Source organism: Carcharodon carcharias, chromosome 1 (genome assembly GCF_017639515.1).
Source record: "Carcharodon carcharias isolate sCarCar2 chromosome 1, sCarCar2.pri, whole genome shotgun sequence".
Classification (NCBI taxonomy): domain Eukaryota; kingdom Metazoa; phylum Chordata; class Chondrichthyes; order Lamniformes; family Lamnidae; genus Carcharodon; species Carcharodon carcharias.
In genome coordinates this window covers 95,436,542-95,508,630 of record NC_054467.1, presented here as the reverse complement: position 1 = coordinate 95,508,630, position 72,089 = coordinate 95,436,542, and the positions used below count along the sequence as shown (strand labels likewise).

At 42.9% G+C, this 72,089-nt stretch overlaps 1 protein-coding gene across 5 annotated transcripts; it reads left to right on the top strand.

Moving 5' to 3' along the window:
- Positions 1-19,453: 19,453 nt before the first annotated feature.
- LOC121284139 (TNFAIP3-interacting protein 3-like) lies at positions 19,454-56,404 on the top strand. 5 transcript variants are annotated; one of them, XM_041199319.1, is made up of 13 exons: positions 19,466-19,797; positions 21,987-22,113; positions 24,781-24,882; positions 27,557-27,622; positions 28,241-28,363; positions 28,590-28,718; positions 30,735-30,860; positions 32,042-32,167; positions 32,319-32,393; positions 45,501-45,638; positions 50,272-50,436; positions 55,811-55,889; positions 56,165-56,404. In XM_041199319.1, the coding sequence occupies exons 2-13, from the start codon at positions 22,063-22,065 to the stop codon at positions 56,194-56,196; spliced, it is 1,212 nt and encodes a 403-aa protein (XP_041055253.1). In that variant the 5' UTR covers positions 19,466-19,797; positions 21,987-22,062; the 3' UTR covers positions 56,197-56,404. The 5 variants fall into 5 exon arrangements, with proteins under 5 accessions (XP_041055280.1, XP_041055253.1, XP_041055291.1 ...); XM_041199327.1 differs by lacking the exon at positions 19,466-19,797 and adding an exon at positions 19,824-19,868; XM_041199346.1 differs by lacking the exon at positions 21,987-22,113 and having other exon boundaries at positions 19,454-19,797.
- Positions 56,405-72,089: the final 15,685 nt, after the last annotated feature.

Here is a 72,089-nt window from a genome sequence, read left to right as displayed (position 1 = left end):
TTTATGCAAGATAAGGTTGCGCACAATCGCCGCCCCCAGACCAGGGGTGGTGTGCTAGACATCAAAGTCCTCACTCTGTTCGAGAGTCAAGCATTGGAGCTGGCTGGAGAGGACGTTGGCTGTTCCCGCGGCGGTGGTGAGGTCGGCGGCGAACACCCACGTGAGGATCCTGCACCACATGATCCATCTCTCAACGCCACTCTGAGTCCACTGTTCTGTGATAGCACAGCTGCTAAGCACTAATAATCTCCACTTTCTGTCCGAGGCACATCTGACATGTCATCCTCAAGCAACCATGACTCCGACCCCGACTCCATCATCGAGAGCACCTCAAATGTGGACCCTGAGGGCAACACTATTAAAGACCCATTATGGCGCTCATCCACACCCTCCATCAGTGCAGCAACACACACTTTGGTGGGACCTAGATGTAGAGCAGCCTCAGGATCACAATATAGTGAGCACACAACACAATCTGTTTCACAACAGGTGGAGACAGGGACATTCTTGGTCACCAGGACTCAGAGGACTGCTGGAGGCAAGGAATCTGCTGAGTCCGAGTCAGATGATGAGCTTCTGGACTTGGTCCTCAATCAGTTGGTGGAGCCGCAAAGACAATCACAGGAACATTAGGAAGGGATGGCTAGTGCATTCCTCAGATTGCAATGGACAATTGCCTTCAGTCCAAGGTGATAGTGCCAGTGGGCCAATACATTGAAGTCAACACTGGCAGGATGATGGCCGCCACAGAGACCTTGGTCCAGGACATTGGGGATGTTGGGCGGAACTCCATTGCTGATGCCATAGTTGGCCTCCAACACTGTCAATGCGAGAGGGGTGCGGGCCAACTCGATCTCACTCCCAGTCCTTTTCCTCAAGGAATCAGCCAGGGAGTGTTGGGCATCCATGGGGAGGAGGACCAGCAGATTGACACCCCGGGGCTATCCACTCAGGTGAATCTGGAAATGGCCGGCTGATCCAAATCCCCTCTTCCTGTGACTCAAGCAGCTCAGTCTCCATAGGCCGAGAAGTGTACAGCTGACCCACAGCAGGAAACCCAAAGCAGGCCAGGGCCCTCCAGGTCCCCCCATCGCTTCAACATCTGTGACCAGTGATGCTGTGCTCCTGAAGAGGTCAGGTGCTGAAGGCGGACAAAGGATCAGGTGCATTTAAAGTTTCATGCCTGCATCTCCTGATCACAGAGCGCAAGTGAGCTGCCCTTGGCCAGACAGGAGTCAAACGTTCACAGAAGCAATGTGAAGATATATGGAGTGTCCTCACTGCATGTCGTCATCATCCTCCTGGAATGTAGCGACTACTGGGGCCTTCGCTGTTTCTCCATGACATGAGCCTGGGCACTGAGGGTATGTGCACAGCCATCAGCCACACAAGTGTCAAACGTTCACAAATGCAATGTGAGGATGTCAGAACTGTCCTCACTGTATCTCGTCCTCATCCTCCATGAATCTTGCGGCTATGAGGGCCTTCCGAGCACACCTGCCTTGTCTGGCCAATGTGATGGCCTCACCGCCAGCATCCTCATTTTCGAGGGCCTCCTCACCATCATCCCCTTCGACATCCTCCTCATCGGAGAAGACATGCAGCTCTTCCAACTCCTCCTCAGTCAGGTCCTCCACCATTGTAGCGCCAGGTTGTGTAAGGCACAATAAGCGGCATGATATGCGACACCCTCTGGGGACTGTATTGCAGTGTCCACCAGACCTGTCAAGTTTCAAGATGCCTATCATTTTCTCCATCAAAGTCCAGGCTGTGGCATGAGCTTCATTATATCTTTGCTGTGCTACAGTCTGAAGTTGCTGCACGGGTGTCATCAGCCACATCGTCTGTAGGTAACCCTTGTCTCCAAGGAATCAGCGCTGCAGTCTCTGTGGACTCTGGAAGATGTCAGGGATTGGAGACCCACTAAGGATGTAGGGATGTAGAAGTCAAGAATGCTCCCTGGAAATTGCGCACAGACCTGTAGGATGCATTTCTGGTAGTCGCACACCAGCTGAACATTCAGCTATTGGAAGAACTTATGGTTGACGTAGTTGACTGCTTGTTGCCATGGCAATCTAAGTTCCATATGAGTGCAGTCGATGGCACCCATGCACCTGTGGAAAACCAGGGATCTGAGCAAATCCCAGCGCTCTTGCTTCCTGGCTTTCCAGATTCCAGGCGAAATGCACAAAGTCCTGAACCTTCGCAAAGATGGTGTCCATGACCTCCTGGATACACTTGTGTTTGGAAGCTTGTGAGATTCTGCACAGATCACCTGTGGAGCTCTGGAAGGAGCCACTGGTGTAAAACTTGATCGCTGCGGTCACTTTTATGGCCACTGGTAGTGGATGCCCTCCATGTCCCCATGGCGCCAAATCCTGCAGCAGGTAACATACATAACTGACCAGTTGCCTAGACATGCACAGTCTTTGGCGACACTGTTTCTCATTCATCTGCAGGAATGAGAGGCACCATCTTTAGACCCTGGGTATAGTGAAGTGCCTATGAGCGACAGCTCTCAGTTGATCTTCAGCTGCATGCGCAGCAGGCCCTGCCACCCCTTCATCTTGAGAGAGGTGCTCCTTACTTTGCTGAGCCAGGCACTTCCCCACTCTCTTCTTCTTCTTCTCTGCTCCCTGTAAACCATGAGGCATACCGCTAAAGCACCAGACTCCTCCTGCAGGATCAAAGAGAGAGATGCGTGGGTTAGCATCTATGTCCTATGAACCTCTCTTGGTTAAGTCTGAAGGCCCCTTCATGCAGGCAGAAAAGCACTGGCCACCACTTGGATTATCAGTGTGTAGTGCTTTTCCTGGCTTTCCAAAACCCCACCCACCTCCGCCACAATCCACTTGACCTATTGGCAGCAGCTTTGGCCACTGGACTGCATGCTGTGCTCTCAGCTCAGGCAGAGGTATTCTCCTAACCTGCACTGCAAGGCTGCAGTGTTAGCTTGAACCATGGGGGATACTGGTCCAAACCTTAATAAAGACATTGCAATGGGCTCTGGGCACCTCCACCAGAGACTGCGCCATGGCCATCTTTCGTAAGGGAACTCTTCAACTTGCCCAGTCATCCTGTTGCCTTCTGCTGCCCCTACAATGCACATTCATTTGCAGCCTGTACCCAGGGACTGAAAAGTTCTGGAGCATTTGGTGGAACTTTCATGCTTTTGTATTGCTTGAGTGGGCAGGAAGGCTTCAGAGGCCCGACTCCAAGCATGTCAATGGAGCTGCAACTGAATGGTCTCAGCTGCAGAAGAATGTTCAGTATTGTCAAACTTTTCCATAAGAGTGTCCGGTTCCCTCACCCCTCCTACCCACCCCCCACCCTGTCCTGCCCTGTGCTTGTGTACTTCCTTCAGTCTGTGCGGCCTTGTTGCCCTCCACATCCCCTGGCCTCACCCACACTCCACACTGGAGCTCTTGCCCATCACGGCACTGAAAGCCAGCTGGGAAAAAGAGACATATCTGTGTGTCCCCCATCACCCAAATGCATGGCGCCTCTTCCTTGATGTCCTACAGGCGATGATCGTGAGCGCTGCGTGAGTTTGTATGCACTCATCTCTGAGTTCCTCTCAAAGTCCAGCTCGCCAGGTGCACACTTTTTAAAGGCAGTTGTAAAGCACATTGTTCGGAAGTAAATTTGAGTGGGGGGATGATTCAGGCCACGAAGGCTCATAATGAGATGCTAAAATATTGAAGTTAGGTTCCCAACGTGCGGCAGTGGGAAACGCAGCCCACCGTTGATGGGTGGAGCAGACAATTGCAAACTGGTTTCACGATGACGTGAAACTGATTTTATGGTCTTCTCACCATATTGTCCACTCACGCCCGCTGCCAACGGGACTGGACAATTCCGCCCTTAGAGTCAACTTACATATGATTACAAAAAATTCTTCAGACCTACCGAACTGTAACCAACACCCTACAACAGTGAGGACCAAATTTAGCCAGTTACTGCATTCAGCTAGGCCTGTTGAAGAGGACCAGATGCCTGGAAAGGGCAGCTGGATTGGCTGGGAGGGAGGGGTGGTGGATAGCAGCACTTGTCAGGAGTGGGCCAGAAGATTTTTGTAAGGCCTGGAGGTGTCTTCCTGATCCTACCACAATTTATTAAAAAGCCCTAAAACTTTATCTTTTGGAAGAAACCTCCAGCTGTCCCTTTAAGTCTTGTTAATGACACCTTTCAAAGCCTGTCGAAAGCAGGTGTGGAATGTTCAATGTTTCACCTATTTGCCAATGGAAAGACAAATCAGATGAGGTGTATAACAGCTAATGCCTGCTTTGTGCCACCCACTCATTGTTTTTTTGTTCAGTGCTCATGAACTCATGATACATAGTTCAGATGTGTGAGGACATTGGAAAGAAGGTGAATTGCTACATGTACCCTCTATTTAATAAAATATATTTGTCAGTGCATTTAACATTGTACTGCATACAGGAAGACAAAATGACATGTTCATAGTTATCATAGATCACAACACCCCGACACATGTATTAGTCACTGTGTAGCTCTGGATAATTATTACAGAAAGATAATTTTTCAGAACTGTTGAAGGGTCATGAGGACTCGAAACGTCAACTCTTTTCTTCTGCGCCAATGCTGCCAGACCTGCTGAGTTTTTCCAGGTAATTCTGTTTTTGTTTTGGATTTCCAGTATCCGCAGTTTTTTGTTTTTATAAGAATCTAGCATGGTTGTTTTAGAGAATAATTGAAGAAATTCTTAATTCATGTAGTGTCATGTGGGTCTGTTTATTCTGAACTATGTTGGTTATGAATCTTAATGCTTCTTGCTAAAGAAAAATCCCATATTTTGCAACTGATATCTGCCTGAGGCTGTGTGTAGATTTATCTAGTTATTTGTTAGTAATGGCTCAATATTGGGTGAGCCCTTCCCGCCAGCACGTTATGTAGCTGCCAATGTTGTGATCATTATACTATAACTCAAGCCTCAGAACAAAATAATGATACAATGAATGTGAATCAAATTTGGCAAAAGGCTGTTCATTACTAAATCCAACGCAATGGGCCTTGGGCACATAGCCAACTTTTTGTCTGAAACAATGTGGTTAACCTGTGCACTGTGCTCATTGCAGCTAATCTTACAGGGAATCTGTGCATGCGTAAGCTTTGCACATGTTCAGATCAGTACCTGACATCATCAAGGACGCTCCCTGTTGTTTGCTGCTAGTATCCATTCTGTACATGCGCATAATTATGCCATCATGTAAATAAACACAGCCTAATCTGAAATAACACAGTAAACACAGTAGTAGGAAAGGCTCAGCGTGGAGCTGTTAAATTACAAAGATCAAGGCAGACAAAATTTCACTGGCAAACAAGTAGGATTGCAGATAACAGCAGACATGTCAAACATCCATGTTGTTGGATATGGTTAGTCAACATTTTTGGAGACCAAGGCCTAGAGATTCAGATTTGACCAAATGTCCCTTTTTAGATTAAAGATATATCAATTGTAAACTATGAAAGTATTTTAATTTAATTAAAATGCATATTTTTTAATGCAATAACTTCCAAATCCCATAACCCCTTAGAAAGGCAGCAGTGGATGAATGTGATGGGTAGGAAGGATACAACTACAGCATTCAGAAGGAATGTGCAAACTCTAAAATTATTCCCTACAGCTATTGACTAGAATGCCTCTGTGTGGTCAATAACATAAGATTCAAATTCCCTGAGGTACATTTTTTTAATGAAATAAACTTTTTTTTACTAGTAATAGATTATTTGCAACTAAAGGGCTGTCACAGAAAATACATCAGTGTGTAAGCAAGATGCACATAATTTTCTGATGTACAATCACAGCAGATGAGCTACCCTGCTAATAATGCATATTGATACATTATTCTCCACATTACCTGCAGCTTGAGTTACAAACCTGCTTTCTAATGTGCTTTCCAAATATCATTAGTTGCTTTATGCAACAACAATTGTATTTATATAGTGCCTTTAATGTAATCAAACATTCCAAGGCCCCACAGGGGAATTATAAAACAAAATATAATACTGAGTCATAAAAGGAGATATTAGGGCAGATGACCAAAAGCATGATCAAAGAGGTAAGTTTTAAGCAGTGACTTGAAGAAGGAGATGTGGAAATGTTTAGGGAGGGAATTCCAGAGCTTAAGGCTGAGGCAGCTGAAGGTACTACCAATGGTGGAGCAACTAAAACCAGGCATGCTCAAGAGGCCAGAATTAGAGAAGCACAGTTTCATCAGAGTTCTGGGATTGGAGGAGATCACAGAGTTAGGGAGAGGTGAGGCCACAGGATAATTTGAAAACAAAGATGTGAATTTTAAAATTGAGGAGTTGCTTAACTGGGAGCCAATTTAGGTCAGGAAGCACAGGGCTGATGAGTGAGTGAGGTTTGGTGCAAGTTGGGAACCAGGTACCTGAGTTTTGCATGACCTCAAGTTTACCGAGGGTAGAACATGGGAGGGCGACCAAGAGTGCATTGGAATAATCAAATCAAGAGATAAAAAAAGGCATGGATGAGGGCTTCAGCAACCCAACATTGTGGAGATGGGAATAAGTGGTATTGTGTACAGGTTCAGGTGGGTTTTGGGTTGTTAATTTTTTTGCAGCTATTTGATTAGCTATTATTGGTTTGGAATGCACTTGACAGTATTCATCATACCAACAACAACCAAACCAAGGTATGTTGGGATTTGAAAAGAATATAGGCCTATGGGGAGGCAGTGGTGTAGTAGTAATATTGCTAGGCTAGTACACCAGAGGCCTAGATGAACCCTCTGGGGGAATGGGTTCACATCCAGCTGGTGGGATTTAAATTTGATTAATAAAATCTGGAATTGAATGCTAGTGTCATTGATTGTTGTAAAAATCCATCTGCTTCATAATGCCTTTTAGAGAAGCAAATCTGCCTTCCATACCTGGTCTGGCCTATACGTAACTGCCAGTCATATGACTGACTCTTAACTGCCCTCTCAAATGGCCTAGCAGGGCAATTAGGAATGGGCAATAAATGCCGGCTTTGCAAATGATGCCTGCATCTCATGAAAGAATAAACAAAATGAAGGGGAATCAGGGAATTTAGAATCTACTACAATTGGACTAAATATTTAGAATGAAATAATGGTGGTTGAGGGTGATAGCTCCACAGGAGAAAATCTTACATTTCACTTAGCTATCCAACCTTTTAAAACACAAATAAAAACAGAACATTTTGGAAAACCTCAGTAGGTCATCTGTGGAGAGAGAAACAGAGTTAATGTTTCAAGTCCATATGACTCTGCTTCAGAGCTAAAGAGAAGTTTAAAACACAGTTGCAGTGCAAGGTATTGCTTTCAAAAAGCCAGAAGCTGACAACTGAAGTGAAGCAGGAAATAAGACTCAACCAAAATAAGTCATAGTTCTGAAAAACATCACCATCTACACTTAACAGTAGCAGATCCTGGAGGATGTGTGGGAGGAAGTTCCTGATCTACACCTCAGATTATCACTGATAAAAATCAATATCATTTCTCATGTGCTGATCTGTAGAGCCTATTTGAATAAAAATGAAATTTTCTGAAAACAAGATGGAACTGATCAGTGTATCTTAACAATTGACATCTATGATGTTGAGTAAAAATGGCTAAGCTTTTTTTTCAAGGTGAACCTGTGCAATGGACAACATCTATATGATTGACTTAGAATTGGCAATAAAGCATAATGAACTAACCTTATAAGCTGCCTTTGCAAACTAAAAAGCATGTTATAAAGTGAAGGGTGTGCCTTATTCCCATCTCTTCCATTAAACACATCAGTAAGGTAATTAGGAACATAGCTTAAGAACATTTGGCTCTTCAGTCTGTGCCATTGTTCAGCAAGATCATGACTGATCTTCTACCTCAACTCCACCTTCCTGCATTTTGCAATATCTCTGAATTCTCTTAGTACCCAAAAGTCTATTGAACTGTATCTTGAATGTATTTAATGACTGAGCATCTACAGCTTTTTAAGATGCAGAATTCCAATCATTCATAAGATTTTGAGTGAAGAAATTTCTTCTCACCTTGGTCCTAAGTCACTGATCTTTTATTCTGACAATATGACCCTATGTTCTAGGTTTTCCAGCCAGGGAAAACATCCTCTCAGCATCAGCTCCTGGTTTGAGAGGGTTTTCCTGTGATGAAGGGTTGAGTAAATTTAGCCAAGGGTGCTGAAGGTTAGAAGAATGCAAGGCGATCTCAATGAAACATGAAAGAGCTTCATGGGGTAGACACTGAGAGGTTGTTTCTCCTGGCTGGGGAATCTAGATCATGGCTGTGGCCAATTAAGAGGCTGCCACATGGACTTCCATCCCATTAAGGATGGTGGCCTGCTGACCGAATCAGAGGGCCAGCAGCTTGGCAGCCTCAGCAGCAGCACTGATAGAGGTGGCCATCACTGAGGCTGCAAGGAAAAGGAGAGGGCATCTCCATATTGAGACACCTATGAAGTGCCGGGAAGAAAGTTTCTTAATGGGCCTGGACCAGGCAGGCAGGCAGGCAGGCCCCAGTGAGGGGTGAAACCTCCAACGGCTGTGTCGGAGTCATAGCGGCAGTCATTGCCAAAGGGCTGCCTTCTTTTGGACCATCGAGCATCTAGAAAGGAAAGCTCCCTGAGGAAGTTGCTGGGGGGCAGCCTCAATGTAACAGGCAGTCTTACCACATGGTGGGAGGCCATTCTAATGCCAGTAAGATGCCAGGGTGGACATAAAATGGTCTTCAATAGACCCATTAATTGGGATAATTGGTCACCTTTCACTGATCAGTGGAGTTCCTGTCTTTGGAAATATTCTGCGATGGTGAGAAGATGTCGGGCTGCAGCTGCCATTTTACCAACCCTCACACATTCCAGCCCTTCTCCAGAGGGCTGATAAAATCCTAGCCTTTGTTGCACTCCCTCAAGAACAAATATGTCTTCCATTTGACAATGGAGCCCAAAATTGCACACAGTACTCCAGATGTAACCTCACCAATGTTCTAGTAAGTCTTCTTTACTCTAATAGTCGAATCCCTCCAGGTCAAGGCAATGCACCATAATATTCTCAAATGTAATACTGTATGTCCTGTGTAAGTATTCATAATATTGCAAAATTGAAAATTAAATTATAAATGCTTTTAAATGATTGGGAATGTTCTAGGAATTAATAAGTAAAGAGAGGATTGAATTGTGACTTGGGTTGAGGAAACATGAGCCCTTGGAAAAATTTATAACTAAAGACATATGGCAGAATTTAATGTCGGTGACCCAACCTCTGGAGAACCGGATGGAGCCACATATCACCTGCATTGGGGAAGGACCACTTGCAATTAAGTGCCCAGCTGGCATTTAACTAGCCAGCATTATGCCTTCCCTAGGATATTAGACCGTGAGAGCGGAAATTCTGCCCCCGAGAGCTGCCAGCCAATCAGGGGCTGGCAACTTTCCATTGCCTATCAGCACCACTTCTGTGGTGGCTGCTGCTGGTAGTGGTAAGGGAACCAGGCCACAGGTGAGTGAAGATGGCACAGGGGTCACAGGAAGGGGGTTGCAGGCTAGGAGGAGAGATGGGTCAGGTGAAAGGGCTGGGGGCTCACAGTCACCCTGCCCCTTCTCAATGCTGGGTCCCTTGATCAGGCAATGAGTGCTTCTGAATGAGGGACCGACCCCCAAACACACCCCTCCCCCCGCCACCGTCCTCTCTCACCTGCAACCCTCCTCAAATATGACAGAATTTGCTTTTTGTCCTCCCCATGTGGTTGAATACAGAAGCAGTGGGGTGAAGTCTTTAAGTGGGCATTAATTTCAGCGGTGGTAAGAATGTGCTGAGACAGAAGCAGGCAAGATTTTGAGGATGGAAGTAAGATGATGATGGACTAGCTGAAGTTCAGCTCAGTATAAGCATAGGGGTAATGGTGGGTATTTTTGAAATACATTGAGCTGTTGGCCCTATCCTTACAGTAATGCTATTGAGAATGAACATATAGATGAGGAATAAGTGAGGATGCAGGTGGAATTTAACAGATCTTCTAGTAACAGAACTTTTAGAAAATCATAATACAATCAAGCAGAGCCATCCAGCCTTTACAGGTTTAATCTCCCCCAGAGCCGGTACCAATGTCCCAAGAGTCTAAAGCCCTTCCTTCTGCACCACCTTTCCAGCCCATGTCATTGTTACCGATGTGGACCACAACTGCTGGGCTGTTCACCCTCCCCACATCCCCTCAGGGTGCTCTGCAGCCACTCAGTGACATCCTTGACCCTGGCACCAGGCAGACAACACACCATCCTTGATTCATGTCTGCTGCCACAGAAACGCTTATCTATTTCCCTAACTACCGAATCACCTATCACTATTGCTCTCTCAGGCTTCCTTTATGCCCCTGAATAGCCAAAACACCCGTGACGCCAGCTGCTGCTCAAGTTCCACAACCCAGAGCTCAAACCACGTCAACTGACGACACTTCCTACACAAATGGTTATCTAGGACATGGGAAATGCCCTGGAGTCCCCACTCCTCAAGGGCAACTAGGGATGGGCAATAAATGCTGGCCCAACCAGTGAAGCCTGTGAATGAAATAAAAAGTACAGGATGTGCACTCTCGAGGTTGGAGCAGCCCTGCCCTTTCTCTATTTATTAACTGATAACCTTGTTACATGAATCGCAAAATGTTAGCATGCAGGTACAGCAATTAATTAGGAAAGCAAATGGAACGTTGGCCTTTATAGCAAGGGGAATGGAGTATAAAACTAGGGAAGTCTTGCTACAATTATACAGAGCATTGGCGAGACTGGACCTGGATTACTGTGTACAGTTTTGGTCTCCTTACTTAAAGAGGGATCTACTTGCTTTGGAAGTAGTTCAGAGACGGTTCACTAGGCCAATTCCTAGGAATGATGGGGTTGTCTTATGAGGAAAGATTGATCAGGTTGGGCCTATATTTATTGAAGTCTAGAAGAATGAAAGTTGACTTTATTGAAAGATACGAGATTCTGAGGGGCGTGATAGGGTAGATGCTGAGAGTATGTTTCCCCTCGTGGGAGAATCTAGAACCCTAATTTAAGTATATAGTTTAAGGTATAGTTTAAGAATAAGGGGTCTCCCATTTAAGGCAGAGATGAGGAGCAATTTCTTCTCTCTTTGAAAATCTCTCTCATAGAGAGCGATGGAGGCTGGGTCATTGAATATGTTCAAGATGGAGTTAGCCTGATTTTTGATCTTCGGTGGAATCATGGAAGGGAGGCAGGAAAATGGAGTTTGGGTCACAATCAGATCAGCATGATCTTACTGAATGGTGGAGCAGTCTCAATGGGGCGACTGGCCTACTCCTGCTCCTATTTCTTGTGATCTTATGTATGTGAGGAGAAGCTACTGCAGAAGATGTGTTGGCTGCATAGGTTCCATTAGGGATGGAGTCATGAAAGGTTGATGCCATGGAATGGATCACTGAGGAAGGATAGTGGAGAAGATTGCATCAGCCAGCCTCATCAAAGATCAAAGAGAGATCAAGATAGGGATAATGCACTAAAGTCAAAGTCACACTCATGAACTTGATCAAGGCAAACTTAGGATTCTGAGTGGGGTGGAAACCAAACTGAAGAGATTCAAAGGTGGAATGGCTGGAAAAATGGGGACTGAATTGAAAAACAGCAACAAGATTCCCATGGTTATGCTGTCAAATTTTGTATTAAACAGGTATGCAACTGTAGATGTGAGTGCTGAAGCACAAAGTTGGAGTGAGGAGAGCAAAAGTATGGAACAGAAAATTGAAATTGCCTCCAAGCATCAGTGTATTAACAGGAATGACGAGAGCCCTGGCATGCAGCAGGTGAGTGGTTGTTTACTTTAGCAGCAGCATCAGGAAGCAGAAATGTAGAACACCCCGTAGGACGCAAGAGAATAAAAGCCTAGCCAGAACTTCCTACTTTTAAGAAATCTTGGAATGCACACTAAGTGCATTTCCTTCTATAATACATCCCTCTGTTGTACAGGCAACAGATGATGTGAGAAATTTGGTAATGTCATATGGTCTAGTGTAAGACAGCATTTAAAAATATTGGTGTGTGGTAAGTAGTGTCATTTATATATTTCTCAGCTTTGTTACAATTCCAGTCACTAAATCTTGTCTCCAACCAACTCAGAAGAGTTAATGCAGTCAGATATAGTCAGCGGTTTCATAATCAATGTTGTTTGCACTCAGGAGGCAATTTTGAAACCGGGCTTAAAACAGGCACAAAATTGGCAGTACGATCATTTGATCGTACCAATTAGCATGCCGCTGCTGAACTGCGGTCACCAAATGGATGTCCTGCAGCAGTTTGCTGGTCCTGGATCGGGTGAGAGATCAGCCAGCTCTCGTGCTGAGCTAGCTGATATGTCAGGCCTGGAGAAGAGAGGGAAAGGAGACAACTGCAGATGGGGACAGAATGGGCTGGCAGCGAGACAGTTTTTATGGAGTCCAAGAGGATTGCTGCCCTTCTTGGGCCCACCAAAAACAAATGAAAGTTTCCTGGGCTGTTTTTGAGCATCCCCAGTAATACCTATAAGAAATGCTGATTAGGCTATTTAATCCTTGATACAAATGGGACAGCATACATGACAAATTTGTAGCTAAAAAGTTGCAATCAGGGTACGAAAACATAGGACCCTGATTTAGATATTTAGGCAGCTGATAGCTGTTTCATGCATACAAAATGCTTGCTTGTTTGCAGCCTGCCTGCGAATTGCATCAGGTGGGCCTGGGGGCATCAAAAGGGTGACCAAGGTGCCCCCTACAGTTTCAATTGTTAGGGCCCTATTTTTCAGGCATGAAACAGGTTGCTGACCGTTGAAAATGGCCCTCTTGGTTGCCAAGTCTTGTCGCTGTATATGATGCCCACAGCAATACCACCATTATTAACTGTACCTGCAGTGGAAAACAATGACTGGAGAATGTGCCAGTGAGTGAACGCCCTCACTTTGATTTAAGTGAAATAATTTTCATTTTATGACACTGTTGAGGAATGTTGTCAGACTCAAAGACCCTTTTTATGCACCCAGCCTATTATATCGCAGAAGACCCTATATAACATGGCAAACCAGGCGGTTGATCTGTCATTGCATGTTGCCTTGGGTACCACCTAATTTCAAAATTAAGTCGTCAGAGTTGGCACCTGAAATACTGTCTCACAACAGACCGTAATGGGGCACAGCCCCTTCCAGCTGCAGAACAGGGCCTAATTACACAAAAAAGACCAGTATTTTTCTGGTATTTTTGTATTTGGCTTGTCTTCATTTCTAATTTTGTTTTTAAAAGTTCTATGGTGAAAATTGTATACAGTAGAGCGTGAAGGCTAGTTTTTGTGTGAAATGGGGTGAAATTGAAAAACTTTGATATTCATGTCTTCTAACTAAACCTACACATTAAACTAGATCAAAGAGGAAGCCTTATCATCATATAAATTCATTTGTTAAAGAATAATGAGTAAATGTAGGATGAATGCTTTCAAGCTTTCAATTTACCTATAACAATTAAACCAATATATGAATCTGGTTAAAATTGATTTTAAACATTATTCTCACAACTTCTTTTGCTACAGCTATGATTAGCTGACTCAGCTGTAGTTCTGTCAATTGGCAGCTTCAGGATCCAATAGGAATTGGCCTTTATTTTGACACCATTGTAGCATTAGCCAGTATTACTCTGTGCTCAGCTGGGATTTTATTTTCCTCCATTAGAGAATCAAAACAGGAGCTTTTGCTGGGAGGGTTGTGCATGAATAACATTAAAAAGCTTTTGTTTTGAGAGGTTCTGCTGGCAGCTCAGAAGAGCCTGGGCAGCTGCTGCTGCGTTTTACAGCAATAATAACAACTTGCATTCATATAGAGATTTACATGGAGTAAAACATCCCAAAGCTTTTTCAGGAGAATTACCAAACAAAATTTGACATTGAGCATCATGAGACTGATCGAGGAGGTAGATTTTAAAGGGCGTTGTGATGGAGGAGGTAGAGATGGAGATTTGGGGTGAAATTCAGAATGTAGATAAGGCAAAGAGAAGTTGGGCTGTTGGCCTTTGTAAGATGCTAATTAAGGTCCCTTGGCAAATTTCATGTTCTTCAAATAGGCTATATTTCCCAAAGCTCTCCCATCCCATATAAAATGGTTGCGTGGCTCATCCCACTGCTCTGGCCTGCTGAAGTTGAATTCTTAAAGATACGTTTCGGTTAGAAAACTTTTTTGAAGAAGTATCAATGTTTTTTTGGCATCTTTCTCGCCATATTAGTTTCTATGAAGGGTCTCATTTACCTGTGAAATTGTTTTTTTTGCAAAAGAACTTGCCTGAAAATTGTTGTTTGGTGCTACAATTGAAGTTATAACAATAAAAATGATGTTGTTGAAGACAAATTCATGAGTCGTCACCGAGTTGCAGATATGACAACATTCTGAGCAATTGGATGGAATTTTCCCAGACAAGGGGAAAATGGGTTTGGGCGCGGTTGGGAAGTTAAATCCCAAAAAATGACATTGCGTTAGGATCTCGATATTATTCTATCCTCTTCTGGGTTTCACCCAGGTGGGTTTGGAAATGTTGAATAAGATATTTAAATATTATAATAGACAATTAAGATCTGTTTTAACCAAGGATTCTGCAAATAACAGGCAGCAGGCTTGTAACTCAAGCTGTCTACACCTCACCAGGGTCACCTAGGCAAAACCACAGTGGGGAGTTCTTCCTCAATGAAACAGACAGGCTTTGATCGGTGAAACTGAAGATCTGCAGTCATGATCAGGTGAGAAGCTGCTTCTCAGGGAGTGTTTTCGGTGCCTGACAGGTGATTGTCAACTTATTGGAATTGACTTCACCTGCCTTGCAAGCACTTCACTCACATTCAGCTGCACTTCCTTGCTGTCAGCCACGACATGGCAGCAGCTTATACAGCTCTCAACCGTGCATCTCCACTGAGGAGCAGCAACACCAACAGCAACATTATCACCAGTAGAAAGAACAATGCCGGCATGAGCTGCCTTCTTCTCAGCCACATTCCAGTCCACAAAGCAGAGCAGCTCCAAGCAGGCAAGATGCCCAACCACAAGGTCTACAGGCAGAGGATCAGCTCTCTCGACATGTGTGAGTACCGGTGCCTCAGGAGGCTCAGGCTTTCACAGCAGGTTATTGCAGCTTCCTGGAACAAGATGTCATCCTCCCCATTGGAGCAGATGGCATGCAATGCTAGCGCATTGCCAGCAGCTAGGTGTGTTGTCCTGCACAGTGCTGTGCAGGAGGATGCTGGGAAAGTAGAGTGTGGGGACTGGCACTTGAAAACATTACAACATTCATCTTTCCCTTCCTCCTGAGGTCCTGGATCCTCTTGTGGGTGCACTATCTCCAGATTGGAGGGACACACACTTCTACTGCTGATTTGCTCAGCCATTTCCATGCACCTCTGTTTGGTTTGAGAGGTTGTCCTCTTTCTCCCCTCCTTGGGGAAGATTACCTCACTGCAGCTGATTAGATCTCCTAGCAGAACCTCCAGGTAAGAGTGACAGGCAGACCTGGGACGCAGCCTTCCCTGGCCTCTTCTCCTTTCCTTTGATTACTACGGCCACAAGAAGCTGGGTCTAGTTCAACTGTTCTGACCCCTGCTGGGTTCCCTTTAAATAGAAATCCTTCCTTTGATGGATCCAGCATGTGATCCCAACTTGATCATTCGGGGAACCTGGAGACTCAGTTAAAGAGCCTCGGCAAAGCCTGCTGGAGAGGTTCATGAGGTCCCAACACACTAATCATCTTGCCATTTTGGCATTAAATTCCACCCTATATGTATGTAACCATCAGTGCCCAAGGCCTGGGTTTATAGGCCCCAAAACTCCAACCTGAGCCGATCAAAGAAAGGCAAGGCTTTATTGTGTTCATTTTCTGAGTGAAGCTGTGACATCTGCTTCAGGACAAGCTACAGATAGTCCTCTACCGTAATTCATCCTCTCATGGCTGAACAAAACATAACCATTTAAATTACCTGATCATTGCATGTAACTATTCAGGCCATCTGTCAGATGATCCACTCTGCAGTCCATAATTGCATTAACAAAAGCAGACATGACAAAGTAACTTTTCATCTTTAATATTCTCAGAGCTCAGCTTCAGATGCCAGTATTATTAAAACAAAAAATATTTGCAAGGGGTCAATACTTTGGCTGTAGAAGGGAAGAATCAGCTAGACTGGTAGGGCTGTTTGATGCCACATTTAGTCAAATACCACCTTGATGTCAAGGGCAGTCACTTCTGAAAATTAGTTCCTTTTGTCCATGTTTGTTTAGATCAAGGCTGTTATGAGGTCTGGAGCTGAGTGATTTTGGTGGTATTCAAGCTGACCATCAGTGGGGAGGTTATTGATGAGCCAGTGCCACTTGATAGCACTGTCAATGGCATTGTACATCAATTTGCTGATGATTAAGAGTGGGCTGAATAGGTGGTAATTGACCAGATTGAATTTATCCTTTTTGTGGACAGGACATAATTGGGCAATTTTTCCACTTTGTTGGTTAGGTGCCAGTGTTATAGCTGTAATAGATAGAGTAGCAATTAGTTCTGAACCACAAGTCTTAGTACTACTGCCTGTATGTTGTTGGGACCATAGCCTTTGCTACATCCAGAGTCTTCAGCCATTTCTTAATATCAAGTGGAGAAAATTGAATTGGCTGAAGGTGGTGGGAACCTCAGGAGGAGACCGAGATGAATCATCTACTTGGCACTTGTGGGTGAAGACTGTTGCAAATGCTTCAGCCTTGTCTTTTGCACTGATGTGCTGGGCTCCTCCATCATTGAGGTTGGGGATATTTGTGGAGCCGTCTCCTCCAGTAAATTGTTTAATTGTCTACCACCATTCACAACTGGATGTGGCAGCACTGCAGAGCTTAGATGTGATCTGTTGATTGTGGGATCAATTAGCTGTCTATAGCATGCTGCTTCCGCTATGTAGCATGCATGTAGTCATTGGCACCTCATTCTTATGTATGCCTGGTGCTTCTCCTGACATGGTCACCTGCGCTCCTCATTGAACCAGTGTTGATCCCCTGGCTTGATGGCAATGATAGACCATGAGGTTACATATTGTGGTGGAATACAATTCTGCTGCTGCTGATGGCCCACAGTGCCTGAAGGATGCCAATTGTTGAGTTGCTAGATTTATTCTAAATCTATCCCATTTACCATGGTGGTGGTGCCACACAACACAATGGGGAATATCCTCCGTGTGAAGACAAGACTTCTTCTCCATAAGGGCTGTGCGGTTGTCACCCCTACCATCTGTTACTGTCATGGACAGATGCATCTGCAACTAGCAGTTTGATGAGGATGAGGCCAATAAGCTTTTCTCTCTTGTTGGTTCTTTCACCATCTGCCACAGGCCGTATCTGGCAGGTATGTCCTTCAAGAACTTGGCCAGCTCAATCAATAGTGATGCTATCATGCCACTCCTTGTAATGGACATTGAAGTCCAGAGTACATTCTGTGTTCTTGCTACCATCAGTTCTTCTTCCAAGTGGTGTTCAACAAGAGAGTACTGGCTCATCAGTTGAGGAAGGACTGTAGATGGTAATCAGCAGGTTTGCCTTCCCATGTTTGACCTGATGCCATGAAACTTAGTGGGGTTCAGAACCAATGCTGAGATCTCCCAGGCCCTGTCGCTCCTGACTGCCTACAACCGTGGCATTATATCTGGTGAAACTGTCCTGCCGAGGGAATGGCTTTGGAGGAGTTTAGGACATTGATTGAAAGATAAGATTTTGAGGTTGAAAGATATGATTTTGTAAGTGTCAGGCTACACTTAACTAGACTGTGCAACTATTCTCCCCATTTTTGCACAAGTCTCCAGCTGTTTGTAAGGAGTATACAAAGTTAGATGTGCAGGCTATGTCCTGTTCAAATCCAGGACCAGTTTTATTCATATTACTGTTTTTTGCAGCAGTTTGGATAGAACTGAGTGATGTGCTAGGCCATTTCAGTGGACAGTTTAGAGTCAACCACATTGCTCTGGGTTTGGAATCACATGTAGGCCAGTCTGGGTAAGGATGGCAGATTTCCTACCCTAAAGGCTTAAGTGAACTAGTTGGGTTTTAACAGCAAGCCAATAGTTTTATTCTAGATTTATTTAATTAATAGAACTTAAACATCCCTGATTCTGTGGTGGGATTTGAACTATTTTCTGTGGATTATTAGACCAGGTTGTTGACTGAGGTAATAACATTGAAATTAACAGTGGATGGCACATGCCTCAAATTCCTCTCTATCCTAATTCTTTCCCCAACTTCAGCCCAAAAGAGCTGAAAGGTGACTCCTTAAATCTCTACAGCTCTTTCAAATGTGGAGGACTGCTGCCAGCACAACTGGTTACATTAAGTCTTCTCTTGAAAGTACACATGGGATATCCAAATGTTAGAACTTGGCAGAACACTCAGACCTCTGTGGCTAGTTCAAATCCTGCTGAGTGTAAATGCATTCTAAGACAGCTTCACGTGGCAGTGTTAGATCAGACTATATCTTTGGTCACTTGTGCACTGCTGGCGTGTCCTGCAAACCAAAAGGTGGTCTGCAATTAAACAGTGAATGGAAAACAGGATAAGGCTATCTCCATGCTCTATATACTACATCCCAAGGGTGCAGCAGCTTTCAGAGTTGGCATGTATCAAATAAATCATGTCCCAACAGTCAGATAAAGGCGAGGATGTTTACATTGGCAGTCCTCCTGATACCATAAAATATCTTTTCCAGGCCTCAAAAATATCTGAAACGAGTAAGGAACTTTAAAAATATATTTTGTTTTTGCTATCTCTATTTACATATTGTGTCACAACATAAGTAGCTTGAGATCAAAATAAAATCCGAAAAATTGCCAAAAAGACATCTGCCACAAATTCTACGTCACAGCAAGAACTTCCTGTTGTCACCGTGGTTCCTGAGTTGCAAAGATTTTGTTTGGTGACTATTTGAAGCAATGTTTTACAAGTTTATTTTTTCAAATACACAGTTACTATTTCACTTCAGCTATCAAACAATTAGTGGCTCTTCAGTGGAGCGCCAGTTTCTTGCTTTTTTTTCAACGTTTCTTGTGGCCTTGAGTTGTATAAGCAAAACCACCATTAAGGTAGTTTTTGCAAAGTAAATTTTGGCGGGGGGGGGGGGGGGGGGGGTGGGGGGCGGTGTGGTGGAGCCTGAAAAAAATAGAATGAAAATACAGAAAGCAACAGCTACACTTTTGACAACATTGTTGCCTTAAGATTTGAACTAATGCCTGATCAAAGAAGGTTAGAACAGAACTGCCAGTAAAAAGGACTAGAAAATGGTAGTCCATTGCTGGAGGGCGCACAGAACAAGAAATTACAGGATGACCCAACCCATTTCCCTCCATTCTGAATGGAAACATGCTCATTGTTTCCCGAAATCCCAGTGGAGCATGGTCCCTACCAGAAACGTGCATTCTTAAAGTTAGTCCAGAAGTTTCTTCTTAAGTTTATACTGTAGCGCTAAAAAATAAAACCTTTGGTCCTAATACAAGACTGAAACTAAAATTAAACGCGATATATAGGACTGAAGCTATTTGGTGAGATCTGAGTCCACTTCACTGAACCTGGTGATACCATCTTTTTTTGGAAAGCAGATGGTGCGTAAGTTTTACATTGGCCGAAAAACCCAAACTGAAGTCCAGAAGCAAGGCTCCGTTAGAGGGCAGCATCAAAACTCGAATGCCCGCAGTTTTGAGAGGATGCAGCACAGTTAATTACTGTCACCCCAGGCAATGGTGTTGGAGCTGAATTTTTCATCAGTAAGTTCGCAGAGAATAACAACCAAAATTGAGGGGGGTTTTTTTGCGCCTTCCAACGCAATGAAGTGTAGGTAAGGCGCACTTTACCGTGTTAGTTCCTGCGGAGTCTGTTCGATTGTATTTAGCTGTACGGGTAGTTTATAACAATACCAACAAAAAACACAATTGAATGGAAATTGTGCAGCTGCTCGGTTTGGAGACAGAAGTGGTGCAGGTTAATCGTCAAACCGCGGTGCTATTTACACCGCATGTGTAAAGCTACCTGCAAACAATCTGCTAAAGCAGCTGCACAGGCTCGACCTGGAAGAGCTCAACGCAACATTGCTGCTGCTTCTTCTGCTCTCAGCGGCCGATTTCAGTTTAGTTGTGAGAAAATACCTCAGGTAACTGCGGGAACTGTGATACTAAAGTGCTTGTGATAGGAACCTGGGTTTTCTGCGTTTGTAAGCGGGGCAGCTTTCCGTTTAATTTCAAGCACAAACCTCCTTAAAGGTGTAAGTACCTCTGGCGGAGGGGGTTCAGATACCTGCGGCTCGACCTGAAAGAGACGCCGCTGTGGCTGAATGTCAAGTCCAGAGCTGGAGAGAGGTGGGGCCAGGAGGGCGGGATCTCGCTTCACTTGTGAATTGGTGCCGAACCAAAACAAAAATCCTTAAACAACTTCTTGGCTCTCATAACTGTCTTTGCGTCACAAGATACAGAATTATAAATGGGGGAAAAATTAGGGGCACTGTTTTGAAAATGAGAGTCTTGATGTCCGGTATCCATATTCAAATTTCAGGCGAGTCCACTCCAGAAACAGACTTTTCCGATTTAAAACCAGACCAGTGGGGATTTAAGATTCAAAGATTTTTTCAAGTCACGGGTCCCGATAGTGCTGTCCTCTAGAGCAAAGCTAGATGAAAAAAATAGCGGATCCTAATTACATGACATGAAGGAAGACTGACTGCACCAGAAATCAGGGACAAACTGGTATATTGATAATTTTTGGATATTATAGTTCTCTGTATCCGGAACTTGCTTTTAAGGGACAAGTGTTTTCATACATCAGTGTGCTCCAGATATCCATGTGCACGAAAATGTACGTGAGATACTAACGGACGAACAGTTGACATTCGTCTGAATTTCTCCTCTCCGTGGTCCGGCAGAGTTTCCGACCTGTTTTAAAAAGATTAATGTCCCTCCTAAATTCGTGGGGAGAGGGATTTCTGATGAAGATGTAAACGTTTATACGCCAGGATCCCATGCCGTGCGGGCTCGAATCTAAATCTACTGCTCGCCGCTTCCATTTGTGTCATAAGTTTAGACACAACAAAGTATTTAAAACATCAGTCATAAATCAGGCGCTTTGGATTAGTATTAGGAAATTTGCAGTTGATTCTGCAGATTGGAATGGGATTGCCTTTATGTGAAAAGGAAAAGAGTCAGCATTGGGAATTAGCGTACCGTGGGAACACCACCACCTCTGCAAGTGCTCTTCTAAGTCATACACCATACTAATTTGGAAATATATTGCCCTTCCTTCACTGTCACTGGGTCAAGATCCTGGAACTCCTTCCCTATCAGCTCTGTGGGGGGTACCCATACCCACCTGGACTGCAGCAGTTCAAGGCGGTTCTCAAGGGCAATTGGGGATTGGCAATAAATGCTGGCCTAGCCAGAGATGCCCATATCCCATGAGCAAATAGAAAGATAGCTTCAGTATGCCTAATAATCGGCATTAAAATGTTAAATAAACTTTCTTTAAAAAAAAGAATCCTGCCTTCTATATAAATGGGATGCACAGTGAAAACCTGTGGATTTCCAGATTACTCAATAAATGAGGGAAATCATAACTCACTCATCAGTCACCTCTGAGTTCCTTGCTAATTAATTGGCATTGATTTTAAGAGTGGCCTCAGTTTTAAATACATTGGAGTAGTTTAACTGATTTTCTGATCATGGATTTTAATAACTGGGAAATCAGGCCTACAGTGAATCTACCACACTGACCTCTGCCCGATTCTCAGGTCAGCACTTCCGCTGACGGAGGTTTCTCATTGGCTGCCAAACCTTCCAATTTCAAGACAGTGATGTTCCACTATAGTCACCAACACTTACATGTAGTGAGGCTCTATGTCCGCATGGAACCACCTCCCATAATATATGTAAGGTGCAGAAATGGTTACTAGTTATATTCTTCTTCTTAGGTAGTCCGTTGGGATTGAGCTTGACTTGCTACTTCTCTGGTTCGATGGGTTCTGAGATGGCTGATAAGTCAAATGCATGATCTGCAGACTCTGCCGCATACAGGACAGGTGGTACTTGAAGGGCTGGGTAGGTGAATTGTTTGGAGGTTTCTGTGCTCTCCCTAATGCTTTGACTTCACTGTGTGTTCCCGACGATGTGTTTGATGCCTTCCCAAATGAGCCTTTTCCATTCTGAAACAAAAACAAAAAAATGCTGGAAAAACTCAACAGGTCTGACAGCATCTGTGGAGAGAAAGACAGAGTTAACGTTTAGAGTCTCAAACGGACTTGAAACGTTAACTCTGTCTTTCTCTCCACAAATGCTGTCAGACTTGCTGAGTTTTTCCAGCATTTTTTGTTTTTGTTTCAGATTTCCAGCATCCGCAGTGTTTTGCCTTTACCTTTTCCATTCTGGCTGGTCATAAGCCAGGGACTCCCATAAGTCAGTGAGGATGTTTGACCTCTTCAGGAATACATTTGAGGATGTCCCAAAAGCATGTCTGCTGAGTTCCGAGTAGAGCAGTTGCTTTGGGAGTCTGGTGTCAGATATATGAATGACATATCTTGACCAGAGCTGCGCTGGTTTTGAGTGATTAGTGACTAGTTATATTATCAGTGAAAAGAGACTCCCATTTACTATTGCTTTACTTGACTATTTACAAACCCTCAGAGCTGTTGGTCACAACAGCTGTCACATTTTTCTAATCTTAAAAACAGCACCGACCATTCTATTTCTTGCTGTTCTACTCAAACAAAGAAACGAAGATCCTCTTCTTTTTGTATCTGAGTGTTAAATAATAACCTGGCAAGGTTGAGCAGGGACAATTGTGTTCTGTAATGAAGCCTACCAGATTAAATAATTTTTTGTTCTGATCTTCATGAATTAAAGCTCAGCTCTTCCCACATTGTGCAGTTGCCTCACTTGGCCACTGTTTCGCCCCTGCTGCTCGCAGGCTTTTCAGGTATTGCCATATCCAGGTATTAGTTAATTGTGTTTAATACCTTAGTCATTCAAGTAAGACATGACAAGTTTGCAACATAATGGGAAGCCCTGACCTCTTTCATTTTAACTGTCATTGATCAAAAATGCTGAAGTGTCTCTTTGTGTAATTTGGTGCGGTTTGAGACATGATAAAGGAACTGGGATCGCTTAAAAGTCTGGTTGTGAGAACAGATTTGAATCAGTGTACTATACTGAATTGGAGCTGGAAATACATAGCTATTGTCTTTGCCTTGAGAAGCCCCGAAAGTTATGGTGAATATCAGAGAGCTTCAAATGAAGGAAGGGAGAGGTTCTATAAAGGTGAGTAAACTCAGATTAAAGAAGTGGCTTAAAGTTACACAATTGCTTTTATCTGCTACTGTTTGAACACCTGGGTCGGCAAGGCTCTGTAACTAACCCTTAGAGGACTAAGTCCTCAAAATAATACTGCATTAATCTTTTCTCTTTTCTACAAAAGTGTGGGAATTGTAAGGCTATCTACAAATGCTCTTTTTGTTCTTACTGTGCTGTGTACTCGCAAGCTGTTTGTAAGGAAAATGATAGAAAGTATTTGGCTAACAAGAGCAACCTGAATTTACATAGTGGCCTTAAGCTTGCACAGAGAAATGGAGAGAAAGAGTGGAACGGATACTGCTCCCTAAGAGAAGTGGAGTAACTTTTGTGTGGTTGTTTAGAGAGTCGGGCTGAAATGACTGACACTTTTGTCAATGATGCTGGAAGAACAGGGTGTGAGGAATTCCCAGCAGGGCAAATTAGCTCATCAGTGAGCATGGGGATGGTTATAAATCTAGAGAATATTTCAGAGGTTGGGTGAGGATCGGGAGGCCAAGGAGGGACAAGATTTTCAATATCAGTGCAGCACCAATGTAGGTCATTGAAGGAAGGTGCGGTGAATGAAATAATATGAGGGCATTCTGATGGAACTGGTCTGTGAAGGAGAGATAATGGAGGAGAATGGCACATAATTCTTCAGAGAAGTGAAGGAAGCCATGGAAGGATATGTGCTGATGGTCAGAGACTAGACCAATGAGATTCAAACAAGGCATTGTGGGTGAAGTGAACATAGAGCTGCAAACAATAACATTCTGAATGTTCTTGGAGAGGAAAGGGAAATGAGAGATAAGGCTGTAAATGGAGAGGATGCAAGGGTCAAAGGTGAGCTTTTTGAAAAAGAGGCATTGACAGAGATTTGGAAAAGGGAAAGCAACAGAGGCACAGTGAAGGGAGCCATCATTATGTCATCAAACATTGGGCTGGAAACAGTAACTGAGCGGTTAGGAATTGGTTGGGGCAAAAATTGAATTTGCCCATGTATGTGTTTAAATGCTGAGATTGTTGATGGCCTTTGCAAGGGACTTGCATGAATCTGAATTAATGAGCCCGCCAGTACGGACAAGTTAAATTAACATCAGTAGGTGATTGCTATTTACAGTAATAGGCACAATAATTGCTAAAACTCACGTCTTCTGATACTATCATGGAATAAATGTACCAGAAAATCAAGAAATATGGCAACTAGCATAATTTTTCAGAATGTTTGATGTCCTGAAAGGATACCAATAATTAAGTGTTGCTTTCAATTAAGTTAGTGATCTAGTTTGCATTTCAATGTTACCAGCATCGAAAGCAATTTTGATTATGAATGTTAAAAACACTTAACATAAATTGTGTGTGAGTGCCACAAAGTGCAGAACTCGAAGGGTTACTGAGAAAAGGGAGTGAGAAGATTATTCTGTCTTTTTTTCCTGGTAGAATGTGACTGGAATGGAAATCGAAAACCAGAAGAAGCCTTCCACAGATGGACAAGAAGTGCTTGAGAGACGGATTAAGATTTTAGAAAATCAGAAAAAAGAGGTACCTTTACTTTGAAATTGCAGTTGTAATCCAGTCTCTCCTCTATGCAGCATTTTTGGATACAACAACTTACAGTTGCATAGTACATTTAAAATGAATGCTGTCCTTTATCGCAAGGGAGTTGAAGTTTATAAGTAGGAAAGCCTTAAAAATATTCAAAGACTCTGCTTCTACTGCCTTTTGTGGAAGAGAGTTCCAAAGACTCGCTCTGAGAGGAAAAAAATTCTCCTCATCACCGTCTTAAATGGGTGACCCCTTATTTTTAAACAATGACCCTTACTTTTAGATTCTCCCACAAGAGGAAACATCCTCTCAACATCCACCCTGTCAAGACCCCTCAGGATCTTATATGTTTCAGTCAAGTCTTCGAAATTCCAGCGGATACAAGCCTAGCCTGTCCAACCTTTCTTGGTAGGACAACCCTCTCATTCAAAGTATTAGTCTAGTAAACCTTCCCTGAATTGCTTCCAATGCATTTATACATTTTCTTAAATGAGATCAACACTGTACACAGTACTCCAGGTGTGGTCTCACCAAAGCCCTGTATAACCTCTCTGTTTTTGTATTCAATTCCCCTCATAATAAACTATAACATTCTATTAGCTTTCCTAATTACTTGCTGCACCTGCATACTAAACTTTTGGAATTCATGCATTAGAACGCCCAGATCCTTCTGCATCTCGGAACTCTGCAATCTCTCACCATTTAGATAATGTGCTTCTTTTTTGTTCTTCCTTCCAAAATGGACAATATTCACATTTTCCCATATTATACTCCATTTGCCAGATCTTTGTCCATTCGCTTAACCTATCTATATCCGTTTGTAGCCTTCTTATGTCCTCTTCAAACTTACTGTTCTATCTATCTTTGTGTCATCAGTAAATTTAGCAACCATACCTTCGGTCCCTTCATTCAAGTCATTTATGTAGATTGTAAAAAGAATCCTCTACCCCAGAGAGCAGTGAAGGTAGGGTTATTGAATATATTGAAGGCTGAGTTAGGCATATTTTTGATCTTCAAGGGAGGCAATGGTTATGGGACTAGGCAAGAAAGTGGAGATAAAGTCACGCAGATCAGCCATGATCATGCTTGAGGGGCCAAGTAACCTACTGCTGCTACTATGCCTTATATTCTTATGTTCTTATATTAACACATAAAAACATCCTAAGGCACATCACACAAGTATAATTAGATAAAAATCAATGCCAAATCAAAGATGAGATATTAGGAGTGCTGACTAAAAGTTGGTGCAAAGCAAGGGATTTTAAGGAAGGTCTTTAAGGAAGATTGTGAGCTGAAGAGGCAGAGAGGTTTAGGGAGGAAATTGTAAAGTTGAGGACCTAGATAACCCTGAAGCCACAGCTACCAATGGTGAGATGAAGGGCATGGGAGCTGCATAAGGTGGAGTGGATGGTTGTGAGTATTAGTATTAGGATAGTTTATACTGAGAGAGAAGTTGAGGTTTTCCATAGACCTTTTTAATCTAAAGCTTAAAACCATTCTGTAGGCCTTGCTTCAAGCACGTGATCTTGTCTGGGCTAAATTTCTGCCTATTATGTCATTTCAGTTGGAATTAAGCTGAACAACTGTTTTCATTGGTATTATTGCATTAACAGAAGGCAATGGAGATGCTCAGCAGGTTAGGCAACACCAGTGAAGAGAGAAACAAAATTAACTTTCAAGTCAGAATTGGAAAAGTGAGAGATGTAACAGGTTTAAAGCAATTTCAGAAGTAGGGAAAGTGGGGTGGGAAGAACAAAAGGGAAGGTCTGTGATAGAGTGGAACGATGGAATGATTAAACAACAAAAAGGATAATGGTGCAAGGCAAAAAGTGATGGTAATGGGACAGTAAAGAAACAAAAGATGAGTGTAGAAGAGGTGCAAATGACAATGTTAGAGACATTACAGTATCTGCTGCCCAATAATATGGGGGCAGTGTTTATGATCTGAAATTGTTGAACTTAATGCTGAATCCAGAAGTCTGTAAAATGCCTAATTGAAAGTTGAGATAGGGTTCCTGGAGCTTCCATTGAACTTCGTTGGAACAGTGTAGGAGGTTGAGGTTTGACTGGGTGTGGAGGAGAATTAAAATGACAGGCAGCTGGAAGTTCTGGATCAGGCTAGTGGACTGAATAGAGGTGTTCATCAAACTGATCCCAAATCTGCTTTTGATCTCCCAATTGTAGAGATCACCACACCTTCAGAAGTGAATACAGTATACTACATGAAAGAAGTATAATAAATTGCTGTTTCACCTGGAAGGAGTGTTTGGGGCCCTCGATGGTGGAAAGGGAGGAGAAATAGTAGCAAGTGTTTGCATCTCCTGTGCTTGCAGAGGAAAATGCCACAGGGAAGGGTGAGTGTGTTGAGGGTAATTTGAGGAGTGGGCCAGGATATCGTGATGGGAATTGTCCCTTCAGAATGCTGAAAGGAGAGGGGAGGGAAAGATATGTTTGGTGGTGGCATGTCCTGGTGGTGGCATGTTCTTCCAAGTCTCAAAACTCAAGAACAGTTGTGCTTATTTAATGTTGTTTCCCATGTCAGCAAAGGTTGTATTTTACTTGTGGCTTGGTTCCTTCCAATCTGTAACATTTAAAAATTCAAGCCTTCAGGCTGCGTACAGAGAAATGTTATTTTTTTTGTAGTGGCTCAATGAATTTATTGTTCTGACAGCTTCTGGAGATAAACAAGCAGTGGGACCAAGAGTGCAGGAACATGAAGGCAGTGTATGAGCAGAAGGTAAAGCATCTCATCTACTCAGCACTTTTTTCTAGGTTTTTTTTTTGTTTGTGGTATTCCTTGCTTGTGAATGGTACATGTAATTAAAGTGAATCTTGCTAATATATAAATTCTGAAAATTATTGAAAGTGTAACATTTTTGTATAACTCAAAATCTGCCTTGTTTTATTTTATTTTCAACACCCTTGTGTAAAATTCATTTTGACAATCCCCAACCAAGTCAAATAATAGACTCCCTATAAATGCACTCTGAAATAATTGTATGAATCTGAATGTGATGTTAGACTATTCTCATACACCCCCTAGTGAGTTAGTTAAGAATTACATCCATACAGACCTGGCAGCAAATTATTTGTAAACCTTCATGGTTGGGAATGACGTTTGGTGCTTAGGACGTAGAAAGGCAAAGAGAAGAAAAACAAACGTTAAAAAAATTGAAGTTTGTTAAATATTCTTGTATTTGGATCCTGCTTTGACAGTTTGGATTCTTGGTTCTTTATTAATAATAACAGCACCCCACCACGCCTCATATTTCTGCAATCTAACTTGATTTTTAATTGAACCATCCATAATATCCCAATATATAATGGATCCTTCATTGGCTTTCATTTTCTGCAGCTGAAGGAAAAGTTCACCCCTTATCAGCAGTCTCTGAGTGACCTGGAGAAAGAGCTGGACCAAAAGCAGAGGGATTTCGATAAGAAGCTGCTGCTTGCCAAAGCAAAACTCGAAACAGCAGAAGTATGCTTTTACCAGTAATGGGTTGAAAATAATTGATATTTAACTATAAACAGGTAGACTCATTTAAAAGACACCTTGGACTTTATTTGATTCAAAAGCTGCAGCAATTACACAGTTAATGTTATGTTCATCTCCACAAGTGTAACTTTGAATTGGATGAAGCTGTTCCCCTAAAATCTGGCCTTCCCATTACTTATGTGTTTTTTTGCTTTTTTTTGAAATAAAGGAACAAAAGCAGACATTAAATGCAAAGTTGCTTGAGGCTGAAGAAGAGAACAAACATTTGAAAGAACGCCACACCTCGATAACCAAACAAAAAGGATATTATGAACATGAAATTGCACGTCTGAATAAGGTCTGTATAGTTACTTTATTCTCATCTGTGTTTATCTTTGACCAGTGCAGTAGAATAACTCCACAAACAAGTCAGTCTCTCTCCTGTAAAACTGCTTCTTATGCCCCTGATCACAAAATCTTCTGTAGGGTTTTTAAATGGTTTTCTCTTCTGCACCCCCCTGAAGGTGCTGAAGCAAAGGTACATGGGCACTACCTCTCACTCTATGTTCGCAAAACTTAATCAGATGCGTTTTGCCCTTTTGTTTTCAATAGGCGATATGTGAAGACCACTAATGTTCTTCAAAATTAAATAATTTTTAAATTGCCTTTGGTTAAACTTTAAAAAGTTCCAATATATTATATCCTTTTTAGTCAAGACACAAACATCTGGTTAACTGCTGTTAAGTGCTGTACTGCAAATTGTCTTGTAGCATGTGAAGAAGAGAGTTTTGGAACTTTTTACAAAGTACTGGAGCTGAAACCAATGTGCAATGATCATGTTCCTTTGCAAGATAGAAGCAGGTTTAAAATGGTTGGTCTAGTGGTACAGTTCATTAGTGTTCGAATGGACTAGACTACGAAGGGCAAGTGTGGGTGTGTTTGTGTATGTGTTCTCTCTCTTTTCCTCCGTGCTGTGCCATATTGAGTTCCTGATCTCCTGCAGGCCAGGCTCAGAAAGGCCCCAGTGGAGACATATTCTCCCTTACAAGGTAGAAGAGGGTCAAGGGAATTCAGAGGATTGGTTAACCTGCCTATCGTATTTTCATACTCCCTCCATATCAGTAAGGTTCTGGGAACTGTTCACTGACCTCCTCTGTAGGGTTGGGGAATAATGCATGTCACGGGAGGCCGACAGAGCTGAAGAAGTAAATATTGGTGTAGGAAAGAGATAATTTAAGTGTTTTTGCTGAATAATTTAAAGTCCAAAATCGCAATCAGAGCAGTTTTGACAATAGAAAATATGGAAAAAGAGAAATTTTTAAAATTCCCCATCAGTTTGGTAACTGCCAACCACTCCAAAATGAGGAAACAAATGTGCTCTGTATTACTAGATTATGTCCACCAGCTGATATTAAAATATCGGTCTCCTGCTGTTTCACACAACACAGAAATCAACAAAGGAGACCTTAAGTACGTTGTGGGAGATTTATTATTAATGTTTTGAATGCATGGAATATATTTATGTCCAAATCCTTGACTTTCTAAGTGTCACAGTGAGTGCTGCTTTCCTGATTTAACAGATTAAAAGTTGATTGTCCTGTGATAATTTCAGAATAAATCACAGTGTATTTGGTTCTTCTTTCCTATTGAATAGTTCTTGCATATTTTGCAAATTAAATAAAAACTGTAAATGTAACTACAATTGGGATTTTAACCCTTGTTGCCAATGCCAATGAATTATCAGGATGAAACATTTCAAAAAACTTGTGGTGATAAAAGAACAAGATGAAATCAAAACAAAATGCTGGAAATAGAGAAGGCCTAACAGTACCTGAAGAGGAAAGACAATATACTGCTCAGATATATACCCTTCAAGGGAACTTTGTCCTTCCATGAAGAAGGCAAAGCCAAAATATTAACATCTTCTCACAATTTTTCACCTTCTTGACCATGCCATTTTAAAAATATTTTCAAACACTGACAGACCTGCTCTGAATTTTCAGAATATTTTATTTTTGTTCAAGCAGTTCAGTTGGTCCTGCATGGTGGTGAGTAACACTGGGATTCAAAATAGCTTTAGTTTTTGCAGGATGTTACTAACCTGACTTATACTTGACTGCTCATTTCGCCATTGACTCTATGTAAATTTCTTCTTTGTAAACAATACAATGGAGCTACACCTCACAAATGTTTGTCAAAAGGAGCCTTGAAATAAAAGGGTATTTAAATCTCAAAGAGCAGACTGGAGCTCCAATATGTCGTACCACTCCGTAGGAGGATATAGGAGCGGACCCATGCTTACTCATGTGTTTTGAAAAAAAAGCTATTGGAAAACGGCTATTAATCTGAAGTCTTTTAAATTCATTTATTATAGGCTTTGTCAGATGCTTTAAGAAAGCAGAATGTTTCTTGCATGCCTCACAGTTTTGAAAGTGGAGAAATAATGAGAAAAGCTCATCCTGAGGAACTGACAACACAAATTGAGGTCCTAAAGCAACAGGTAATATATAACACATTGAGTTTTTTCCAAGAAATTATAACTCAGTGTGGTGTAAGGATTTTAGAAAACCCTGCCCCAATGTTTTGTTTATATTTAAAAAAAAAGACTTTCATCCTTTTTAAATCCTTCCATTGGTTTGCCCCTATAACCTTCTGTGGACCAACAACCCTCCTCCAGTTCTGGCTTCCTGTACATTCCAGATTTTCATCTTCAGCATTGGTGGCCATGCCTTAGCTTCTTAGCCCCTCCCTAAAACACTCTGCCTCTGTCTCTCTCCTCCTTTTAAGACGCTCCTTTAAACCTACCTCTGTGACCAAGCTTTTGGTCACTTGCCCTAATATCTCCTTCTGTGCTTCACTGTCAAATTTATTTTTCATAGCCCTCTGTGAAGCGCTTTTGGATGTTTGCTATTTCAAAGGTGTTATATAATTTCACATTGTATATATAGGAAAATAAACAAGTTAATGTAAGAACTATGAAATAGGATCAGGAGTGGACCATTTGGCCCCTCAAACCTGCTACACTACTCAATGTGATCATGGCTGATATTCTACCGCAACTCGACTTTTCAACTTGCTCCCTATATGACTTGATTCCCTGAAATCTAAAATCTATGAACCAAGCCTTGAACATACTCAGTAATGAAGCCTCCACAACCCTTTGGGATAGAGAATTACAAAAATCCCCAATCCACTGAGTGAAGAAATTTCTACTCACCTCAGTCTTAAATAATCATCCACATATGTCAGTGAATCATGAGTATGACTCCTCAATTTTTGTTTAGATGCATTTGAGACTTCTATTTTAATTGGTAAATTGGTGATAGGAATAAATGATGATGTGCCCAACTTCTTTGACTATAGATGGAAATTCTTCCAGTTTGTCCAGCAGCATGAACTCTGTTTGGCTTTTTGGCTCAGACCATGTAAAATCTGATTTTCTTCTTTGGAGCCTCTAACTCATCGCATTCTCCATATTTTAGCTTCTAATTTAAAATTTCATAGCTAGCGCTTTGCAGTTCAGTTTACCACCTCAACCACAGGATAGTGATTTGTGCTCAGGGGTTTGTAACTGCAAAAGCTTTCTGTTCTTTGTTCTGTAGATACTCAAGAATGTTGACCAGAATAGGTTAATCCAAATTGCATCCATGAGCTCTTAAAATGTTTGGGGTTCTGTTAAAGGTGCAGATATTTGAAGAAGACTTTCAGAGAGAAAGATGTGACCGGGAAAGAATGAATGAAGAAAAAGAAGAATTGAAGAAAAACATTGAGCACCTACAATCAAAACTTACTTTACTTAACACACGGGTATTACCATAGTTACTGCTTTTCTACATTTCCTTTGTTTCAATATCTGCTACTACTTTAATAAATGACTTTCATGTTCCACTCATGTATTTATTTGTTTGATCCTGTGGCCGGATGCCAGTTAAGGGAACTTTTGCTTTTTTTTTCATAGCTTAAGACTTACGAGGAAGACTTTATAAAGGAAAGGAAAGAAAAGGACTTACTCGGGAAGAAACTGAAAAAACAGGTATGAGACCATACTATTAAATATGTATCATGTGAAACCGCTGCAGAAACGAATTAAAATGGTGCCTAATAAAACAAGTGTAAATTCTGATTTGGTTAAATGGATCTTGATTTAACATAAAACATTGTGCTGCTGGCTATTGTCTACTTAGAAAAATGCAATTGAATATATGGCACTGACTTTTAAACTAAGGTTGAAGATAAATGTTGTACCTGACCATCACTTAAACACAACTAATAGTTTAGCTCACATCTGTTGTGAACTTGGAGAAAGTTATGTGGAACAATGGCTACAAGGGCGTGAAAAATAAGCTGAGCTGTTTTGATCTGATAGCTGAGCCTCTCATTCTAATGCAATACATGAGATTTCAAACAATGCCACCCACAGCCTGCACCCATTTTGTTTCATGTTGTGACGTATGCCCTAGTGGCAGGCTGCAAATAAGTTTGAATGCATCATTGTAAAATATATACAGAATTTATGATTAGTTCAGTTATAAATATGATAGCCTGTAATCTTTGAATGAAGTGGGTTGTTATGAATCTCTAACAAGACCTGGTAACAGACAAAATAAAGGAATACTCGGACTATAGTTGAATTGAAAAATACTCAGTCCTTCATTTGATCTTCCTGGCAAAACCAATATGGAAACATAAAGGGGTGCTGTGTAGACAACAGTGATACTGGTTAGTATTTTGTTACAAGCTCCTAAGAAAATGACAACTTTTAAAATGTATTTCAAACTTTCAGTTAATAACTGAACAGATAACAAGGAAGAGGCATACAAATTGGCCAGAAAAAAACAACAGACCTGAGGATTAGGAGCAGTTTAGAATTCAACAAAGGAGGACCAATGGATTGATTAAGAAGGGGAAAATAGAAAATGAGAGTAAGCTTGCAGGGAATATAAAAACTGATTGTAAAAGTTTCTATCGGTATGTGAAGAGAAAAATATTGGTGAAGACCAATGCACAGGTCCCTTACAGGCAGAAACAGGGGAATTTATAATGGGGAATTAAGAAATGGCTGACCAACTAAGTACATACTTTGGTTCTGTCTTCACAAAGGAGGACACTAATAACATACCAGAAATGTTGGGGAACACAGGGTTTAGTGAGAGGGAGGAATTGAAAGAAATCAGTATTAGTATGGAAATGGTGTTGGGGAAATTGATGGGATTGAAGGCCAATAAATCCCCGGTGCCTGATAATCTACATTCTAGAGTACTTAAGGAAGTGGCCCTAGAAATAGTGGATGCATTGGTGGTCATCTTCCAGGATTCTATAGACTCTGGAACCGTTCCTACAGATTGGAGGGTAGCTAATGTAACCCCACTATTTAAAAAGGGAGGCAGAGAGAAAAAAGGGAATTATAGACCAGTCGGCCTGACGTCGGTGGTGGGGAAAATTCTAGAGTCCATTGTAAAAGATTTAATAGCTGAGCGCGTGGAAAACTGGCAGAATCAGACAGAGTCAGCATGGATTTATGAAAGGGAAATCATGTTTGACAAATCTACTGGAATATTTCGAGGATGTAACGAGTAGAGTTGATGAGGGGGGAGCCAGTGGATGTGGTTTATTTGGACTTTCAGAAGGCTTTCGACAAAGTCCCACTTAAGAGATTGGCATGTAAAATTAAAGCGCATGGGATTGGGAGTAGTGTATTGAGATGGATAGAAAACTGGTTGGCAGGCAGGAAACAGAGTAGGAATAAACGGGTCTTTTTCAGAATGGCAGGCATTGACTAGTGGGGTACCGCAGGGATCGGTAAAGGACCCCAGTTATTCACAATATATATTAATGATTTAGATGAGGGAATTAAATGTAATATCTCCAAATTTGCAGATGACACAAAGCTGGGTGGGAGGGTGAGCTGTGAGGAGGATGCAGAGATGCTTCAGTGTGATTTGGACAAGCTGAGTGAGTGGGCAAATGCATGGCAGATGCAATATAATGTGGATAAATGTGAGGTTATCCATTTTGGTAGCAAAAACAGGAAGGCAGATTATTATCTGAATGGCTATAAATTGAGAGAGGGGAATGTGCAACGTGACCTGCGTGTGTTGGCCTTCATAGCCAGAGGATTCGAGTACAGGAACAGGGATGTCTTGCTGCAATTGTACAGGGCCTTGGTGAGACCACACCTGGAATATTGTGTGCAGTTTTAGTCTCCTTATCTGAGGAAGGATGTATTTGCTATAGAGGGAGTGCAGCGAAGGTTTACTTGACTGATTCCTGGGATGGCGAGACTGACATATGAGGAGCGATTGAGTCGATTGGGATTATATTCGCTGGAGTTTAGAAGAATGAAGGGGATCTTATAGAAACCTATAAAGTTCTAATTGGACTAGACAGGGTAGATGCAGAAAGGATGTTCCCAATGGTGGGAGAGTCCAGAACCATGGGTCACAGTCTGAGGATATGGGGTGGACCATTTAGGACTGAGATGAGAGGAAATTTCTTCACCCAGAGAGTGGTGAGCCTGTGGAATTCGCTACCACAGAAAGTAGTTGAGACCAAAACATTGTATGTTTTCAAGAAGGAGTTAGATATAGCTCTTGGGGCGAAAGGGATCAAAGGGTATGGGGAGAAAGCGGGAGCAGGCTATTGAGTTGGATGATCAGCCATGATCATAATGAAGGGCCAAATAGCCTACTGCTTCTCCTAGTTTCTATGTTTCTATGGTGTTTCTATTACATAACACAATTTCACATTTTAAGATGTTTACTGTAACACACGGACTAAATGCACTACTAACTAGACACTATTTTTGTAAGTAACTTATTTTAAAGTACAGAATGGAATATGCCCCCCACCCCCCCACCTCTTATTTTTAGCATAACCAAAAAACCAATGGATCCTCTCCTGCACGGGAAAACCACCACTCCTAATTGGGGACTCTGTGGCCCATGGAAGGGCCCCCAGTGGCAATGGCTGTATCTATGGCAGCAATTCACCCCACCCTCACCAATCACCCTCAACACCTCACCAGGGCCTTGCCTCACCACCCCATTTATCTTACTGCAGGGGTGGCATCCATCACTGCGCCTCTTGGCTGGGTGCAGCCAATCCCTTAAGGGGACAAGAACCCTGATGGCAACTCATTGGTTGCAAGATGTGCATAACATGCGGTCAGGGCTTTCTCAAATGACCATGGTGGGGTTGCCCCAGCTTTCTGGCCCATTGTTGGGGCAACCGCCATCCTGACAAACACTAGCCAATTTAATCTGCCTGCCTAAAAACTAGGCCCAGGTTTTCATTGAGTCGGGATGACTTGAGAGACCTTTAAAAAATGACAGGCGGGACACAGATGTGGAAGTCCTGCATCAATTTCCAGAAGATTCAATTTTTGGCAGCACGGGGACAGAGCATGAAATGCACAGCTGGGAAACCGGAACACAGCAGGGCCATTTGATTTGGCTGCTGAGTGCAAATGCACCCATTCTTCTTTGCTCCAAAAGGCTTTGACAGCAATGTGGGAACTGCAGTTTTATAGAGAAAATGTGAAAGCTTCTGAAGGCCAGATGTAAAGTCTGTTTAAGTGTCATGATACGAAGTGATTTAAATCCCCAACCCTTTAAAATTGGACAAAAAAAGTCTCCAGCTTTCACTTAGAGTAAAAGACAGACACCTGCTGCTGGAGTGCATTGCTTGATAGGCCATCTGGTGTAGCTTAGAAAAAACATTAATCATCCATTTTTGAAATTTCAATAGATTTCATCATTTAGATTTCCCAATGTTTATTATTATAGTTGAGCAAATTATGAATGCTTGGCTGAGTTTCAAAAGGCCCAGAACCACTTAACTCAGCTGGGAGCTGTATAAACATTTTGACAATTTTCTGAGAGGTTATTAAGGGGTTATCTCTCTTTGACATGGTTACTGAAATATATGTTTCTTTGTTTCTACACTAAATTTACATTTTTTGAATAGGTTTCCTGAATTTGGGTTGTTTTTGGGCGAGAACTCTATTGTTAGAATTTTTTTTACATCTCCACTTGGCTCCTGAGATATGCCCATAGTGGATACTGGGTGAGTGGCCAAGGAGGATACATGTTGGGGGTATATGGGGAGTATGGCAGTGGCATAGGGATATGATGAGACATTGAAGGGGCATGGAGAATATTAGGGGACATGGGGGTTTGAAGAGGGCATGGGGTAAGTGGGGAAGGGGAGAGGCTTTGTGGAGTGAGGGCTAGAAGGCTAAGAGAACTGAGACAGGCCTTCTAAACAGCCTGCCTTAGTACTCGCCTGCCTCTACGGCCATTTCTAAATTGCCTCTGGAGGCAGCAGGCCTGACTCTCTTCTGCCCCTGCCTTCCCGGAATGCAATGAGGTGGGGGGAGGCCATTTTCAAGTAGTCTCGACCTTCCTGTCTCCTTTATGAAAATTCAGCCCCAAGTTTCAGCAAGGTTGGATGCCCATGATAGCAACGGCTTAGTTTAGTCTAATTTGTCTAATGCTGTTATTTTAGTTGCATTTCCATCAGTTGAATTGGGGATGGCATTTGGAACTAAAACAGTTGAAGTTTAACCAGTTAGTAAGCTTTCCTAACTAAGTTTTAGATGTAGCTTTTATATTAGTTTACTGAAAATTGAAGGGAGTAATCACAAGGTTTTGCCAGTAAAGTTAAAAAAGCAATTAAATGTTGATGACACTGGTTCCTATTTACAGTAATACATTCCACGATGCTCGTGATATTGTTTTGAAAGCTTCAGTTTTGGAACTGAAGATTAGCATTGCAAACTGACTCTAAAGAAATTAGTACACTTTGAATAACCCTGATTCTAGCTTCAATATCAGTATATCCTATTGTACCTCTTCAATCTTATGTACGTTCCCAGCTTTTCACATTGCCAAATTTCATGTAGAACATCAACAAATCTTTCTAATCTAATTTTTACTTTGATATCATTTTTTTCTAGTTTTTTGTAAACACATGAATTATCAGGCAGAATGACTAAATGAAGTGTGGTATAAAGATTTGCAAGTGTCGGTTTTAATGTGTAGTTTTTAGAAATTGATCCAAATGACATCTCTTCCTGGCATAATGAATTGATCTTATATGGAGATGATAGTATCTGCCACGATATTTATGTTATATGTTAGACAGGCTATCCATTGTTTTGGAAGGAGAAAGGGAGATATTCCATCTTCTGAGAACTGAAACATTTGTAGAAATCTTATGGATTTCCTCATACATGAGAGTGAAAGTGGATAGCCATAATTACACCTCAAATCAGAAAAAGAGAAACCTCAAAATGCTATGGTCTGCCCCTGATGGTGGGATTTCTAAAGTTAGAATTGGGCTACCTCTACAATTAGCTGTGATCTAACGTTAGTGCTAACACTAGAAATTTACAGACAGAACAGTGGATTACGATATGTTGTAAGTTTTGAAGTTTCTGTATGGAATGTAGTGTAACTGCACCAGCAGCATAGCAGGGCTAAGTGGCCTTTCTGCCTTTGCTACCAACAGAATCATTTAGCATATGCATGATGTAAAATTAAATAGCATAAAACTGGAGCATTAAAGCACCCTCAAATATCCGTGTTTTGCAAGAGTCGCCCACTGAAGACAGTAATCTGTTGCTCACCTGCCTCAAGATTGTCACTGTTGTTCAGTAGAATGTGCTGGTAATTCTCAGTTTCTGTTGACATTTACTTTTTCTGGGTTTTTTTTGTTGAGTGAGAGCCATAAAACACTACACAAGGACAGAGAAACCTCAGCATCAGCAGTTTACTAAAATGGATCTGTTAAAACTAGACGCCTTACAGCCTATCTTACACTCCCACACACAAAGCAGAAGTGTAAAAATGGGATATGTTGTTTTGCCAAGTAAGGGCACTTGTTAGAAACTTTGGCCCTGATTTTTACTAGGGTGGGATTTGCAAGTGGTGGGAAGGAGTTCCAGAGCCCCCAAATATCAAGGCATTTTGACTCCATAGCATGCCCAACTTCTTTTCAACAGCATCTCTACCAGGAAGTTAGCCTGGCCAGGTGGTGGCATAGTGGTAACATCACTGGACTAGCAATCCAGAGACCCAGGCTAATACTCTGGAGACATGGATTCAAATCCCACTATAGCAGCTGGTGGAACTTAAATTCAATTATTAAATCTGGAACTGAAAGCTAGTCTCAGTATTGGTGACCATGAAACCATTGACGATTGTTGTAAAAACCTGGTTCACTAATGTCCTTTAGGGAAGGAAATCTGCCTCTTTACCTGTTCTGACCTACATGTGACTCCAGACCCACAGCAATGTGATTGACTCTTAACTACCCACTGAAATGAAATGGCCTAGCAGGCCACACGATTATATCAAAGTGCTACAAAACCTAAAAGGAATAAAACCAGACGAACCACCCAGTATCGACCTAGGCACAGAAACAACATGCAGCCCTGTCTACCCTGAAATGTCCTCCTTACTAACATCTGGGGGCTTGTGCCAAAATTGGGAGAGCTGTCTCACAGACTAGTCAAGCAACAGCCTGACATAGTCATACTCATGGAATCATACCTTACCAACAATGTCCTAGGCACCACCATCACCATCCCTGGGTATGTCCTGTCCCATCAACAGGACAGGCCCATCAGAGATGACGGCACAGTGATATACAGTCAGGAGGGAGTTGCCCTGGAATTCTTCAAAATTAGCTCTAGACCCCATGAAGTCTCATGACATCAAGTGAAACATGGGCAAGGAAACCTCCTGCTGGTTAACACAAAGCTGATGAATCAGTGCTCCCCCATGTTGAGCACCACTTGGAGAAAGCACTGAAGGTGGCAAGGTCAGGCAGTATACTCTGGGTGGGGGTTTTCATTGTCCATCACCAAGAGTGGCTTGGTAGCACCACTACTGACCAAGCTGGCTGAATCCTAAATGACATAACTGCTAGACTGGGTCTGCAGCAGGCAGTGAGGGAATCAACAAGAGGGAAAAGCATATTCACCTCACCCTCACCAGCCTGCCTGCCACAGATCCATGTGTCCATGACGGTATTGGTAGGAATGACCACTGCACAGTCCTTGTGGAGCTGAAGCCCCGTCTTTACATTGGTAAAATTTTTAGCTCAGCGGGAGGGCACGCTCCCAACCCAACCGAGTGTAAACTGACACGCGGTGGCATCAGGCGAGCATCCTGACATCATCGCACACTCGTACGATATTTCAGCAGGCGCACGTCAAAGTCGGCAGCCCACCCGCCGACAATTAAAAGGCCTGTCAAAGCCATTAAATGAGCAATTGACGTGAATTTTTCTCTGCTCATCCAACCTTACGGTTGGCAGGCAGGTGAAAAGGCCAAGCGGCCTTTGCACGTTTTTTAGGAAACCTGATCCGTGGGCAGGATGAGGTTTCCTGAAGCAAATAAAAATAAATTAAAAATTTTAAAACTTAATTAATAACGTGACAGAGTCACATGAGGGGACGTTTCATTACATTTTTGTTCTCTTTATTGTTTTTTATAACACTTCCTCTCCCTGAGTCAGCACCGTGCTAAATGAGATAGATTTTAAACAGATCTATCAACACAAAACTGGCATCCATGAAGCACTTTGGACCATCAGCAGCAGCAGAATTGTACTCAACCACAATCTGTAACCTCCTAGCGCAGCATGTTCCCCACTCTACCTTTACCACCAAGTCAAGAAATCAACCCTGGTCCAATGAAGAGTGCAGGAGGGCATGCCAGGAGCAGCATCAGGCATAACTAAAAATGAGGTGTCAACCTGGTGAAGCTACAACACAGGTCTACTTGCATGCTAAACAGCAAAGCAGCATGCAATAGACAGAGCCAAGCGATCCCACAACTACTGGATGAGATAATAAGCTCTGCAGTTGTGCCATATCCAGCCGTGAATGGTGGTGGACAATTAAACAACTCACTGGAGGAGGAGGCTCCACAAATATCCCCATTCTCAATGATGGAGGAGCCCAGCACAGCAGTGCAAAAGATAAGGCTGAAGCATTCTGAACAATCTTCAGCCAGAAGTGCCAAGTGGATGATCCAAATCTGCCTCCTCTGGAGGTCCCCAGTGTCACAGATGCCAGACTTCAGTCAATTTGATTCACCCCACGAGATAAAGAAACAGCTGAAAATACTGGATACTGCAAAGGCTATGGCCTAACAACAATCCAGCAATAGTACTGAAGACTTGTGCTCCAGAACTAACCGTGCCCACAATGTTCAGGACCATTTACAAGTTCTCAGGTACTGAAGCAGTCCATGTCCATATGCAGAAGACCTGGACAACATTCAGATCTGGGCTGATAAGTGGCAAGTGCCAGGCAATGACAATCTCCAACAAGACAGAATCCAGCCATCTCCCCTTGACATTCAGTGGCATTACCATTGCTGAATCCCTCAGTATCAACATCCTGAGGGTTACCATTGATGAGAAATTGAACTGAGGTCCCAAAGCCTGTCCACCATCTACAAGGCACAAGTCAGGAGTGTGATGGAATACTCTCCACTTGCCTGGATGAGGGCGGCTCCAACAACACTCGAAGCTCAACATCATCCAGGACAAAGCAGGCTGCTTGATTGGTACCCTATCCAACACCTTCAATATTCACTTCCCACACCACTGACGCACATGTGTGTCATCTACAAGATGCATTGCTGCAGCTCAGCAAGGATCCTTCAACAGCACCTTCCAAACCCATGACCTCTATCACCTCAAAGGACAAGGGCAGCAGACACATGGGAACACCACCACCTGGAAGTTTCTCTCCAAGCCACTGACCATCCTGACTTGGAAATATATCGCCTTTCCTTCACTGTTGCTGGGTCTAATTCCTGGAACTCCCTCCCTACCAGCACCAAAGGTGTACCTACACCACATGGACTGCAGCGGTGTAAGGAGGCAGTTCACCACCACCTTCTTGAGGACATTTTGGGATGGGCAATAAATGCTGGCTTGGCAGCAAAATCCACATCCCGTGAAAGAATATGTTTAAAAAAAAAAAGCTTGATCAACAGGCCTGTTGGGTGGGGATTGCTCCTGAAGAGGCCACAGCTCAGGAGCAGGTAGGCTTTTGCTGCTGGTGCAAAGATTGTGAATATTGGGGGTGGAATAAAGAGCAGCTTGTAGTGTTGTAATAAAAGCCTAAGAAATAGGAGCAAGAGTAGATCGTATGGCCTGTTGAGCCTCCTCAGGCATTCTTTGTGATCACAGCTGATCTTCTGCCTCAACTCCATTTTCCCACCTGCTCCCCATATCCCTTTACTCCGTTAAAAACAAGATATTGCAGATGCTGGAAATATGAAACAAAAACAGAAAATGCTGGAAAAACTCAGCAGGTCTGTGGAGAGAAAGACAGAGTTAACATTTCGAGTCCGTATGACCCTTCATCAGAGCGGTGAAGCGCTGTTAGACTTGATGAGTTTTTATAGCATTTTCTGTTTTTGCCCCTTTACTCAATGTTGTGGTTGGGGGTGATTGTGGGGGATACAGTTGGTGATATTGTCAGTGGGTCCAATTGTGGAGGGCAGTATCCAATTGGGGACGAAGGGATGGAATGAGCAGGTTGGGATGGAGCGAGCGGGTTAACTTGGGCGAGCTGGGCACAATAACTCTTGTTCCTCCAAGCCCACAAGCAGTGCTGAAAAAGCACTATCTTCCACTCAGCGGCCTCACCTCCCTTTAGCAGCAAACTGGGATTAATCGTGGAGGAGACATAAAATCTGAGGCACGTGGCCTCATTAAAATATTTACTGAACAACTTCCTGCGGGAATGGTTTGGTAGCCTGCCCCCTTCTTTCCCCATTTTCCCCAGCCCATGCCACCCCATCCCACCCCATACCGGCCATTCCCCTATACCCACCATCCCAATTCCATTACAACTGGAGTTGGGTTTGGACTTGGCCCTGTGATTTTAATTTTTACATCCCCACCCAACCTACACCCACCTGTTTCTGAGAGTTAAAATTTCCCTCTTCAACACCACTGACCTAGGTGCAACATAAACGAGCCATCACTTTTGGCCAACAGGCTGTGCTGAGTGAAGCATTTACAGCTGAGGCTCTGCCCAATAGGCCCTGAAAATGACTCTGGGATCCTTGCTACCTAATAGCACCCTGATTTAATGTATTCATGAGGTTACCACTTTAGTCAGATTAACCATCTGTTAAACCAGCCATCCGATGGTAGAATGTAACCGGTAAGGTACTTTTTTAAACTTAAGCCAATCTTGATTTTAAACTCCTCAGTTTTCTTCCCATCAATTGTCTTTTTTTGGGGAGCAAACTTTTCTGGGACTGAATCATACAGAGCAGTAAACTTTGCTCCACTTTTGATCTCTAGTCTGTGCTGAATTAATTTAAGATTCAGGAGCAAATTATGCATGTTACATTAGGGCCAACAGCCTTAAAATTAATGAGGTAAAATCATTGTGCATTCCAACTCCTAATCACCATTAAAGTGGGTCCTGTGTTGAGTGAGTGAGGGCTGTGTAAATACCTGGGCAGCGATGACGTCATTCCGTGGTTGGATCACTTGTTGACTCTCTGACTAGGCTTATAACTAACAATTAGTTTCTTAGGTGAGGTTTGGGAGGGGTTACAGATATCTGTGGAGCTGTCTACCAGCATGAGCTTTTAAGAAACAGGAAGAAAATTTGAAGGAAGCTATTTCTCAATCTGGCTACACTTTTCTCGTATAAAATATTCCTGTATATCTATGGTAATCTTAACACATCTCAGGGTTCTACAGATAGTAATAAAGATTACTGTAGCATTAACCTCTGTAAGAGGTCAAGAATTCACTTGTGACCTTTACCAGCTTTCAAAGCAAGTAAAATAACTAGAGTGATTCAACAAGAACAGAGCTCCTGATGCAACTGTAGTCAGCGGTGGCTGCATGTCCTCCCACCACTGCTGCCCACTAGGAGGGATTTGCAGGCGGCAAGGGAACATAATTTGTAATCAGAAAGCCATTTTAAATAAGTGAGCACTAGACCATGTGGCAGCTATCTTCATTCAAATCTCAGGCTGCTCCCTTGCACTTCTCATTCTTCATTTGCACTTGTCATAAATTATTCTACCAAGGCACTGACGAACCAGTGTTTACATCAGTGAGGTGTGAGGCAGATTGGAATTTAAAACAATGACTTTAATTTTTCAACAAATTAACCCATGTCTTCTAGATTTTCAAACACATTTTCCATAAATGCAAACATTCAAAGGTGATTGTATAGTGCTAAAATCTTTTTGAATTTGTATAGCACAGAGCAAACTTGCTTCAACTTTTTAATTTATTTGGGTACCTGTGGACTGGCTGGAGATAGAAACTAGGAACTGTTGAGCCTCGTGGTTATTGAGATTTAATTCCCATATCAGGCGTTGCTATTACTGAAACTGAGGGGATAGATTTTGACTTTGTGTAAAACAGGTGGTGGAGAATTGGCAGCCTTCTTTAAATCTCTCCTGATTTTTTTATTTCCACTGACTTCATGGCAGATATCTAAAACAGGCTACCAACTCACTATCACTTGTTTCACCCTATAGTAGAGTGTTGTAATCTACCCCAGAGACAGCACCAAAGTATGTCTGGTTGTTGTTCACCCCTCCCTCATTGTTACTACAATGTCCCTTTTTGAACTGCCCAGGGCGAGCACACTTCTGGAGACAGTACAGATACAATCCGCACCACTTATAGCGGCCGTGTTAGTGTTAACCCGATTTGCCTGTTATAAGCAGTAGACCGTAGAAGTATGAAGTCCATTGGGGAGGCAGAGAGGCTACACACCAAAGGGGGAGGGGAAATGTGAGAAACCTGACAGACTCCCCAGGTGCTAAACTGGCATATTCTGATCTTGGAAGAGAAGTGATACCAAGAGAAGGGCAGCAAAGAGATGGACATCAGGCAAATCAGAAATGTTGTGTCAGGAGGGGTGTCAATGCCCCTTCCTCAAAAGTGATTAAGGAGAAAACTATATCCTTTGTTTTTGGATTAGCACATAAAGTCCCTTTTAAGGACTGCTGGCTAGGCTGTTTTGTTTCTGATCTTGACTGCCTGTTGAAGGCCCCGGTCAAAATAACAGCAAGCCCGGCAACAGCAGGAACAAGGCAGCAAGTCTGCACTCTGATTCTGAGAATGCTTTAAAACCCCATTCCTACCAGAAACAGGAATGAAAATCCAAGACCGTGCATTCTCGTATCTCTCACTGTTTACTATGCAAATTCCCTTGCTTAATTTGTTTTCTCATTTTCTTTTTTATTCCTAGAAAATATGAAGGGAAGGATAGTCATTTTCATTTTTATCAGGAAGTGCAAGTAGGACAGAAGGATCATGGAATCATCTAGCACAACAGAAGGTCATTTGGCCTCACATGACTGTGCTGGTTTGAAAAAGCTGCCCAATTTAGTCCCACACCTAGGGCAGAATCGTTCACTTGCGGGCGTGAAAAAAAGACGTTTTACCCGCTGGCCACAATGCGGGTTTATCGTCCCCTTCCCACCTCAAATTATGTAGTCATGGGGAACATGCCAGATCGCTGACGGACAGCCTCAGAATGGCTCACCATGCTGGTACATTGCCACTTCCTTCCGCCAGGTGCTATATTTAAGTGGCAGCCACTTGCACAATTCCCAATGCTTGCCACCCAGGGCTGCTCCAGTGAAGAGCCAAATGCCAAGAGTGTAGCCCCCAGATTCAGTGACGGTCTCCCTGGGATGCCTTCTGGACGCTGTGGAGGCCCACCGCAATGTCCTCTACACTGGCTTTGGCCACAGGAAGTCCCATCAGTCTCCCCACTGGAGGCGGTGGCAGACGTGGTCAATGCCAATGCTGCACACAACAGGCTGGCCATCCAGTGCAGAAAGAGGATGAATGATCTCATCTGTGCTGCCAGGGTAAGCCAACCATCTCATCATTCTCAACTCACTTACTAACAAGCCCATCACACATTCACTGGCATCTCACTCACTGCCAGCTCAAGGGGCATCACTACTCACTCTCTCACACACACCCTCACACCTCCATCTGCCCTGGAGACTGCCTCCTCATCCCGTCCTTGCCTGCACCCAGCACACATGCACGCTGGCATCCTTCTCATTTGGCCTGGCATGTGCCTTGCTCTCACTCTCTCCATCTCTTTATACAGGACAAAAGCATGCACAATCACCAGGAGAGGTCCAAGACCAGGGGTGGAATGCCGGACATCAAGTTCCTCATTCCGTTAGAGAGTCACGCGTTGAAGCTGACCGGAGGGGATGTGGCCCGTTCGTATGGCAGCAGTGAGGTCAGTGGTGAACACCCACCTACAGATCCTGCATCACATGATCTCTCTCTCAAAGCCACTCTTGAGTCCACTGTCCTGCATTCAAAGCATCCGCCAAGCACTAATAGTCTCCACTTTCTGTCCTAGGCGCATCTGACACGTCACCTTCAGGCAAACTTGTCACCTGTCTTGCACTGCTGCGCAGGCTGAACTCCATCGTTGATGCCATAGTTGGCCTCCAACAGTGTAAGCGCGAGGATGGTGCAGGACAGCTCGATCACACTGCAGCTTCCCCTTATCCTCAAAGAGTCAGTCGGGGCCATCAGGCACCTATAGGGAGGAGGACCAGCAGCTCGACACTCCGGGGCCATCCATCCAGGTGACTCTGGGAATGTCCAGCTGATCCAAACCCCCTCTTCCTGTCAGCCCCAGAGCTCCAGCTCAACAGGCCAAGGAGGGTGCAGCTGGCCACCAAAAGTGGGCCGGGGCCCTCTAGGCCTTGAGCCCCCGGAGGATGCCCGCCAAGGTAATCACAGACAGGGCGTAGCAATCAGCAGGCTGCCTCTACCACTGCTGTGGATGTCGAGGGAGCAACAAGACATAGCAGCAGTGTTAGGAAGGTTAAGAAGATGCAGTTGCACAGCCTGGGCACAGGTGTTAATCAATAAATTCCCAACAATGTCTCCCTGCCTATGGCTCATTGTTACGATGAGCTGTATTCATGTCACTCAGATGTGAAACTTTGGTTCCAGCACAAAATAAAGGCAGGTGTCTCAATCCAGGGCCTCTTCCCTGTGAATTGTGTAACTTTCAGACCAAAGTGATGGTCCAGCTTTACACTCACTGGACACATCAGTGATGCCTGTACCTCGATGGTGCTTGTCATTGCTGCCAGAATGTAGTGGGCAGGCATCACAGATTTCCGTCATTCTCTCTGTGTTCTCAGCACCTTTTGAGGTGGGGCTGGCCCTTCACCCCTTCAGCTATTATGAACGGTGATGCTATGCTCCTGAAGGGTTTAGGTGCTGAAGGCTGACAAAGGATCAGATGCATTTAAAGTTTCATGGCTGTGTCTCCAAGACATGACCCTGATCACAGAGCGCAAGCGAGCTACCCTCATCCAGGCAGGATTCAAACATTCCCAGAGGCTATGTGAAGATCTATGGAGTGTCCTCTCTGCATGTTGTCATCATCCTCCTGAAATCTAGTTACTATTAGGGCCTGCACTGGGCCTGAGCACTGAGAGTATGTGCGCTGCCATCAGTCACACAGGAGTCAAACGTTCACAGGTGCAATGTGAGGCTATCAGGACCGTCATCATCATCCTCCATGAATCTTGCAGCTATGAGGGCCTCCCAAGTGCGCCTGCCTCGTCTGGCCAGTGCGATTGTCTCATCACTGGCATCTTCACCTTCATCATCCCCTTGGACGTCCTCTTCATCAGAGGACACGTGCAGTTCTCCCCCCCCCACCCCCAGCTGTGTCCTCCCTGTGTTGCAGCACCAGGTTGTGTAGCGCACAGCAAGCGACAGTGATGCGCCACACCCTCTTCTGTCTGTGTTGCAGTGCTCCACCAGACCTGTCGAAGCCCTGGAATCTCATTTTCAAATTGTCATTCGTTTGCTGCAGCTTCAGCCACTGGACTGCATGCTGTGCTCTCAGCTCAGGCGCAGGTATTTTCCTAACCCACACTGCAAGGCTGCACTGTTAGCTTGAACCATGAGGGATATTGGTCCAAAGCTTAACGAAGAAATTGCAAGGTGCTGTGAGCGTCTTCACCAGTGACTGCTCCATGGCCACCTTCCACGAGGGGATTCTACAACTTGTCCAGTCGGCCAATTGTTCTGCTGCCTCCTGAATTGCACATTAATTAACAGTCTGTACCCAAGGGATGAAATGTTCTGGTGGAACTTTCATATTTTTACGTTGCTTGAGTGAGCAGAAAAGCTTCAGAGGCCCGACTCCAAGCATGTCAATGAATTTGCAGCTGAACGGTCTCAGCTACAAAAGAATGCTCTCTATTGACAAGCTTTTCCAAGTGTGTGGCTGCTTCCCTCACCCGCCATCTTCTCCGACATGTGCTTGTGTACATCCTTCAGCCTGTGTTGCCTTGACCACCCATATCCCCATTCTCGCCCATACCATCCCCATTCGCCTTTGCCCTGGCATCACACTGAAAGTTAGATGGGAAAGACTTACCTGTGCCCCCCTCCGAATGCACACCACCACTTCCTTGATGTTCTACCGGTGATGTTCAAGAGCGCTGCACCAGATTGTGTGCGCTCACCTCCAAGTTCCCCTCCAAGTTCAGCTCGTCAGGAGCACGCCTTTTAAAGGCAGTTGTGAAGCACACTGTTCTGAATCACGCCGACGTGGGCGGTAAATTTAACAAGGTGGGATGATTCCAGCAAGCAGGCCTTATAAGGGGGTGCTAAAGTATTGAAATTAGGTTCCCGATGTGCGACAGTGGGAAATGCGGGCGATAACAACCTGGATTCACGACGGCATGAAACCCGTTTTTGGCCTTCTCGCCACATTGTCTGCTCACACCCACCATAACGCCCGACACCAATGGGACCTGACAGTTTTGCATCTTGGCTTTTTCACCATAATCTTGCAAATTTTATAGGAATGCATTGTATATAAGGCCCAGAAGCAGACCAACCAGTTCATACCAGTGTTTATGCTCCACTGAAGCCTACTCTCATCTTTTCTCATCTAAATCTATCATCATAAGCATCTATTCCTTTGTCCCTCATGTGCTTGTCTAGCTTTCCCGTAAATGCATCTGTACCATTCGCTTCAACCTCCCCCATGGTAGTGACTCCCACATTCTTAACACTGGGTGAAAAAAACATTTCTTTTGAATTCTATATTGGATTTCTTATATTGATGTCCTCTAGTTATGCTCTTCCTCCACAAGACAAAACATTGGGCAGAATTTTACCTTTCAAACTGGGGACCCAAGTTCAGGCGCGAATCCAGATCTGAAATGCACTCAGCAAGATGAGAGAACTTCCACCTCAATTTCACTAAATAAGTTGCTGCCAGGTTTGCCATCCTGGGCAGGATGGTCGCCCGCCCGCCCCTAGAGTTGCCGGCCCAGTCAGAGGACTGGCAGCTCAGTAGCTCCACCAGGAGCAGTGGCCACTGCTGAGGTGTGCAGGGGCCTGGAGCCTACCTTTTAAAAAGGTATTGATGGAAGGGAAACACTCTGAGCTAATCACTGGGGCCATGGGGACTGCCTTCCCAGCCTGCGGCCCACTCTCATCTTAAAAAAAAAAATTCCCTGTGAGTTGCTGCTGGGGGTTGCAGTCAGCTGGCAGCTTCCCCACCCAGCGGATGGGGGTCAATCTACTGTTCGTAAAATGCCAACTACCTGCTGAAATTGCCCTTAATAGGACTTTTGAATGTTTAGATTTGTTTCCTGCCTCCTAGTGGCGGGAAGCCTGTCCACTGTTTTTCCTCCTTAAGGTAAAATTCCCTGACAGTGGGACCTGGTCAAGTGGCTGATCTGATCTGGCTGCCCCACACCTCCACCACCCACCAACAACCACCCACCCCCCCCCCCCCCCCCCCCCCCACACACACACACACACACACACACACACACACACACACACACACACACACACACACACACACACACACACCCACCCACCCACCCACCAGCATAATTCAGTCTGGTAATACTTACCCAATTCTCCATTCTTTCAAAACCTTTCACAATTTTAAAGACTTATAATAGGTCACCCCTCGCCCCTCAGCCTTCTTTCCTTGAGTCCTCATGAATTACTTGTCCAATTGCCTTTTGAATGTTTTATTGAGTCTTTTTCCATCACTCTTTCCGACGGTGTGTTCCAGATCTTAACAAACCCCCTTGTGAAGAAATTTCTCCTCATTTTTCCCTCATTTTTTTGCCAATTATTTCAAATGTCTACTTATTGACCTACTTGCCAGAGGCAATGGTTTTTCCTTCCTTCGTCTATCAAAACTCCTCAAAACTTTGAAAATCTCTGTTATATCCATCCTTAAACTCAAAGGAGAACAATTCCAGCTTTTCCAATCTCTCCACATATCTAAACTCCCTCCTGGTATCATCCTAGTAAACCTCCTTGGTGCCCTTTTCAGGGTGTTGGTATTTTTAGTGCTGCCTAGAATTGTATACAATGCTCCATCTGAGGCCTAACCACTGATCTGTAAAGATTTAGTGTGACCTCCTTGGCTTTTGTATTCAATGCATCTATTTACAAAAACAAGTATCCCATATACTTTCTTAACAATCATATTAACTTGCTGTGCCACCATCAAGGAATTGTGAATGTTATTTTTGAATCTTTGAATTAAAGCAGTGCAGAGACAATTGAGGGATTGGATTGCCCATGAGGGATGCAAATGGAACCTCAGTATGAACTTTAATTAACTTTGGAGAGACCAGTTCAATGACTTTACTGACTGTAAAATATGCCAATGGCCCAGCCTCTGTGCATTGAGAGGAGCTATGACACTATTAGAAGAGAAAAAGGTTTGTGCTGTTTGTGTTTCTAATAATAGCAAAATGTAGGCACGGCTCAAGTCAATGGCATAAAATTTGTCTTAACCCACTGAGACAGCTCCAAAGTAAATCATATGACTTTTTGTACCTATCTTTCAGGCAACAGGCTTTTCACAGTCACCTACAACCCCTTACCCGCCTCTTGCATATGCGCCCTGTGCACCATACGTTAATTATGGACATCCTTACGGAATCCCCATCCAATATCCGGGCCCTGCATTGCTGACACCACAGACAGAAAATAGAGGTTATCAGCACCCCATGGTGAGTAATAGTTTGGTTTGTGCCATACAAATCCTAAAAAATATACAATTATAAACTGTAACTTGTATCTCATCCCTAAAGGGAAGGTAAGGGGTAAGGGAAGCACAGCACTTTTTGCTTAATGTACTCCACTCATGTCTATGTATATACAGTCCTTTATGAATTTAAAAGAAAAGCTCAAAGTTCCCATTTCAGTGGGGATCCTCCATACCAGTTCGCTTTCCTCCATGCAGTCCTGGTAACATCACTGAAGGGAGAATCTGCTTGTGCCTGTGACTGACCTCATCCAATTTTAATGGCGAACCAGCCTGGGAGCTGATACAGAGCAACCCAACATTGGGAAAATACATTGTCTACATAAAACCAAATGACTATAGTATGCAAAGGCGAGTACTTTGAACAACAAGTCTTCTCTCTCCCTTTGCTCTCTCACAAACTGTGTTTTCCAAGGTATAACTGATAATATATAATTACAGTAGCTAAAAATGATGTGACTGGATTTTATTTATTTTCTCTCATGAAAGAACAAGGTTTTCTGTTAATTCCAGAAGAGTCAATTTTTATCTCATTCATTGTAAAATTGAATTTACAATCAGCCAGGGTGGCATTTACCCCAGATAGGAATAACTTGCATATATATATAGCATGTTAAAGAGAGAGTGATGACCAAGTGAACTGTTTTTGTGATGTTGGCTGAGGGATAAGTGCTATACAGAATACCAAGCAAATACCCCTGCTCTTCTTTGAACAACGTCACAGGTCATGTTACTCCCTGAGAGGGCAGAGAGGACCTCAGTTTAACATCTCATCCAAAGGACACCAAATCCAACAATATAGTACTCCCTCGTTGAAGTAACAGCATAAATTGTAAGCTCAAGCCCTAGCGTGAGGCCCTGAACCCTCAACCTTCTGACTCGGAGACAAGAGTGCCACCACCAAACCAAGTCTGACATCTGCACATTTGTGTGGGTCTGCACCATTTGCCCTATTTTCAGATTTAATTCAACAGCCAAGTCATAGCTACGTTGTCCAGGAACACCTGAACTATAAGCAATTTACCAATGATGGTCTCATACTGCATATTTGGAAAGCCCTTTTAAAGAACAAACGCAGGCATGATGGACTAAATAGTTTCCTTCTGTGCTGTACTATTCTAGAATTCTGTATCTGTTTGATGATCCTTTGTTTCGATATTAATATGAATTTACCTACAGTTTAACTTTCTTCGTGACCATATTAAGCTGATTTGATGCTGTTGGCTGAGGGGTTAATGCTGGCCAGAATAAATGCTGTTGAAAGATGAGCAGGGGATTTTCCTGAGAGTAAGGAACACAACATTCACCCTGTGAGCAGCCTTAAACAAGGCACAGTGGGGTAAAACTTTGTCTTGGGAGATAATGTAAAACAGGCTGTAGTGAATCAGCAGCTCATCTTACACTCTGTTCAGGTGGGTTGCAACAGGCTGCCTCTTTACTGTCGGCCATTTTGGATAACAAGCTCCAGACAGACTTCTACCCTGCTGCACCTGGTCGTCATGGTCTGAGTAACCATTAAGTTATAAAGAACCAAAGTTCAAACAGAGACCAGTCCATGAAGCAGCTACCATGGTTGAGACATGGTAGCCCAGAAATCCTATTTATAGTCATTGGGTGTAATCTATTCTGATTAGGTATCCCTTGAAGTCAGTTTTGCATCGCTGATGTGGATTAGCAGAAGTTAACATGAATACCGGAAGTTGCCTCTACCGCACTGCAGAAAACACATGGAATATTATATCATGGAATGATAATACCAATAAATTCAAAAACAGAGTTGTGAGCAGAAAAACTGGTCTTACATGGGATCATATAAAATAGACATCACAGAAACAGGCCATTCTGCTCAACCAGCCCATGTTGGTATTTGTGCTTTACTTGAGCCTCCTTCCATCTTTTCTCATCTAAATCTGCTCCCTTCTCCCTCAAATGCTTGTCTAGCTTTTTGTTTAAATGCATCTATACTATTTGCTTCAACGAGTCCCTTTGGGAGCAAGTTCCACATTCTCGCCACTCTTTGGGTAAAGTGGTATCTTCTGAAATCCCTATGGGGTTTCTTGGTGACAATATTTTACTGATAGTTGCCAGTTATGCTCTCCCCGCAAAAGGAAACGTTCTTTTTGTACCCACTCTTTCATAACCTTTCATAATTTTAAAGACCCCCATTAGGTCATCCCTCAACCTTCCTTTATCAAGAGAAAAGAGACCCAGCCTGTCAACCCTTTCCTGATGTACATACTCGGAAATTTCTTGTATCATCCTTCTAAATATTCCCTGCACCCTGTCCAGTGTCTCTATATCCTTTTCAAGACATGGTGAACAGAGCGGCACACTGCAGTCTATGTGGTCTAATCAAGGTTTGATAGAGGTCCAGCATAACTTCACTACTTTTCAATTCTATCCCTCTAGACATAAACCCTAGTACTTAGTTTGCTTCTTTATAGCCTTGCTAACCTATGGTACAATATTTAGCGCTGGGTGTATTTGTACTTTGAGATCCCTTTGTTCCTCTACCCCATCTAGATTGCACCTTCCATGTAATAAGGCCTTCCTATTCCTCCTACCAAGATATACTACCTCATATTTATCTGTCTTGTATTTCGTTTGGTAAATTTGCAGAATGAGCAAATAATTGGCAATGTCCTCCTGTAATTTGTCACAGTCCTCCTCAGTATTGATATCTTCACCAACCCAACCCCCCCTCCCCCCATTCAATTTGGTGTCATCTTGTTACAAGTATGAGGTTTATAAGATTGTTATGTTTTGGCGCTATGTCTTTTAGAGTAAAATAAAGGGAGTCATGTGACCCGAAGTCTGCCTAACAACAAGCTTGGGTGATGTGGCTGTTAAAGATTAAAGGGATACCCAGGTTGTTTTGCTGAGAAGAAGTGTAAAGTATTCATGCTTAGAGACGATGGCAGCAGCATCTGTGTTTACAGTGGTTAGAATGCTAGTCTCCAAACTCTCAATAGTGTTGAGTTATAAACACTCATGCTTTTGGAAGTACATTCACTTCCAAAATAAAAGAGAGTTGGGCTGTCAAGGATAGCTAATCAGCATTTTGACCTGGAAAGAAGGCCCATGTGATTCACATTGCCATGGAGATGGGCTTTGAGAGAGGAAAGGGCTTTACGATATCCCTGAAACGCAAGACATAGTCAGTCTGTTAGAATCTGGGAGAGAGGGAGCAACTGAAGACCAAAAGTCTCTATGGTTATCCATGCAGGAATGTGGGTGGGAGCTCACACTTGGATTGAAAGAACCAAATTTGTGAGGATTTGAAATGAGACTGGAAGATTCACCTAGCTTGCACTACAGGGAGAATCCTAAGGGAAAGCTTGCACCATGACAGGCAGTACTGGGGTTAAATGTTACCAAGCTAGGAAAGGAAAGAAACAAGTAAACTCTGAGGAGCTAAGAATCATTTTGGACCGGGTCCACAAAAATTGAATGACTACTTAAAGGACAGTGTAAATTATACCTGTGAAGTGGGTTTGTTTGGTTGTGTTAAAAATAAAAGGGGAAAGTTCTGTTTTGTAGTTTAATGTATAAGTTACCTACAAAAATAGTGTTTAGTCAATGATGCTTTTAGTCGGTTTGTTACAGTAAAAGCCTTAAAATGTGAAATCTTGTCGTCATCTTTTCAGCTATCAACTGAATGTTCAATTTTTTATTTCTAAAGTTATCAGTCTCTATGATGATCATAACATTTCACAAATTTAGAAATTGTGGATGGGATTTTCTGGTCAACAGACTTTTGGCTGCTCTCCAAAATTTGAAAGCCCAAATTGTGAACAGCAGTGGTCCCAGCACTGATCCTTGTGAAACCCCACTTCCCGCCTTCTGCCACTCTGAATAACTACCCTTTACTTCACTCTCTGCTTTCTGTGTGAAGCTAACTAGCTGTCCATTCTGCCACTTGTCCCCTAACTCCACATTCTTTGACCTTATTCATTAGTCTTTTATGGGGCACTTTATTGAAGGCCTTTTGAAAATTCAGGGCCAGAATTTTTGGGTCGGTGGGCGGGGGTGGGGCCCAACGTCACCACACATCATTCAGATTTTCAGTTCGGCGGGCATTCACCCGAGTCGGCAGCACACGTGCTGAACTGTCAAAGGCCTATTAAGGCCAGTTAACTATCAATTAAGTCAATAAACTGAGCCGCCCATCCAACCTTAAGGTTGGTGGGCAAGCGAAGAGCCCAAGCGGTCTTCGCATTTTTCATGGAACCTCATTCATTGGCGGGATGAGGTTTCATGAAAGTTTTTAAAGTCTTGTAAAATTGTTAATAAAATTAATAGACATGTCCCAGCTCATGTGACAGTTTCACATGAGGGAACATGTCTTAAAAATTTTTTTTTTCTTTATTAAATTTTTTTGAACTTAAGCTAATCTCCCTGAGGCAGCTCAGCGTGAAAGAGTGCAGGCCCTGACTCAGGCAAACCACCCCGCTTCCGGATGCACATCATGCTGGGCGGACCTTAATTGGCCCACCCACATAAAGTGGCAGCATGCAGCTGATTGTGGACGGTGATTGGCTGCGCGATGCCCATGCCCGCTCATGCCCACCCCCCCCCCCGACAGGGAGAAAATTCTCTCCCAGATAAATTACACCTTGGGTGGCAACACAAAAATGGCAATAATGAATTGGCATCCCATTCTACCTTATTTTCTCTGGAAAAGAGAAGCTGAACTCCCTACCCAATCTTCTTTTCCTAGATGAATTCCTACCTCATTGTTCCTCACTTAATGTTGCTAAGAGAGTATTTGCTTTGTCCCTTACTCTTAGACTGCAAGTAATGTCAGAAACAGTTTAAATTGCTTGTAGAATTCACTATTGCCAGATTTGCACTTGGACTTAAGACCAATTTCACCACCACCCCAGAGACTATCTGAAAGCTAAAAATGGAAAACTTAACCAAAGGTGCCTTTGAATTTTAAATATTAAATTCTACATAGGTCTGTACTTTCAGAAGCATGCTCAAGGATCAGGTTGATGTAGTCTTATCTTGCAGTATTCCTTTAATCCTACTACTTACTGCAATCTCTGCCATTTCTCACTCTGGTCTGAGTTCAAAGTAGATTTTGAATCTGTCTCTCAGGCCAGGTACACGCTTTCAAAAAAGATGTATTTGTAATTCCTATCTAATCCAACTTGATTATGTTCATATTTCTGGTTGAAGCATATTTAAACATTCTTTTAAATGCATGACCTACCATTAACTTTTGAGCTATTACTTCTGGTATCTGTGCTAAAGAATGCAAGACTCTCGTTATTTTGATCAGCCATCCAATAAATTTGTTCAATTCTAATATACATATAATTTGTAATTTGCAGACAGAGTGTCCGTGGCATATTCCATACGTCAACCAGCTTTCACCAGATCAACAAAACAGTCAGAAATGCAGGCCGAAAGGTAAGAAATGGACCAGCTCAGTACTAAAAAATCTTGGGATTGATGATATAAATTCAATTCCACATCAAACAAACTTGTCCATTTGACTCCATACTTTTGTATAATTTGTGGAAAATCTTCATTCTTGAGATTTCTGTTTTTGGCCTGACTGTAATGCTGATCATTGTCTTGGTATGTCTGTAGCACTTACTGGAAGACCTGCATTCAACTACAAAGAAACTACTTTTGAAACTGTAATGAGCTAATTCTGAACATTCTTTCACCTTTATTTCCAGATAATACATCAGCAAAAAGACATCCAAAATAGCAACTTTGAAATGAAGTCGATTTGCTATGAATATTTATCAATGCCTTCAAACAACACTAGGCCTTTGCTGAGGATTGCCCTGATGTAGTTGCTGCTGTTTATTATATTTTAATCTGTGTTCTTTGTTTCTGCTTCTAAGAGAAACCAAAATAACACATTAAATATGACGCAAAAGCTTACATTTTCAGCTGTGTCAGCAATAAAACAATTTACGTTTACAAGGCTCATTTAATGTAGAAAAACATCCCAAGGCACTTCACATGATTGTCATCAAACAAAATTTGATATAGTTACATAAGGAGAAATTAGGAAACATGACCAAAAGCTTGGTCAAAGAGGAAGGATTAAAGGAGCATCTTAAAGGACCAGCAAGAAGTCAAGAGGAGGAGAGATTTACAGAGGGAATTCTAGAACTTATAACCCAGACACCTGAAGCCATGCGATGCTAATGCAATGGAAATCAGAGTGCTTGTGTCATAGAAAATATCGCAAATGGCCAGTACATTCTGCTTTTTCTTTTTGACAATTTAACGTGGGAGAGATTTAATTCCACCCTCAGAAGTGACCTGGGAGGCAGTGGGGGCGTGGGTAGATGTAGAATTGAGAGGGAAGGTCAGAAGCAGAGTGTCTGTTGCCTTCCCAATTTCTTCCCCACATAACTCCCCAATTAAGTCCGTGAAGGTCGAACATGGCTTTCTGCGTGCATGCCAATTAAGACCTTAAGTAGCAAATTAATGCCCACTTAAGGGCCTCATTGTGCCACTTATGGTAAAATACCAGCAGCGGAGTGTGGCGGTGCATACGCCATTTAAGGAATTTGTCCGGGAGCTGGTATGCTTGTGGGCTTGGGGAGGGGTGTGGGGGCAGGGTGTGTGTACCCAGAGCAGTAAGGATTGAACACCCCATGTCATTTTTGAAAGATCTTTCCAGTAAGATCCTTTTTAAGGAGCTTAAAAATTTGCTTTTATAACATAGGAACAGAAGTAGGCCACTTAGCCCCTCTAACTTTTTGCCATTCAATGAGTCACGGCTGACTGCGACCCAACTCCATCTATCTCAATACTTTTGGTTAAATCATATCTATCAATCTTAGTTTTAAAATTGATAATTGATCTAGCATCAATTGTCAGTTTCAGGAGAGCATTCCAAACTTCGACCATCTTTTACATGAAGTAATGTTTCCAAATTTAACTCCTGAAAGGTCTAGAAATAACTTCTTGACTATGCCCCATCGTTCAAGATACCGCAGCTAACAGGCATTGTGCCTTCCAATTTACCCTATCTGTTCTTAATAACTTGAAAAATTTGATCAAATCACCCCTTAACTTTCAAAATTCCAGGGAAGACAACTCTAGTTGTTAAATCCCTGCTCTTAGTTCTTAGCCGGGGGAGAATTTTCTGAATGTCAGGCGGGCCGGTCGAGAGTGGGCATGGAGATGATCATTGCCTGTGATCAGCTGTGCGCCGCCATTTTACGTGGGCAGGCCAATTAAGGCCCACCCAGCGTGACACATGGCTGGTAGCGCTCAGTGCTACCTGTGCGGGTGGGGGGAGGAGGGAGAATAGGGGCCTGTGCTCATGCACGCGAAAGAGCCAGGCAATCTCCCTAAGGCACCGAGTTGCCTCAGGGAGATTAAGTACACAATAAAAGTTCATAAATAATGAAGTTAAAAATTATTTAGACATGTCCCCTCATGTGAGGTGTCACATGGGCTGGGACATGATTATGAATCGTGCAAAAATTATTAAGTATTTAATAAGACCTTCAGGAAACCTCATCCCTCCCGTGGATGAGGTTTCCTGAAAAATGTGAAGGCTGAAGGCCACCTTGGCTTTTCGCCTGCCCACCAACCTTAAGGTTGGACAGGCAGTGTTGATAACTACTTTAATTGTTTTTTAATGGCCTTAATAGGCCGTTGACAGTTTGGCGAGTGCATAGCCGCCTCCAGCTCATACCCGCCGAACATATCTAAATGACGCGCACTGACGCCAGGATGCATGACCGACATCACCACGCGTTATTTTATGCATCAGTGTACCAGGCCCGCCCCTGCACACCGACTTCAAAATCTGGCCCAGGTATCACTCTAGTAAATCTATGCCATACTCCCTCCAAGGCCAATGTAACCTTCTTGTGGCGTAATATATATACAATGCAAGTGGTTCTTGTTGAGAAACTTATTTGTTACTTGTGTAAAATGCATATCTCAGTTGTTAAATACTGTCCATTTTAAATTGCACCAGCCAGTCTTGCTGTGATATTAAAATAAAGCTGCCAGTTTAAGATGACTTTGTATAAGTTCGGCTTCTTTTGAAGTAAAACCTCATCCATGGCAGAAGTGTGGAATGCATCTAGACCTCTAAAATCAGTGTTCTCATGTCTGATATTCTTTGGCCTCCTATTTTTGTGGAATAATACATTTTGGGTAAAAATTAAATGCAAATTGCTTCTTGTCATTCAAAATATTGTATCTGAGATGTGTAAGTGTCCAGAACAGGAAGTCATATAGGATATCTGACATAGGGAGGTAGAAAATTAAAGGGAGCTTTGCACATTCTGATTAAATTTGCAGATTGGATGGAAATTTTGCTCAAGTAGTAATGTGTTTCAAAATTTTATTCCTCATTAATTTTAGGATATCATTTTGAACTTCCATTTTTAGATATATGTATATTGAATAGAAGCTTTTTCTCACATTTCCAAATATGTCAACCAGGAAAAGTTCCTCAGTGTTTGTGATGTGCACTGCACAGCATTTATTATTCACATAGTCACTTGTTGCATGAAAACATTTTTCAGTTCCCAATGCTATAGAATAACTATTGCTATGGTAATACTTTTATTCAATTCATTGTCGTCCTGATAAGAATGTGTATATATGTTTTGAATGTTGAATGCTTTGTAACATACTGTGACTATTTAATATCATGTAACTTTTTTTTTAACTTTTGGGAAAGAGAGATTCAGCCTGACTGTGTTCATTTGGAAGAGGGTTATTGCATATTTTGTGTATGCATGTAATAGAACACATTCACAAACTTCTCTAGATTTGGATATATTCAATGTAATCTGGTAAAATAATGTGAATATGAGTTTGAAAAGTGATTGTAGCAGAATACAAAAACTAGAGGATACTTTTGGATTACCATTGAGATTCTATGTTGTTAATCATAGAATAGTACAGCATTCATGGAAGCCATTTATTCCTTCGAGTCTGCACCAGCTCTTTCGAAGAGCTATCTAGTTTGTGTCTCCCCTCTCTTCCCCATATCCCTGCAATTTTTTTCTCCACAGATATATCCACTTCCATTTAAAAGCCACTATTGATGTGTTCATATGAAATTCCTATTCATGCTATTTTAATGAAAGCTTTAACACAGTTTGCAATAAATCAATTAACCTCTTCAAACCGATTTCAACAAAGGTTGATGTGGCAGGTGGAATTTGATACAGATAAGTGTGAAATGATGTATTTTGGCAGAAGGGATAGGAAAAGATGATGTAGATTTAATGTCAGTCCTAAAGAGTCTGCTGGGACAGAGGTACCTGTGGTTGCTTGTGCATAGACCTTTGAAGGTGGCAGAACATATTGACAGAATAGTTGGTCAAGCATATGGGATCTTGGGCTTGTAAATTGAGATATTGAGTATAAAATCAGAGAAGTTATGTTGAATCTTTATAAAATTCTTGTTAGGTCACAACTAAAACATTGCATGCAGTTCTGGCCACCACAGTTGAGGAAGAATTTGAGGCCCCTTGAAGGGATGAAGAGGAGACTTACCAGAACAGTTCCAGGGGTGGGGCATTTTAGCTACAAAGTTAGGTTTGAGAAGCTGCTGAGGTTGTTGTCCTTTGGGCAAAGGAGATTGAAGGGAGGTTTGTTAAAGGTGCACAAGATTATGTCGGGTTTTGATAAGATAGACAAGGAAAAGCTGTTCCCAATAGCTGATGGTACAGGGACTAGGGGCCACAGATTTAAGGTACTGGGCAAGAGATGCAGGGGGAAATGAGTTAAGAAACACATTCTGGGAGGCTTCTTAAACAAAATGAACTTTATTTACACGAGATTTGTGGCTGCTTGCATCCAGCCAGCCCCTCATACAGACATTTTTTCCCTAAGAAACCCCTCCTTAGAATTTACTCCCCCCATGGCCACACATTGGTTGAACAAACCACATGACCCCCAACTCAGTTAAACTGATCTTAAAGTGACAGTCGTCACAGTGAGGAAGAACTTTTTTTACACAGCGAGTGTAACTTGCTTCCCATGAGCATGATGGATGCAGAGACAATCAGTGATTTCAAAACAACATTGGATGAGCACGTGAAGGAATAAACTTGAAGGGCTACAGGATAGAGCGAGGAATGGGACTAACTGAATTGTACAATGGAGATCAGGCATAGACTCAAATGGCCTCCTTTTCTGATGTAAATGACTCTGATTCATCCAATAAATGCATGAGACAATTTCCAGGACATTGGTGCGGAGTTGGAACCCTTGCTGATTTGTTTTTTTATCCCCCTCCCATCTACCCCAGGATGAGTTACATCACTCCAACCCATAAGCTAACTGAACACAGACCGCAGATTGAACCTGAGCTTCTTATCACACTTGGTATGTGTTTATCCACCGAGTAATTGGAGAAGCCAGCAAATGCTCTAAACTGCGAATAAGTTTTAATCCTGTTATCACCTGTGCTTTTGATGTGAACAGAAATTCAATGCAGTCTATTCTAGCCAATGCTCTAATAGTACCAATATTGGTGCATGATAATTACTTGACCTCACATATCCTAACTAGGTCAGGCATTCAGAAATAGAGCAGGGATTTTATCAATTTACTCTGACTAAACAGCAAGACCGTTAGTGCACAGGTAACCATTGGAAATTCAATCAGGCTTTGCTGTGGCTCTTTAACTTAGCCATGGTATTAGCATCCCACTTCCAGGTTCCTTGAACAATTAGGGAGGGCAGGCAGGATGATGCAACAATTCTGTTAAAGGAAGGATTTCTAAATAAAGGGACACTGGCAGGGATTAGAATGCTCAGTGGTATATGGATTTTTGAGGCTGCAGTAAGGACAGGAATGGAGACGACTGGAGAAGACTGCTCCCTGGGTCTCTCTTACCTAGAGGTCCTGGTGCAGGACCTAAGGGACTGCAGTGAGGTGAGCTTTCTTAAGGACGAGGGGCAAAGTACCACCTCTTCAACCAAGCAAGTGTGCACAGAAGTGGTCAAGGAAGTCAGTAGCAAATGTGACTTGAGAAAAAAAATTTTCACACAGAGTGATTCAGGTCTGGAATGCACTGCCTGGAAGTGTGGCTGGGGCAGGTTCAATCAAGCCATTCAAGAGGGCATTAGATGATTACTTGAATAGAAACAATGTGCAAGGGTACAGGGAAAAGGCAGGGCAATGGCACTCGGTCATAATGCTCATTTGGAGAGCCAGTGCAGACATGATGGGCTGAATGGCCTCTTTCTGTGCCATTAAAATTCTGTGATGTGTGGCTCCTCCAACCTGGAGACAGTGACCAAGAGGACTCAAGGCCTCAGGAGTGTGGGGAAGGTGAGTGGTGTAAAACTTCCAGGTGGCAAGCTGCATTTTCCTACACAGAATCCCTCAGGATGATAAGGATTGCAGCTCCAGTCACTCACCTCTCTCCAGGCACATCACATCCCCATCTGAACAGCCAAAACTCACACACCCTCATTCAATTGCCCTCTTGCATCCATGCCTCACAATCGTCCTTTACAAATGACATTGTTCCCTTTTCATGACACAAGCCATTACTAACAGTCATAACTCTCAGCTTTCTTGCCTTACAGAAGAGAGCACACAACCTCAGGAAGAGGTGTAGACTTGCTTCCTGTTTACCGTCTTATGAACATCTCCAATCAGAGACTATTTTCTGTGAAGGGTTCCTAGTCCTTTAGGGCTATGAAGCACTGACAGTGTGACCTGATTGTACAACTCCAAATGAAGAATCTCTGAGACAATTCTGCAAGTGCAAGCTCCAGATTGCCTAGGTCTCACTAACAACTTCTCAAGCCCTCCAGTAATAGCCACTTTATTGTCCGCTGACAATGAGTGTCCACCTGGACCACTTGGAAGGAGATCTTGTTCCAAGAGACTGCAGATGTCAGCAATGACCTGCCATGAAATCGTTGTGCATACACATGAGAGAGTTGATCCTCTGTAAACCTTATGTTGAGGGTCTCAGCTCCTTGGAGCTGGAACTCTATATCCATCTCCTCTGTCCTACAGAATGGTGTGTGGCTGAGGAGGAGGCAGGTGGCACTGGTATCGTTAGTCCTCCTGATCTTCATCAGTGGTGCAAGATAGAGTTGTATAAGTTGCTCCCAATCCATGACCAGCAGTAGTGATGTGCAGCTGAAGGTGGGTGAAGTACTATACGGGTGAAGTGTAATACAGGTGAAGTAACTTCCAAGAAGTTGACAATCATCTGTCAAGCACTGAAAGCAAAGGAGTTCTGTGATCAACATCCTCCCACCTGACCATGGCTGCAGCTCTTCAGTTTCACTAATCAAAGACTTCCACGCTTGTCAGTTTCTCTGAAGAAGATTTTCCTATTGTGCTCTCAGCTCAATGACCTGGGCAAGGTGCTGACAGCTCAAGAGATAAGCCTGCTGTCTGTTAAATCCAGGATGCTTGGTTAAAACAGAATATAGTTGCCTATCAGAATACTTAAATGACTTATGCGACAGCTCCAAGGGGATTTCCCACTCGCCTTCAAATCCACCTGGTTGAAACCAGAAGTAGGTGGGATAATGTTGGGCTCCTGAACCAATGAAACTTCTGGAGTTTTACTGATGGGGAGAGATGTGGGATAATTTCCTCCTTTTCCCACCTCTCAAAACCCACAACCAGATATTTTTCAAAGAAGTGTTTTAACCCCTTTAATGGTGTGACTTTCAAGAACGGACACAAGACAGGCTTCTCGAACGTTTAAATTTAAAGAAAGAACAAACATTTTCTCAGTATCTGAAACGTAAACACAACAGCACCCATTCACTCATTCACACAAGACACACACGCGTGAGAAAAGATGATTGCAAGAGATGTAGTATGCTCTTAGATGTCATAAAGAATCAAAAAAAGTTACTTTTATTATCAGTTCCTGAGATCATACTTGGTAACCTTGCAGGCCTGAGGGTTCTCTCTTGGTTCACTAAAGACAATAGAGGTTTGATGTTTCTAGAATGAACTCACAGTGGCTGATTCCATGCAACAGCAGGTTTCTGGCTTTTGTCCAGTTGAAGGTGTAGTTAAGCCTCTGTAGTGAAATTATTATCCACAGGTAAAATAAATAGCATCACTTCTCTGCATGTGGTGAATTTTCTGGGCAGGGTTCTTCCTTTTCTGGGCAAGATCCCTTTCCTCTGTAGTCTTTGTCCCAGACTGACCCTCCCCGGGTTGTCCTTGTGAATTAATAAGGTATTTCCTATCAAGTGCCAGTTTCTGTCATGTGACTATAGTATAAATGTTCCCATTGTCCACACAAATAGTTTGAGGGGCTAAGCAATTTTCATACAATGGGGAATGTTTGATGCCCCATCAAAATTTCAATTCTGAATAGCCTCCAAATATCCCTATTTGCATTTTCATTTCCATGAGGCTGGCAAAACTATCAGGAATGATTACTCTGAGTCACTTCAGTTGAATTGGTTAGTGTAGTCACCAACGCCTGGGAAAGGTCATTTACTGACCTCCCAGAGACATAAGAAGCCATATGATAAGGAGACCCCTGGAGTCTGTCTTGTCAAAGTAAATTGTCCATATTCCATGCTGCTTTTTAGAAGTAAAATGTCCAATATTTTCATAAGTTCACATGCGTGTGATGTGGCTGTAAGAAGGACCAGGATCTTTAGGTCAGCGAGCGGGGGGGCGGGGCCCATTTGCTGGCACGGGATGACATCGGGCAGAACTCCCAACGTCATCCCGCGTCTTTTCAATTTTCAGGTCGGCGAGGGTGCAGCTGAATCAGCTGTGCGCCCCCCAACCAGTCAACAGCCTACTGAGGCCATTTAAGAAGTAATTGAAATACTTAATGGACCTGCCTGTCCAACCTTAAGGTTGGCAGGTGGGCCGGGAGCCCTGGCTGGCTTCAGAAAAAGCATGAAACCTCATCCACAGGCGAGATAAGGTTTCATGACGGTTTTTAAAATTTTAATAAATGTATGCTTTGAAGTGATGGACATGTCCCAACTCATGTGACAGTGTCACATGAGGGGACTTGTCAGGGAAATTTTATTCTTGCCCCTTCACCATTTTTAAGTTTGGCACCAATCTCTCTGAGGCAGCACTTATAACACTTCCTGATGGATGTCATGCTGGGCAGGCTTTAATTGGCCTGCCCACCTAAAATGGCGGTGCGCCCCCAATTGGGGGCGTCAATTGGAGGCCCGCACACCTGGGTCTGCTCCTGCACTCCCCCCCCCCCACCACCCCCACCCCACCACCACCAATGGGGGAAATTTCTTCCCAAGAGGATTTAGCTCCCTGCATGTGTCCAAATCCAGCTCCCATGGCCTGGGAAAATTTCTCCCCTTATATTCAAAATGACATTCATTTTTGTTAAAAGCCTGTGCACATGTTTTTTTTATTATAGACTTGCCCCTTATTCAGATTAATTTTGATTAAATCCTGGAACTGTTTGTCAGAGCATTGCCATCAGGGAACATTGCAGAGAGAAAGCACATTTTGCAAATTGGTTCAACATTTACACATTATCAACACACTCACAACTCTTCCTGCCCACCATTCTCCCCGATCCCTCCTCCACAAACCTCACAGAATCATAATTATTATTGCACCTCTCTTCCAACTCAGGTAAAATTCTTGTACCAATATCATCCACTAAGACAAACTTATCTTTGTGAAAACCTCCCTCTTGCTGAATGAAAAATGTTGCTCTACCCCACTGTCACTGATCCACAACTTGTCCTCTCCCTGTCACCTCACTCTTTCCTTGCCTTTTCCTCTCCTACCCTCTTTGGGTTCCCTCCCTTCTCTCCCAATTCTTCCTCATCTTGCCCTTTTCCTCTATCTCACCTGATTTTGGCTTCCTCTTCCCCCTTCTCTCCTCCTCACCTCTCCCTTTGTCCTTCACACCAATCCTTTCCACTCCCTCATCCCTCATCATTTCTCCCCTTCACGCCTCACACTGTACTTGCTCTTCTGTTCCATTCCCCTCTCCACTCTTCATATCCCATGCTTCTCCTTCTCCTTTCCCCATCTCCTCCTGTCTTTTCGACTCCTCCCCTTACTTCTCACCTATCTGTCCCTTCATCACACATCCTTTCTCCCCCTTTTCGTCTCCTCTTTTGTCCCCCTTCTATCTGTCCCTCTCCTCAATTCCTCCACCTCTTTCTATCTGACCTGCATAAAGCTGCTTCCCCTCTCCTTTCAACCTTACCTGAATTTCAGTCTTAGTCTCCTACTCTGTACTCATTCTCTCTTTCCCTCCTGTCCTAGTTGTCCTCCCTTACATCTGCCTCTCCTCTCCTTTATTCTTGGGTTTAATTAGCTCCATACTGTCCAAATCAAGCTTGACCTGAAAAGTGTCCTTAATCTTGACTCTTTATGTGCAGCATCACCAACAACTTGCATTTCTATGGTGCCTTTAGCACAGGAAAACATTAAAGACACTGTAGGCACAGCTTGACTTTGTTAAAAACAAAGAAGCTAGAGTGGGGACCAATGGGGAGGCAAAAGGGGTAAGAAACTCCAGAATGTTTCTTTTTAAGGGTATATAATTGAGTGAGGTGGAATGCCATATCAAATGAATGTTGGCTGGAATATGATTGGTTAGATATTTTTGGTGGACTGAAATTGGAGAGGAAATCAGGGTGAACTAATTTGAATAATAATAGTTTTTGCATTGGTTATTTCCTGATGTGGGGAAAAACATACATTCAACCCCTTAATCACGGCAGAGAAAGGGACTTTATTATAAAGATTATGAGTGGCCCATTTTACATTTCTCCTGATCTCTATTTTGATTTAAGTCAATTGCATTACAGTTGAGAGGTTTGCAATCTCTGAAGCTTATGATAGCCCAGAATTTCCCCAATTCCATTTACACCACAATCACGTCAACATTTAGGCCAATTTCTATGGCAGTTTTGATTATGGGAATTTATGTTTTATTCATTTTTGCTCAAAATTTCTGTGGAACACAATTGCCTACTTTAGAACATTATGACTGGCATAAAATAAGTGCAAATCTCCACAAAAAACATGAAAAACCCAACCCGGCTAATTACGTGGAAGGTGTTGTCAACAGAACTATCAAGCAGCACTTACAAAGCAATAAGCTGTTTGCCGATGCCCAGTTTGGGCTCCACCAGGACTATTCAGATCTTGGCTTCATTACAGCCTTGGTGCAAACATGGACGAAAGAGCTGAGCTCAAGAGGTGAGGTGAGTGTAACTGCCCTTGGCAACAAGGCAACATTTGACTGACTATGGCATCAAGGAGCCCTAACAAAATTGAGGTCAATGGGAATCCATGGGGGTAGATCTCCACCGTGGAGTCATACCTAGCACAAAAGAAGATGGTTGTGCTTTTGGAGGTCAGTCATCTCAGTTCCAGGACATCACTGCAGGAGTTCCTCAGGGTAGTGTCCTTGGCCCAACCATCTTCAGCTGCTTCATCAATAACCATCCTTTCACCATAAGGTGAGAAGTGGGGATGTTCGCTGATGATTGCACAGCTTTTAGCAATATTTGCAACTCTCAGATACTGAGGCAGTCAAGTCGATATGTTGCAAGACCAGGGCAATGTTCATACTTGAGCTAATAAGTGACAAATAACATTTTTGCCATACAAGTGCCAGGCAATGACCATCTCCAACAAGAGAGAATCTAACCATCACCCCTTGATGCGCAATGGCACTACCATCACTGAATGCCCCACTATCAACATCCTAGGGGTTACCATTGATCAGAAACTGAACTGAACTAGCCGTATAAATACTGTGACTACAAGAGCAGGAAAGAGACTGGGAATTCTACAAGGCACAAGTCAGGAATGTGATGGAATACTCTTCACTTGCTTGGATGAATACAGCTCCAACAACACTCAAGAAGCTCAGCACCATCCAGGACAAAGCTGCCCACTTGATTGGCACCACATCCACCACCTTATTCATTCATTCCCTCCAACACAATGGCAGCAGTGTGAATAATCTACAAGATGCACATCAAGGTTCCTTAAACAGCACCTTCCAAACCCATGGCCTCTACTACCTAGAAGGACAAGGGCAGCAGACACATGGGAACACCACCACCTGGTAATCCCCCTCCTAGCCACACACCATCCTGATTTGGAAATATGTCGCCATTCCCTCACTGTTGCTGGGTCAAACCACTGGAACTCCGTCCCTAACAGCACCGTGGGTGTACCTACACCACATGGACTGCAGTGGTTCAGGAAGGCAGCTCACCACCACCTTCCAAAGGGAAATTTGGGATGGGCAACAAATGCAGGCCTAACCAGCAATGCCTACATCCAGTGAAAGAAATTTTAGAAATGCAAGAACGTTCCATAGTTTATTGAATCAGGTGACCTTTTGTCTCCTGGTTAGTACAGATCCTTACAACTCCCTGACTGAGATTGCATGGAAGCCCCCATTGGCTGACTAGAAAGATTGGAACTTTAAAAGCTCTGGGCTATGGTGACTTTCATCTTTTTTGACAATGCTCCAACAGAAGTGAGCTCAGTCTTCAAATCTCTTGGCAAGCTGGCACACAGGTCACTTTCTTGAAGCACAAATTCCTGATGCACTCCTTCTCTGAGAGATCTTGGCAAGGCCTGCACTGCCTACACACTGTATAGAGGAAATATTAGAAAAAGTAGATTCTGTCTTGTGACATGGTGCCTCATTCTCATAGTCTTTTGCCTCTGATGCTCCTTTCCCTCTTCTGCCTGGATGAGGATGTTGGGGAGCTGGCGATGTCTTAAAGCTTGGAGTATACTAACTCTGACAGTGGTGTAGGTCTCACATCACAAAACTACGGAATTGGTACAGTACAGGAAGAGGCTATTCGGCCCATTTTGTCTGCACCAGTTCTCCAAAAGAGCAATTCACCTAGCACTATTCCCCTGCCTTTTCCCTGTAATCCTGTACATTCTTTCTTTTCAGCTAACAGTCTATTTCCCTTATGGATGCCTCAGCTGAACCTGCCTCCACAGCACTCTCAGGCAGTGCATTCCAGAATCCAACCGCTTGCTGCATGAATAAGTTTTCCTTATGTCACTTTTGCTTCTTCTGCCAATTACTTTAAATCTGTGCCCTCTCATTCATGATCCTTTCATGGTTTGGAACAGTTTCTTCCTATCTACTTCGTCCAGACCCCTCACGATTTTGAATACATCTGTCAAATGTCCTCTCAGCCTTCTCTACTCCAAGGAAAACAGTCCTAACTTCTCCAATCTATCTTCATATCTGAAGCTCTTCATCCATGGAAGCATTCTTGTGAATCTTCTCTGCACTCTCTCCAGTGCCTGCACATCTTTCCTAAAGTGCAGTGCCCAGAACTGGATGCAATAATCCAGCTGAGGCCAAACTGGTGTCATATCCTTCTTGATCTTGCAATCCATGCCCCTATTAATAAAGCCTAGGATACTGAATGCCTTATGAAACATTCTATCAAACTGCCTTGCCACCTTCAATAACTTATGCACATATACACCAAGGTCACTCTGCCCATGCACCCCTTTAGAGTTGTGCCCTTTATTTTATATTGTCCTTTTTTTCATTCAATCATGGGATGTGGGCTTCCTTGCCTGGGCCAGCATTTATTGCCCATCCCTAATTGCCCTTGAGAAGGTGGTGGTGAGCTGCCATCTTGAACCGCTGCAGTCCATGCGGTGCAAGTACACCCAAAGTGCTGTTAGGGAGGGAGTTCCAGGATTTTAACCCAGCAACAGTGAAGGATTTATGTGATATATTTCCAAGTCAGGGTGGTGAGTAGCTTGGAGGAGAACTTCCAGGTGGTGGTGTTCCCATCTATCTGCTGCCATTGTCCTTCTAGATGGTAGCAGTTGTTTGGAATGTGCTGTCTAAGGAGCCTTGATGAATTCCTGCAGTACATCTTATAGATGGTACACACTGCTACTAGTGTGCATTGGTGGGTGGAGGGAGTGAATGGTTGTGGATGTGATGCCACTCAAGCGGGCTGCTTTGTCCTGGTTGGTGTCAAGCTTCTTGAGTGTTGCGGGAGCTGCACTCATCCAGGGAAGTGGGGAATATTCCATCACACTTCTGACTTGTGCCTTGTAGATGGTGGACAGGCTTTAGGGAGTCAGGAGGTGAATTACTCATCACATGATTCCTAGCCTCTGACCTGCTCTTGTAGTCTTGTATTTATATGGCTAGTCTAGTTCAGTTTCTGATCAATGGTAACCCCCAGGATGTTGACAGTGTAGGATTCAGTGATGGTAATGCCATTGAACATCAAAGGGCGATGGTTCGTTCTCTCTCGTTGGAGATGGTCATTGACTGACACTTGAGTGGCATGAATGTTACTTGCCACTTGTCAGTCCAAGCCTGGATATCTCCATGTACTTCCTGCCAAAATGAATCACTTCATATTTCTCAACTTCATTTGCCACTAGTCTGCCCATTCCACCAACTTTTCTATGTCCTTTTGAAGTTCTACACTATCCTCCTTACTCTAAGTGGGTATTAATTGCCCACTTAATGGCCTCAGTTGTCTCACTGGTAGGCAGGATGACCAACACCATCCCTGCCTCTGTTATTATTGCAGTGGGGGCAGGGGCATGCAGGTAGGCAATGGGAAGTGCACCTTCTGGATTTAACATACCTTCAACCCTGTCGGAGGGGGAGTGTAAAATCTAGCTGCATGTCTCACCAGGAAATAGTCATAAATCCGTTACAAGCTCATGATGAAACTTTAATTACGACACCTTCCTGCATCACACACTGCTGATGCTCACCGTGAATGTAAATAATGGCCACTTGTAGGAAGGACTGGAGAACAACCAATCAGTCTGGAATCCTACCCCAGCAAGGAACAAACATCTTCAGAAAAGGAAGAAGGGAAGAGAACAGCCATAAACTGATAAGGTAAAAAGAATTTTAATTTGAATTAAAGCTAACTGAAGTCAACCAAAAGAATATTTATTTATAAATCATACCAAATGCAAGTTGGTGATAATGTTTTTACATAACAATTTATCCTAAACTGTCTCTTCCTTAAAAATTGCAATAATTAAGTATCGCTTTTGATCTAGTTTAATCAAAATAACTATAGCTGAAGCCAAATAAATAACTCAGGAATATAAGTATAATTTATATTTTTTAACTTGGAACACCTGACATATATAGTTACTCTACTTTTTGGAATAAGAGAGCAAGGCTAAATCTGTCTGTAGTTGTACTGTTGCTGTTTCCAGGCAGGAGAACATCTGCTCCTCTTCCATTAAGCTCAGACGCTGTCGGAACAAAACTAAAGGCACTCTTGCATTTGAAGAGTGCAGCCAACAGAGGAAGAACTGTAAGGATAAACAACCTGATCTTTGTTCTTCCATCTGTAGTAAAGAGCCCAGATTTTCTTAGATCTTGCAAGGCTCCATTGGGTTTCTGTTTACAAATGAGTGTGTGGAGCCAGATGAAGTCACTTGCAGCTGTGCAAGTGGCAGGTATCCAAATTCTCACAGTGGCACCAGGTAAAATAAACAAGAGAGATAAAGAGAGAGGCATGTGCATCACCATTAGAACACTACCACCCAACCCCCTAACAAATAAGAAAAGTACTGTGACACTCTCAGTTGTAAGAATGAAGCATTTTTAATTGACTCTATATTTATTTATATGATGTATTTTATTATTTTTGTGAAATCTGTGGGCGGCAAAGAGACTTTCAGTGGTGTTTCTATACATGGTGCATGAATATACTCTGCCACAATATGATGATGTCATCAAGTCATCAAGCAGGTCTCTGTAAAACAAAAAAAAGAGCATGAACCCATAAAAACCCTATAGCAAAAAAGTTCAGGGTGCAGCAGGTGTCACAAGATCATAAGAAACATACAGATGAGAAAGCCCATTATTCAATTATCGTTTAAATATTTCCATGGTTTTTGTCACCATCTTCCTACCAAAAGTCCAGCCTAAGTGATATTCTGCAAGGTGACTCAGAATTTTCAGAATAAGCTGCTTTCAGCTGTTCCAGGAACTTCTATAAGAACACTTTGAAAGAAAAATGGGGTAGGAGCTCCACTACACCATTCCTCACTTTTGCTGGAAGCGCATGTTGAAAAATTACACACTCTGGGCTTATGATTGTTTGTCCACTGACTTTAATGGAAGTAAAAACTGCAGGCCAGGACTGCAAATTTTGCAATGCATTCCATCAATGTGCACTGGAAGCAACACAGTGGATTATTTTACCTTGATAATCCTCCTTCAAACTTACAAATTTTGAAGTTAGCTTAGATGATCAATCCCTTTCATCAAATAGAAGGATCCAAATGAATTAGCAGGCAGTCTTCACTGTTTTTTTATGGGTCCAAACCAACCCATAATATTGCTTTAAATTTGCGGTCTAATTCAGATCAGAATGGTGGGAAATAAAGAAAACGGAAATTTCACTTTGGTGCAGTTGAAGAATGCTCCTCTCACATTGAGTGACTTTACATGTTGCTGGGTCAGAGTAGTGGGAAGTTTAATTTGCTTTGATCTGTGCAAAACCTAATCTGAATGTGTTTGATATTTCATGCTGAAAAGATTACAGTTCTCGCCATAACATCACTCAACTCAGAGTTAAAATGCACTAATACACTAAATAATACAGCTATTAAGATTGATTTTCCAACATTGCACTCCCCCACTTTGGATCCTTA

Bases quoted from the DNA above. Each gene is read 5' to 3' on its own strand.
- LOC121284139 (XM_041199319.1), top strand. From the start codon at position 22,063: ATGATCTGCAGACTCTGCCGCATACAGGACAGGTGGTACTTGAAGGGC. The intron at 30,861-32,041 runs GTAATATATAAC...GTTCTGTTAAAG, and splicing joins TTGAGGTCCTAAAGCAACAG to GTGCAGATATTTGAAGAAGA. The intron at 32,168-32,318 runs GTATTACCATAG...TTTTTTTCATAG, and splicing joins TTACTTTACTTAACACACGG to CTTAAGACTTACGAGGAAGA.